This window comes from Helianthus annuus, chromosome 1, assembly GCF_002127325.2.
Source record: "Helianthus annuus cultivar XRQ/B chromosome 1, HanXRQr2.0-SUNRISE, whole genome shotgun sequence".
In the NCBI taxonomy this organism is placed as follows: Eukaryota; Viridiplantae; Streptophyta; class Magnoliopsida; order Asterales; family Asteraceae; genus Helianthus; species Helianthus annuus.
Window position 1 is genome coordinate 72,971,631 of NC_035433.2, and position 72,089 is coordinate 73,043,719.

The 72,089-nt window shown below is 39.0% G+C and overlaps 1 protein-coding gene, 2 long non-coding RNA genes and 4 other non-coding genes across 8 annotated transcripts; 6 read left to right on the top strand and 1 right to left on the bottom strand.

Moving 5' to 3' along the window:
• Positions 1-28,060: 28,060 nt before the first annotated feature.
• On the top strand, positions 28,061-28,144 carry LOC118483181. The gene has a single exon (XR_004869793.1). It is a non-coding gene; the product is annotated as a small nucleolar RNA SNORD25 (small nucleolar RNA).
• Positions 28,145-28,174: 30 nt separating this feature from the next.
• Positions 28,175-28,309, top strand: LOC118483142. The gene has a single exon (XR_004869667.1). It is a non-coding gene; the product is annotated as a small nucleolar RNA snoR136 (small nucleolar RNA).
• A 498-nt stretch (positions 28,310-28,807) lies between these two features.
• Positions 28,808-28,891, top strand: LOC118483183. The gene has a single exon (XR_004869801.1). It is a non-coding gene; the product is annotated as a small nucleolar RNA SNORD25 (small nucleolar RNA).
• An 18-nt stretch (positions 28,892-28,909) lies between these two features.
• LOC118483147 lies at positions 28,910-29,045 on the top strand. The gene has a single exon (XR_004869682.1). It is a non-coding gene; the product is annotated as a small nucleolar RNA snoR136 (small nucleolar RNA).
• Positions 29,046-33,397: 4,352 nt separating this feature from the next.
• LOC110869129 (probable protein phosphatase 2C 25) lies at positions 33,398-35,371 on the top strand. Its single transcript, XM_022118423.2, has 3 exons — positions 33,398-33,924; positions 34,467-34,805; positions 34,899-35,371. Exons 1-3 carry the CDS (start codon positions 33,466-33,468, stop codon positions 35,238-35,240), a joined length of 1,140 nt encoding a protein of 379 aa, XP_021974115.1. The 5' UTR covers positions 33,398-33,465; the 3' UTR covers positions 35,241-35,371.
• Positions 35,372-36,491: 1,120 nt separating this feature from the next.
• LOC110869138 lies at positions 36,492-37,720 on the bottom strand. Of its 2 annotated transcripts, XR_002552963.2 has the most exons (4): positions 37,403-37,720; positions 37,129-37,184; positions 36,740-36,837; positions 36,492-36,653 (listed from the first exon to the last, which is right to left on the bottom strand). It is a non-coding gene; the product is annotated as an uncharacterized LOC110869138 (long non-coding RNA). The 2 variants fall into 2 exon arrangements; XR_002552958.2 differs by having other exon boundaries at positions 37,129-37,720.
• Positions 37,721-53,029: 15,309 nt separating this feature from the next.
• LOC110937078 lies at positions 53,030-54,646 on the top strand. The gene is made up of 3 exons (XR_002590529.1): positions 53,030-53,303; positions 53,964-54,051; positions 54,565-54,646. It is a non-coding gene; the product is annotated as an uncharacterized LOC110937078 (long non-coding RNA).
• Positions 54,647-72,089: the final 17,443 nt, after the last annotated feature.

A 72,089-nucleotide genomic window follows, 5' to 3' on the forward strand; every position in this document is an offset into this window, starting at 1 on the left:
AACGAGAATTTCGGACATGTGAAAGGATCATAACCTTGGTTACTGATTTCTAAACATGTCCCTAAAATTTCATGTCAATCCGAGGTCCAGAATAGGAGTTATGCTAAATAGCGCAAATTGCGAAACTTTAGTAATTAAATAGCGCAATTAGCATAACGCCTATCTAAACCCGGATTTCGACACCAAACCTTTTACTCACTGATGTAAAATAATATTTTGGGATTTTTAAATATTTTTAATTATTTTTAACCTGCTCATAACATGCGGTTATGGCAACGGTTCGGTAAATACCGAATATACCCTTTTCGACCATAACTCGAGTTCTACAAGGTCTTTTGACCCGATTCCAGTTGCTACTGATTTTAAATAATAAATAAAGTATTTTAGACTTTATAAACCGTTCGGGAAACTTAGATTTCCTGTAGAACTCAGAAACCTCTTTTATAATCTTTAAAAAGACCAAAATACCCCTACGGGGCATAATATTAACTTAAACTCGTTACGGGCATTATGGAAGGTATCCTACTAAAACCACAACCTCTTTAAAGCATATTAACTTAAGAAAACAGTGTAGGACTCCTACGGTTACCCGTTGCGCCTTTTGCGCGCACGGTTCGGCTTATGTAACTAGTTTACATAAATTAGCCGAAACGGGTCAAACCATATTGTTTGACCCCAAAATCCAGAGTATGATTATTATACCCATATAAAACAAGTCTTCAAACTTGTTGGGTCAAAATCACACTCCATTCACGGTTTTCGCCTTTCACGCGATTAAACCGTAACTATCCTTTGAAACTGACCGGTCTAAGCTACGGCTAAATTAAAGACCCGTTGGGATTCTAATAGGTTAATTTAAACCTTCGTTCCAGAGTAGGGGACCAGTAAAAGCTATCTGCAATTTATTTCAATTAAGGAATTATACTTGCAAAGGTAAATACTTTTAACTTATTTTCCGTTATACGGGCTTGGGTTACGGTATTTAAAATACCGCTTGGTCGGGCAATTGACCCCAACTCATTAGTAGTTGGGTATTATCAATGTGACCCGTTTAAAAACTTGTTTTGTTGGCTTGACGCCTTTGGGGGCTTAATGACCATGTCCCGGATATCCTTGGCAGCATTTTACGAAATGGCCACGACCTTGACATCCCGGTGTAGGCGTACACCCGGCATTATGTCCATGACTATAAAAGTGTAGCCGTTGGTTACCCGCCACGGTTTTATGCTATGTGGCGTGTCTATTAAACTTTAACCCGGCATGACCCGGGCGACCGAACGCATAGTAACATGTAATTCTTTACAAGATTTGATTATAAATTATCCCATGTTATAAAGAGTTTGTGCCTTGAGCATTTAAACCAATTTTATTAAACATTTTACAAAAGTGTCAGTTGAATGTATTTACCAGTGTAAACTGACGTATTTTCCCCAAAAAGACTAAAAGCAGGTACTATGCGTAATTGGCTGGGATTTCTCCTTAACATCACTAGAAGTCTCGCAAGCTTAAGATGCCTGAAGTCTGTTGAACAATACTTTTGTTATTATTATTAGATCCCCTGTGGATTTTATTTTCAACAATGGTGATACCTTGATATTACACTTAACATTGAAATATATTTATCTTTATGCTTCCGCTGTGCATTCATATAATTGTGTGGTTTGACTATATTGTTGCCAACTACGTCACGGTAATCCCCCACCGGGCCCACCGATGAGATACGTGGAAATCGGGGTGTGATAGATAGAAAAGACAATGGAAGTCTTCATGGACGACTTTTCTATCTTTGGAGATTCATATGACCAATGCCTCGATAACCTTGAACGAATGCTATCCCGATGTGAGGAAACTAACCTTGCCCTTAACTGGGAAAAATGCCATTTCATGGTAACAGAGGGAATAGTACTCAGTCACAAAATCTCAAGCGAAGGAATGGAAGTTGATCGAGCAAAAATAGAAATTATTTCTCGATTACCTCCACCATCCTCCGTTAGAGCAATCAGAAGTTTCCTAGGGCATGCCGGATTTTATAGAAGGTTTATCAAGGACTTTTCAAAAATTTCAAGACCTCTAACAAAATTACTTGAAAAAGATGCACCTTTCATCTTTGACAAGGAATGCAATCAAGCATTTCTAACCCTCAAGGAAATGCTAGTCAATGCACCTATCATGATAGCCCCTGATTGGAAATTTCCTTTCGAAATCATGTGTGATGCAAGTGACTTTGCTGTTGGAGCAGTCTTGGGACAAAGAAAAGAAAAGCATTTCCACCCAATTTATTATGCTAGTAAAACACTTAACGATGCACAAGAAAATTACACAACTACTGAAAAAAAGTTACTAGCTGTGGTATTTGCTTTTGATAAATTCCGTTCTTACCTTGTTCTTTCTAAAACTATAGTCTATACAGATCATGCAGCTATCCGATACCTCTTCAAGAAACAAGACGCAAAACCCCGTTTCATCAGATGGATTCTACTCCTCCAAGAATTCGACATTGAAATCAAAGACAAAAGAGGAGCAGAAAACACTGCTGCAGATCATCTTTCACGCCTAGAAGACCCAGCTTTGGAGGCAACCAGGGACGAGCAGATCAACGAAAAATTTCCCACAGAGTCCTTGGAAAAGGTGGAAAGCAGACAAGAACCATGGTATGCCGATTATGCTAATTACTTAGCTAGCGGTATAGTCACCAAAGGATGGCCACATCATCAAAGAAAGAAATTCTTTGCCGATGTAAAGCATTACTTTTGGGAAGACCCTTATCTTTTCAAAATGTGTGCCGACCAACTCATCCGAAGGTGTGTCCATGGTAGCGAAGCGCGAAGAATTATCCGCCACTGTCATGAAGGTCCATACGGAGGACATCATGGTGCCGCTAGTACCGCACGAAAGGTATTTGATTCAGGATTTTATTGGCCCACCATTTACAAAGATGCACAAGATCTTGTAAAGACATGTGATGCTTGCCAAAGATCAGGTAATATTTCTTCCAAGAACGAAATGCCTCAGAATGGCATTCTCGTTTGTGAAATTTTTGATGTGTGGGGACTCGATTTCATGGGACCCTTCCCACCGTCAAAAGGAAACAAATATATACTTGTGGCAGTTGATTACTTGTCTAAATGGGCCGAGGCCGAAGCTCTTCCAACAAACGATGGAAGAGTAGTGGTAAAATTTCTGAAAAAATTATTCTCTCGTTTTGGAACACCAAAAGCTTTGATAAGTGATAGGGGTACCCATTTTTGCAATCATCAACTCGAAAAAATCTTAACAAGGTATGGGGTCTATCACCGGGTCTCAGCAGCATATCACCCTCAAACGAATGGACAAGCCGAAGTGACTAACAAAGGTTTAAAACGAATACTTGAAAAAACCGTAGGATTAAATAAAAAGGAATGGGCTGATAAATTAGATGATGCTTTATGGGCTTTTCGAACTGCTTATAAAACCACTATAGGCACAACCCCATATAAGCTCGTCTATGGAAAAAGTTGTCATTTGCCAGTAGAAATAGCTCACAGGGCCTACTGGGCAAAAAAAAACGTAAACCTAGACTTAGACACTGCAGGTAAAAATCGATTTTGTCAAATGAATGAATTAGACGAATTAAGGAATTATGCATACTCTAACTCCGAAATTTATAAGGAAAAAATGAAAAATTTACACGACAAATATATTAAGCCTAATGAATTTCGAGTAGGAGACCAAGTTCGGTTGTTTAATTCACGACTTCGATTATTTCCGGGTAAACTAAAATCTAGGTGGTCAGGACCTTTTTCCATCACCCATGTTTTTCCTCACGGTGCAGTAGAAATTAAAGCTCGAAATGGGATTCCATTTAAAGTCAATGGCCAACGGCTGAAACTCTATCGAGGATCCATTGAGGATGAGGAGGAAGAGATCTCGCTTCAAACGGTTAACGAATGAAAAGCACCCACATCATGCCTGGTATGTTACGAACAAGTGAGTATACATTGAAACCGGTAAGTCTTCTAACCATGTTTTCGGAGAAATGGGCACTCACACGAGCACAAAAAAAACTTTGCTCGGCACGAGGCCGTGTCCGCTGGACACGGGGCCGTGTCGACGCAACTGTCGGGATAAAACCCTCTTTTCATAACAGTTACCTCATTCCACACGCCCCGTTTTGCCGAAAACGCTCTGGTTCAAGGCGATTTTCCGCAGATTTCCAACGTTACCTCCACGTTTAACAACATCAAGGTATGATTCTATCATCATTAGTAGTTAGATTAGTTACTTGCATGTAGTTAAACATCAAAAATTTGGGGAAAATCTAGGGTTCTTCAAGTTCATCCGGATCGAACCTCAAATTTTTGATATAATCTGTTAGTGTTAGTTTAGATTAGTGTAATGGGAAGTAAATACAGTTGTATTGTTGATAGATTTGCCCGATTTCTCACCAAAAACCTCAAAACCTTGTTTTTGAACCGAAAAAGATAAAATTGAAGGGGTAGACGGGTTGTTTTGGGAAAAAACGGCACTTGGGGTTTCATTTTCGGGGGAAACCGCTCCTACTTGGCTAAAAATTTTCAGATTTTCAGGACCGGGACGAAAAATGAAGTTTTTGAGTAACAGACGTCTGGACGGGGCCGTGTCCAGCCTACTGTTTGCAGTTTCTTTCGAAAATCTCACTGTTTCGTGCTAACTTTTGGTGTATTCTTTCAGATGTCGAAGTTCACAAGGTTTAACGCGAATGAGCTCGACGCTAGGGCAAGATACGAGTTACTTCAAACAAGGCTCGAGGAGTACCCCAGACAAGCGTGCACGGACCTTTTAACCTTGGTAAACCAGCTTGACCGATTCAACAACATTGTTACAGGACCACTAAGAGTTGCATTAACCACTCGGCTTCGGTCGGTGCATCAATGCACCATGGAGTTCTATAGTACCTTTACCTTCACTTCAAGGTGTGACCCGTTCGACAACGAAGGGGTTGCATTTCGATGTGGTGGGACGAGATACTCGATCTCTATGGCACAATTCGGGGCGATAGTGGGACTGTACGCGGAAGAAGAATCGGGGAATGAGGAAAATACCGGGGGGTTACGAGATTTGGATGAAAATGAACGTCAAGCCGCATAGGCCCAAATCGGTGAAGGAATCTACAACCCCAGTAACACCAAGAGTACTAAGCTGAGGGATCCGCTTTATCGCTACATTCATAGGCTCCTCACTTACTCTCTTAGCCAACGACACGACAGTAGTGGCGTTGTGGGGTTGAAAGATTTGGTAGTCCTTCACTACATCCACAACCGAAGGGCCCTCGATATTCCATATCTCCTGCTACGAAACATGCATCTGAACCGTCTTGCTCGTGCACCAACACCTATCTTCTTTGGAGGATGGGTGTACCGCCTCTTCAAGCACTTCACGCGCATCCCTAGGTCCTTTGAAAGGAGCCCATGGTCGGGACGAGTTGATTATCACGTTTGCCGCGCCATGAACCTACTTTACGAGGCGGAAGACGGATTAGTGAGCTTTCAGAGGATGCAAGGCCATGCATGGAACCCACAGGAGGCCCTAGTTCTTCACGCTCCACCTCCTCATTACCAGTATCAACCCCATGGTGATCCGGGTCAATCCTCCTCACAAGGAGGCGGTTTTCCTAACCTTTAAAGTTTACATGATCTTTTGCAGGAAAACCTCATGTGCACCAGGAACACCTACAACCTTGCCAACAATACATACCACCGGGTCGGAGCCATCGAACGAAACATCAACGATATACAAGACGACATCGGCAGCATCCGGGAGTATATGGCGGGTCATGGGGATGGAGGTGATGACAGCGATGAGGACATGGACTAGGGGGTTGAAGGAGCAGGAGCGGGTTGATGGCGAGCCCACAGGTTAAGGTCCCTTTATCTATCGAAACAATTTGTGGCCTGCGTGCCAAGTGTTGAACAATTTACTTTCCTTAACTTCTTTTATTTTCTGCTTTATTTTTCTTTTACTCTATGATTTGAACAATTAACTATGGTAATTTAGGATGTTGGTATTGCTTGGTGTTGTAGTTAGTGATGAAACAGGTACAAACCAAGGCTTAGAGTGCTAAGCATTAGCACTCACGAAGCCAGGATGGGGAAACCGGAGGAAGAAACCTATTTTTCAGGCTTACAGACAGTCCACACGGGGACGTGTCCAGCCGACACGCCCCCGTGCCCACCTCCCAGACCTGCTGTTTGTTTACTTTTCCGCAGATTTTTGCCAGACACGGGGCCGTGCCTAGCCAACACGCCCCCGTGTCCACCTTCTGTAAGTTTTCATTACTGGCAGTTGACCACTGGGTCGTGTCCAACGGACACGGGGCCGTGTCCAGACTGCCAGTAATATAAATTTTTGCTTTTAACACCATGTTACACATTCAGTCAACCTAAAAATTTACTTCTGGGACACATTGAGGACAATGTGTAATTTAAGTGTGGGGGGGGGATGCTAAAACCTTGAATTTTGCAAGTCCTAATAACAAGCCTTACACAAAACTCTATTGGAACCGCTAATCACCCCAAATTTTTTTCAAAAATTTTCATTTTTTTTACTTGTCTAAAGTTTAAGTTGGGAATTCTAAGACCAATAAGGTTATATTTTTACAAATTTACAACCGATAGCGTCGTGATAAAAAGAACCAACATAAGAAAATTATGAAACGACATGACAAGCTTAGTTAAAATTCGATTATATATACTTGATCACATAGAAAAACCCATTCCCACAAAAGTGAGTTTTGAGCCTTTATTGAGCATACAAATATACATCTTTACGCTAAATGCTCATTTTTCGTTTCTTGTGTGAATAGCCGCTTGGTTCTTACGACTCTAGAACTTGCCACGACAATTCATTCCCGGTCCTTACCAACTTAAACCCAAGTAAGTAAATGATGGAGGCATTAGGACTAACCCTTTTTCTTTCAAAACCATTATTTTTATTTTTCTTTTCACTTACCCAAAAACTCCCCCTAGTTAACCCCTTTGAGCCTAAACCTTTTCATTTCTTAACCCAAAACCCTTTTTACCCACCAAAAACCCTTTTTATTTTTACCCCTTTATTTTAGTAACAAGCTCGGTTTTTGTGTGACTAAAAAAAAAAAGAGAATTTTACAATGAAGTTAGAAATAAACAAACAAAGCTCCTAAAAAGCTTGTTTGAAGAAATACTTCATTAAGAATAAAAAGTCACTAAAACAAAATGTTTTACGAAAACCGACGCTTTTTACGATTTTCGCCCTTTTCTACTAACCACTAACCCAACTACCCACCTTTAGCTCAAGCCTTTACCCAAAAAAAAGTCCTCTTGATATTTACAAAGGTAAAAAGTTAAAAAGGAGGAGGATTGATTGCTTGGCAAGCCTATGGTAGGAATAAGTTCCATGCCGCTCTCGAGTGATTCACTAAAAAAAGACACCTTCGGCCGAGTGTGAGTGATTTCTCCCGTGAGGTATGTGAACTCGTATATAAATGGAAATTTAAAAAGGCATGTTATACCAAAATAAGTAATTTCTCTTATGAAACGTTCTAAATAAATCATAACGAATAGGATTGTAAATAAATAAAAATAAAACCCAATAAAGATCTTGGATTCCCGACACTCTATGACAAGCCAAAACCTTCTCTTCTACCCATTCCATTTGGGAGTGTAAGCCACATATTAAAGAGTTTTGCTTGAGGACAAGCAAAAATTCAAGTGTGGGGATATTTGATGTGTGTAAAATGCAACATATAAATTACATCAAATAAGGCATAAAACTAACCCTTTTTAAGTACTAATGTTGGAAAAAGAGTGTTTTTGTCTTCCTTTTGTATTTTCAGGATTAAATGAGCTCAAATTAACAAAAGAAGCAAAAAGGCAGCTAAATCTGACATAAATACAAGAAAAGGAACATAAGTGGATTGCCCGACCCCTCGACAGCATCCTCCCAAGCAAAACAGAGAAGTCAGAAGACTGAACACGCCCCGTGCTCAGCCAGCACGGGGCTGTGCCCAAGAAGCAGTAGATAAGACAAACCTATAGAAGCTTTTATTGCCCACCACGGGGCCGTGCCCAGTGAACACGGGGGCGTGGCGAAAGTACTGCAGGCGCATTAATTGTAATTGCGAATTACAATTAATGAGGAGAGAGATTGTCAGACGGGCATGGGGCCGTGTCCAGCGGACAAGGGGCCGTGCCCAGGCTTCTGTTCAGCCTATAAATAGGAGTGCTTGGTTTCATTGCAACTCATCCCTTGGCACACCACCTCTCTCACACTTCATCCACCACCCACCACCATCACAACACCATCATCCACCACCATCATCCATTGTCCATCATAGAGTGTGTGAGTCGTCTCGGGATCCAAGATTGATCGTAAGAGTTCTTGACAATCAAGGCCATGTTTGCCTAAGTCTCTTACATCACTTGGTGAAGACAAGTGTTTAGTATAATACTTTTTATTTTTAATCTTTTGCACTTTTTATTTGGTTTTGTATTAATGACTTTAATAACTAGTTGCTTATGTTGAAGGTGATTCTTCCTTATCGTTTGTCCGTGGTGTCTTGGCATTATTTTATTGTCTATATAAAATAAAAGATTTTCACCATTCATATCTCCACGGTCTATATGGAGGTATGTTGGCTACCTGGTCGGGGGTTAAGGGAACGGTTTGGTAAGGGTCTTGCCCTTATTCAGCGTTTAGAGGTCCTGCAAGGGACCTGGGTCAAATTTAGTAGGATCTCCTTTAATACCCAAAGGTATTGGATGGCGGGGATCCAAACTCTTTGACCCCCTCATAAGTTAACTAATATTAATACTATAACCCGGCTATTTAGGACTGTATCCCTGCTGACTCAGACTACTTAGTCGAGGGTAACGTCACCTCCAAAAGAGGGGCCTACCATAATTTGCATTAATAACTTAATTCATTATCTTTCAATAATCCGACCCTTTAGGATTGTATCCTTGCTGACTCAAACTACTGGGTTGAGGGTAACGTCGCCTTCAAAAGAGGGGCCTACTACAATAACTAAGATAATCTCTTAAACAAGTGCAAAAGTGCGAAAATAATCAAAGGTTATACTAATACACGAGTCGGATCCAAGTGATTCATCTTGTCTATCTGTTTTTATTTTTATTTTTCAGCATTTAGTTAGTTTTATTTTCTTAGTTTAAAAATCTTTTCTAACATTTTGATTTGGTTAGACGTTGAGGATAAACCGGTACTAAAAGCTCTTGTGTCCTTGGACGACCTCGGTATCTTACCAACACTATACTACATCCACGATGGGTGCACTTGCCCATATGTGTGTTTAGTGTTAGTAAATATCGTGTTTTATAAATTTAAAACTTGGCTAAAAGTGTAAAAAGGGCTTAAAATATACATCTAAAACATATACACACTTGCACGCATCAATTCTTGATTAACAACACTTACTCCACATAATACAAATCAAACATAATTAAACTAATTACAGTCAAAGAAGTCAACTTGACTTTGACTTTGACATTCGTAAACACGGGGTGTTACAGTTCGGTTGTTTGGTTAGATACCAGTTCGTTAAAGTGCTAAACTATATCGTATGGTGTGCTTTATGTATCCTTTTGCGACACTTTTAATTCCCGACACTTGGGAAAGTATTTTGGGCTAGTTAATCATTTTTCTGCATGATATAAGTGTGTTAAATAGCTGAATTTTGCTGAGTTATGCTAAATTCAGCACTTTAATTGAGTTTTTAGGCACTTTCCGGCACTTAAACTATCTCTAGGAAGGCAGTTTTACGACCCTTACTTTCTACACATTATACTAGTGTCATACTTGGTTTTGACTCATTCTGAGTCCCAATACAATGTCTGTATATCTACTGAACTTCGTCAGCATTTTCCCGGTTCGTCTGTTAACTGTGCTAACTGTGCTTTGTGCATCATTTATGTCAATATGTTTGCATGCAGTCAATTATTTGTCATTTGCAATATGTGATGCACATGTAAGTATAATGCAGTAATCAGAAAGCAATTCCAGTCATAATTTGTAAATCAGCACAATCATTAAGCACTAATCATCATTTAATAATTGTACGGATGCATGCAAATTTGACAGGTGTCACAATTAACCCATTTTATGCATACTTCATTTCTTCAAAATACACTCTTAAAACACCAAATTTTCAACCAAAAAACTATATGTGAGGCTCAAGTAAAAAAGCACCCGTTATGAAGAAAAAATATAGGTCATATGTTCGTGCTAATCTAGGTGAACCGGCTAAGTTTTGTTTACAAGATGAACTAGTACCCACCCAACCATATCCACTTTATCCATAACATTTCTCCTACCCAAACATGCCAACCTAAGTCACAACCGGTCATTTTACTTTATCACCTGATGAGCCACCCGTTTCCAACCCACCTATGGACGCCCAAATAGTCGATCGTTTCACGTATGACCAGCCTACCTGACACTACCAAAACAATTCGTATCGTAACCCGGTACGTGATCCCGATTCAGACGAAGACTACAAAGAAGAATAAGTACTAGTCGATGAAGATGAAGAACTAGAGGACAAAGAAAAACCACCAACTAGGGGTGTGCAAAAAACCGAATTAACCGAACCATAACCGAATTAACCCACAAAACCGAACCGAAAAACCGAACCAAATAAAAAACCGGTGGGTCAGTTAATGGTTTTTTTGAAAACCGAAAGTAGCGGGTCGGTTATGGTTATCATTTTTTCCATACCCACCATAACCGAACCGAACCGAACTGCCGTGTAATAAATCTTTGTAGGATTTAGGACTTTTCACCATATTTTTTAAATTTTATGTTTTTTCTGAAGATTTTTAGTACTTATGGGTTTTCATATCATTTTGTGGTTTTGGTTGAATGTTTATTTGAATTTATGGAATGTATCATATCACTTTATTTGAATATTCGATAATAATTGGTATTAATATTATAGATTATATGTATTTCTTAATACTATGTAATATACTAATATATACAAATATGCAATAACAATTTATTCCATGTTAAAAAAAATTAAGTTATTTTTAGCTAAGCTAAATACACTGTTAACCATCCATAACCGACCCGCTATAACCATCAAAACCGAATAACCAAAACCACCATAACCGATCGGTTATTGAAGGGGTATGGTCCCAAATCTGGCGTCAGCATCGACCGCGAGTGACCATTACCCTTATCAAAACCCCCACTAGCTAACAACCTACTTATGTCCGTGCGGGAACGCATAGACACAGTAGTTGAATCCAATCTGTCCGGTGATGGAGGAGGACTTACCTGGAATATGAGAACGGTATAGCGATGCGGCCGGCACCGCATCTGGTGTATGAAAACGGAAGTATTCACAGCGATGCGGCCTGGCACTGCATCCAGTGAACACTTCTATCAATACAGAGAAGCTGGATAACAGCAACAGTCACCACAGCCGACGATGCGGCCTGGCACCGCATCTCGCGTATTTCTTGATCAGAAGAGTAGGATGCGGGAACATCTACAGTTACCGCAGACAGCGATGCGGCTTGCACCGCACCCTGTCTACTCATCAAGTGGGACTGATACCACAGAGCAAGTAGCACCAATGGCAGCCGCCTGTCAGGACTACGTAAGCAACAGACTGACGTGGCGTCGCCTCCCCGGCCGACATGTCTGACACACCTGCAAAGGTGCAGCATGCCGTCAGTCTATCCATCCACCTCCTCCTTCACTCCTCGGCTATAAATACCAACCCCAAACCAGGTTTGAGGTATCTGCTTCACAATTCTCTCACTACTACTACTACTATCAAACTTTGCTTCCCAAGCAGACTACTGATTTTCACGCCGGAGAGTGGTAACAAGGAGCACCCCCCACCCAGTCCTCCTTGTTACGAGTCACGGTTTGTTTCCTTGTGCAGGAGGTCAACCCACCGGTGACCAGCCAGCGATCCTCGAGAGGAAGGGATTAACCCTTCTTGACGAGACCAGTGAGTTAACCCTGCCCGGTTAACCATTTTTTCATCATTGGCGCCCACCGCTACTCTTAGCACTTTTTCAACCATCCTTCTCCCTCTCAAAAAATCACAAATACAGGTCGGGCCTACCCCGGCACTAACCACACCTGCGGGTCGTATTTTACAATACGACGGCAGGGCACCCTCACGTCCAGCCTCCAGAAGCAGGCGTGAGGACCGCAGATCCTCTTACTGTGAGGTTTGCACATTAAATGAGGACGACTCCTCATATGGGTCCCGCACCAGAGGACCAATACAAAGCCGCCTAGGCCCCCAAGGTGGTAATAGGCGGCAATCCACAGTCCACCGCAGTTCCGGCATCCAAAGCCGGCTGGGACCGCTGCCCCAGTATGAAGGTTATGGCCGTACCGACCCGGACGACCATACATATTACAGGGATTCGCATGCCACCAGCAGCAGACCGGGAGGACACAACTATATTCCTCCCACTCATCCACGCAACACATACCTCAGGGCCGCAAAGCGCCCTGAAAACCAGCCCTACAGGCCGAAAGCTGCGGCCGAAAACTCAAAATTCGCCCCGCGAATTGCCCACGCCCATGTCACCACAACAAAATTCCCATTCAACATTGGGAAATACAGCGGTTCGTCCGACCCGGACGACCACATGAACGTTTTCATGGGCGCGGGATGCAACGGCCAGTGGGATGAACCCACTTGGTGCAATTTTTTCCCCCAGACCCTCACAGGTCTGGCCAGGGCTTGGTTCGATTCTTTGCCAGTGGCATCACTGGTCTCATTCGAGGACTTGCATGCAAAGTTCCTCGCCCATTTCAGCCAGCAACGACGTCACGAACGTGATTCGTTAGACGTCATGAATATCTGGCGAAGGGACGACGAATCTCTAGAAGCATTCGTCGTCCGGTACAATAAAGAGTGCCTAGAAATAGGTGACGTGGCAGACCAAATGGCACGGAACCATTTCATCAAGGCCGTCAGGGACAAGCAGATGGTTATGACCATCTCTGGCAAGGAGGGCTTGCCTAAAAAATGGGAAGATGTCATGGCCACAGTCAAGACATACGCCCAAACGCAGCGGTCCCTTGAACCGCATATGTCAAAGGCACAGCCTCAAGCCGAAACCTCCCACCAAGGGTCCAAGCGTAACAATAAACGCAACCGGGACGTTGGAAATCACGACAGCATTTCCAAACCATACTTCCCTCGGACCAACCCGTTTGACCCAAGGAACTATAATCCCCAACGGGACAACGGGCGCCAAAGAAAGATTCTCGGGACCGCAACTGGACCGAGATCACTGTGTCGCCAAGTGAAGTCCTTCTTACGGACGCACAACTCTTGCGACCGGCCCAACCAATGAAGTCCAAGAAAAATCAGGATCTCACTCTTTATTGTGAGTATCATAAGGACTCGGGCCACACCACAAACAACCGCATCAGTCTCCGGCTGGAGATTGAGCGGGTCTTAAAAGAGGGGAAACTACAACATCTTTTGCCAGGTGGGCAGAAACCCACCAAGCGCATCACCCCTCATGGCGAAGGCACCTCCTCAGGGAAGAGTACCATGTATGTGGCCTCAACACACATGATCAACGGAGGAAAAGGTAGGCCGCGCAAGGCAGCGAGAAGACCGGACAATGACTGGAAAGACGAGCAAGTCGTCTTTCCAAAAGTCCGAGGCGGCCCGCGCGACAGACGCGCCGTCGTTATTACAGGCCAACTGGCTCATTACTGCACCAAGCGTCTATTCATCGACCCGGGCAGTACTTCCGATATCATCTATGAGCAATGCTTCAACCAGTTCGATCAGGAGGACAAAGATCGGTTGCAAGCAGTGGACTACCCGTTGGCCAGGTTTGCAGGGGAAACTGTCTTTCCCCTCGGCCAAATTACGTTTCCTGTGCGCTTTACCAGCGGAAGGCACACACGAACAGAAGAGGTAAACTTCATGGTTTTACCTCATACCTCCAGATATGACGTGCTCCTTGGGAGAGAATCCCAAGGTGATTTCAATATGATTACGTCCGTACCCCACTCTGCGGTCGGTTTCCCAACCGAAACGGGGGTCGCGATAATCTACGCACGCAGAGACGTCATGATGTCGGACGAAATACGTCCGACCAAGATAGCAAGGCCTACCCCCAACAACCAACCAGAAAAATGGGTTCTCAACGCGAGATACCCAGAACAAAAGGTTACGTTGGGCCACGCCTTGTCCCCTAACACCAAAGCGCACCTGAAGCAGCTTCTCTTCAGGAACCAAGACATTTTCGCGTGGACACCCGCAGACATGACTGGGGTCCCGCGTGAAATTGCGCAACATTGCTTAAATACCATGCCAGGTATTAAGCCGGTGATCCAAGGCCAACGCCACCTTGGATCCGCTAAAAACCAGGCGATGCATGAGCAGGTGGAAGAACTGCTCTCCACAGGCATCCTGCGGGAAGTTAAATACCAGACTTGGTTATCCAACCCAGTCATGGTAGAAAAACCATCCGGGGGCTGGCGCATGTGCGTCGATTACAAAGATCTCAACAAAGCCTGTCCCAAGGATTGTTACGCACTTCCGGAAATCGACGAAAAAGTCGACAACCTCGCACCATTCAGATGGAAGTGTTTCCTCGATTGCTATAAAGGCTACCGCCAAGTACAGATGGCAATTGAGGATGAAGACAAAACGGCATCCCGCACTCCCACCGGGAATTACTGCTATACAAAAATGCCGTTTGGGTTGCGCAATGCGGGCGCAACCTATCAAAAACTGATGAACGACACTTTCCGCGGGCAAATAAGCAAAAGTGTCGAAATCTACATGGACGACCTAGTCGTCATGAGCATGGAGGAAGATACCATGCTCACTGATATTGAACGAACATTCCAAACTCTGCGAAGCGTTAACATAAAGCTCAATCCAGGGAAATGCTCGTTTGGAATGGAAGAAGGCAAATTCATTGGATTCATCGTAACCAAAGATGGATTCAAGGTAAACCCGGAAAAGGTGCAGGCGATTGAGCGCATGCCATCGCCTTCAACGATGAAAGAAATGCAACGGCTGGCCGGCAGGCTAGCCGCACTAAATAGATTCTTAGCCAACCATGCAGCTAAGTCCTATCCCTTCATCAAGACCCTGCGGAACTGTTTAAAGAAAGAACAATTCCAGTGGACCGCAGAGGCCGAAAATGCCTTCCGGGAAATGAAGGAGTGTTTGATACAACTCCCAACTCTAACCGCACCACGCAAGGATGAACCACTCATATTATACCTATCTGCCGCAGACAACGCGGTAGGTGCGGTATTGCTAGTGGAGCAGGAGGGGGTTCAAACGCCCATCTATTACATCAGCAAGATGCTCAACGACCTAGAAACAAGATATTCAATAATGGAGAAATTGGTATTAGCTCTGGTACATGCATCAAGACGGTTGCGACGATATTTCGCAAACCATGTCATCATGGTGCTAACCAATTACAGGATCAGCCCGATCCTATCCAAACCTGACATTTCTGGGAGGTTAGCAAAATGGGCAATCGAGCTGGGCGCGCACACGCTGCACTATAAATCGCGCCCCGCGATTAAAGGCCAAGTCTTAGCTGATTTCGCCGCTGAGGTACCGGCCAATCGCATTCAAGAATGCAAAGAAGCACAAAATCCCACACCAGCACCATCTTCCTCTGAAACTTGGGCACTTTTTACTGATGGTGCCTCTAACGAGGAAGGTGCAGGCGTAGGTCTGCGACTCGTCAGCCCTAATGGCCAAGAACTTACATATGCAATCCGCCTCGATTTCAAAAGCACAAATAACGAGGCAGAATATGAGGCCCTACTGGCAGGACTACGTTTAGCAGTCAAACTCGGCGTGCAACATTTGGAAGCACACGTCGACTCTTTGTTGGTTGCAGGGCAGATACGCGGCGACTATGCCGCAAAGGGGGATATCATGATCCTCTACCTCGAGTAAGCCCTGCAACTAACATCAAAGTTCACTTCATTCAATATCCGACATATTAACAGAAGTGAAAACAAATCCACGGATGCACTCTCAAAACTTGCATCCACCAGCTTCCAACACTTGGCAAAGGAGATACGCATCGAAATTCTACAAAACCCTTCAGTACCCCTGCGCCAGGTCAATGTCATCCAATACGGCACAACATCTTGGATGACACCAATTATTGCATATTTGCAATCAGGTGTGACTCCCGAAAGCAAGTCAGAGGCACGCAAGCTACAATACAAAGCGTGCCATTATCAAATGGGAGACGGTATCTTATACCGTAAATCATACCTAGGGCCACTCCTACGATGCGTCAACCCCCAGGATGCCACATACCTCATCAGAGAGATACACGAGGGTATGTGCGGCATACACGCAGGACCACGCATGGTAGTGGCCAAAATCATGAATGCTGGGTATTACTGGCCTGGCATGCACCTGGACGCCGTCAAAGAGTTGCGCAAATGTATTAACTGTCAACGACATGCTCCAAAAACTTTGCGCCCCAAGAATAACTTGGTCCCGGTCACCACCGCATGGCCCTTTCAGAAATGGGCAATCGACGTGGTCGGACGCTTCCCAGACGCACCAGGTGCGGTCAAATTTATCATAGCAGCGGTTGATTACTTCACAAAATGGGTAGAGGCGAAACCACTCGCCTCAACCACTGCTATGATAACAAGGAAATTCATTTGGGAACACATCATCTGCCGTTTCGGTTTACCAATGTGCATCGTTACCGATAACGGCACCAACTTTGCTGTCGATGAATTTCAAAAATGGCTAGAAGAACTACACATTGAACACATATTCTCATCTGTGGCACATCCGCAAGGGAATGGCCAGGTTGAGTGTATCAACAAAAGTCTAGTCGAAGGCATCAAAGCAAGGTTGGGAACAGCCAGACGTGGCTGGGTCGATGAACTCCCAAGTATCTTATGGGCTCACCGCACAAGCCCAAAAACAAGCAACGGGGAGACACCCTTCAGCCTGGTCTATGGCTTAGAAGCAGTGATCCCCGCGGAAGTAGGCATCCCTTCTCCCAGAATGTTGGCTATTGAAAAAATAGACAACAGTATGGAACGCAGGATTGACTTGGACCTCTTGGAAGAAAGGCGTGAAAACGCGGCCATCAACGAGGCCAAATACAAATCCAAACTTGAAAAGTACTACAACTCACGCGTCCGCGTTTGTACTTTCAACCCATGAAACTACGTATTCCGCGACAACGAGGCATCTAATGCTGAACGCCCAGGGAAACTTGCCCCAAAGTGGGAAGGACCCTACCTCATCAATGAGGTCTTGGGAAAAGGGGCGTATAAATTACAAACGTTAGAAGTCGAACCTATCGCACGTACATGGAATGCACAACAGCTTAGACGCTGTTACATGTAAGCCATGTTTTTACCTTTTCATGTAACCTATCGGGCCGCAGGCCATTTGCAAATAAATAAACGAGCAATTCAATGCAATATTGTTTGTTACTACTATTACAAATGCGTGTTCCACTTTGCGGTATCCGCAAAAACAGATTGGCAAAATCTTCATTCGCGATACCCACACAAAGTGCTAACCACACACAAATATTGTAATAGGCCTGCAAAAGGCAAAATATTAAGTGTCTATCTAGCTGGATAGACAAGTTTTTACAAAACTTACACAATTCCTAAACCCTAATAAGGTAAACAATGGAATTGACGCATACTCATACGACAACGGTATGAAGTATACTCAACCCCATTCACAATGGGTAGAGCTCCGGACAAGTTTTTACAAAACTTACACAATTCCTAACCCTAATAAGGAAAATAATGGAATTGACGCATACTCCTACGACAACGGTATGGGGTATACTCAACCCCATTCACAATGGGTAGAGTCCCGCATACACACGTTCAATCATGCAAGAAGTAAAAACACTTGTACAAATTGAACAACAAACTTTATATTCAAAAAATTCAGGCACCCACGCGGTACATAAATGGATTTACATAAAGTTTCCTACATATACAAGAGGAAAACAAAAAAGGGGCACACAGGCCAACCTAAATCCTATTTTGAACCACTGGTACCCGCGCCATCTTGGCCGCCACCAGCAGGATTCTCCTCTTCTGCGACGGCATATAGCATCCGCAACCGGTCTACATAATCCGCGGGCCTCTAAACATTCGTCCAACTTCTCCACGCAAGAGAGAGACGTATCGTAAAAGGAGGCAACGGCCGCGTTAAGGAGCGCTTCGGTGTCCACATCACGAAACTCGGACCGTTCTTCATTATAACCGCCTTTGGACATGACGTTTATGTGATCGATACAGCGGCTATAACCAGTTTTAAAACCGACATCGCGGGCACGTTGTTTGACCAAGTCTAAACCAGTTGCGGTTTGAGGTGCATCCATGATAGCCTGAACAATCTGCAATAAAAGAATGATAAGACTCACATGCTAATCCAAGTAAACACAAAGGCATGGAGCACTTACATGTGCAATACCGTGACTCCGCATCCACTCACGGTCAGCCTCAAGCTGGTTAAACGAAGAGGTCAAGGCATCTCTGGCCTCGACAGCCGCATTTGCCCGCTCTTCCGCTACAGTCACGCGGGCAGTGATATCTGCGAGCTTACCCTCGCGAGTCTGAATCTCGGCCTTTCAACAGCAAGAAGCAGTTTGCACCAAATTAGTATTCTCGAAAGGCAAAAGGAAGAATAAAACCGAAAAAGCAAACCATACCTGAAGGCTGCCAACAACCTGACTCAAACGAGTGCGCTCAGCGTTCGCTTCTTCAAGAGCCTTAGAAGCACGGCTCTCCCTCTCTTCGGCCTCCCCAAGGGCCTTTGCAGCACGAGCCCCCGCTTCTTTGGCCTCTTCAAGTGCCTTCACAGCCCGGGCTTCCACCTGTTGGGCTTTAACGGCAATCGCCTCAGCCGCAGCCTTCTCCTTGCCCAAAGCAGCGTTCGCTGCCTTGGCATTCGTCAACTCCTGACGAGCACGAAACAGATTGTCATTCTGCTTAGCCCAAGATTCTTTCCACTTCTTGCGCTCATTGGAAAACTTTTCGTTCCAACTCTTGCGTTCATCAGAAAGTAACTTTGCAATAGTACGAACCTGTTTTAGCTCAGCAGTTGCAGCCCACTCTGCGGTCTGTTTCTGCTTCTCAAAAGCAGCTCTATCCCTCTCAAGCTGCTCCGCACCCGCATGAGCAGCCTTCACCAACTCTTCCGCTTCGGCCCGCAAGCGAGCAGCTTCCTCCTCCCTGCGGCCTAGCACCTTGTAATCTACCAGAATGGCGTTCGCCACTATGGAACTTCCTACTAACATGGTAGAAAGTTGGTTGGTGCGCAGCTCACGGGGTGCGGAACGGGCACGTTCAACTTCAAATGGGGTGCCCAGACCACCCAGAATTTCCTTACATGCAGAAGGATCATTAGAAATATCATCCCCCTGCAAAACAGTCCAGGGGGTCGATGATAACACGTACTCCGATCCGGGGTGTACGTACGGTAGTAATGTTCCAACTCAGACTCTCTAGGCTGAATTGGAGGTCCTTCATAACCCGCACCTCCGGACGCGGAACCAGACACCTCCAACATCAGAAAACCTCAAGTCCAATCCTTCATCATTTGGACTGATTAGGTTGTTGGAGGAATCCACAGTATCAAAAATCTGGGACGCAGTCTTCTCCACCATTTTCTCCACCTGCACGGTGGGATCAGGAACCACCTTAACAGAAGGTGCCGCAGGCTCCTTTGGTATCCCCGCATCCGCAGCTGTGGTATGCGAGGGAGACAAAGGAGCATCAAAGAAAGAATATCCTGCATCTTGGGGTTCTGCAATACCAACAAGGCAATAACTATTAATAAAACAAGTTGTGCTCGCAAAACACTTGCAACAGTTAAACACTTACCAGCAGGGACCGAGGGTTTCTTTTGAGTCGGACCAGTCCTTTTAGACTGCAGCTTCCGACGCTTCAATTCACCACCACCAGCAGCTGTCTGCTCCGGTTCCCTCTTTTTACCGGCAACAGTAGAACCCGCAGTGGTTCCACCCACAGCCGCACCACTACCTGGAACACCCAAACCCTCAAGGGTGTCAGATACTACCACGTAATCGGTATATCTGCGGTAACAAGAATGATAGGTACCTGCGGCCTGTAGCACCAAGGGAGGGGCAGCAGAACCCTCAGTTTTCTCCTTACCGCGGCCCCGCGCGGTTTTCTTCACCTGCGTCTTCTCCACGTGTTTCTTGGGGATACGCTTTTCAAACTTCCCCAGATCCCTAAGAATACCTGCAGGGAAACAATCAAACAAATAGCTTAGAAAGGTGAACTTTGAAAACAAGAGCAACTTCGATAATACCTTCGCCTTCTGGCACAGGTGCATTCAGCACAGCACGTGTGGGTACGCGAAAGTTGCCAACAATCTCCAGATTAAAACCTTCCCGTACATCAACCGCAATCAGCTCCACTTTGCCCTCGAAATCGGGCTCAAACATCCTCCACAGACTAACCGCATCCACTGATACAACGCATGCACATTATTAAAAGGATAACGAAACAAGGAAAATAATCAAGAGTAACAAGCTTACCACCACTCTTTTCCCGCAGAACGGGCCTTGCCTTCCTATCCGGCCTGCTGAGTATCATCCGCAACACCCACAACTGGTTGTTGTCTAACTTCTTGAGTTCAATAGGCCGCAACCTAGAGAACCAATCCATAGTCTTTGCGGTGGCAACAGGAATAACCTCATCCGTAACACCCACATTTACGTCCCGAAAAGTCATATGGGCGTAGACCGCACAGGCTTTTACGTAAAAGAATTTCCTCTTCCAACCGGTCACACCCTTGGGGGTGTCATCAACTTCAAACTCCCATGTCGTTGAGTAAAAGAAAAAAATCCGGTGTTCACCGTCAACTGGTAAAACCGCCGGAAATTCTCAACGGTGACGCCCAACCTATGGGCACGAAAGGTGTACTCAAAGTTCCTAATCCGGAACATCCCAAATGGACTTAATTGGGAGATATGGAGATGATAGTACTCTAGCACCTCAGCAACAAACACTGTCACTGGCAATCGAAGGTTGCCATCGGTGAAAAAAATCAGCCCACAGGGTGATATAGCCGACCGGAGCATCGGCACCAGTATCACCCTCTTGTGGGTAAGTGGCTTTCCAGTCGTCGGCCATCTGAATAGTGGTCATCAGGTTTTTAAAACCACCTTTCGACCACTTCAAAACCGGTAAACCACCACCGACGGCACCACCATCATCATCTTCATCTTCATCAGCCGCCACAACCGGCTGTTCAGGGTTCTCACCCTCCACATTGTGTACATTCGACGGTTCAGCCATCACAAATATGAATGTAGAGAAGAACGTGAGTAGAAAAACTCAAACTACCTCACCGGAATTTCAGAAAATCTTATCAGAGAAGACAAGAGGAAACTGTTTCTCTCACCGAAAATTTTTGAAATTTTGAACAAGTGAGGGGAAACCACGAACGGTTTCCCCTTATATACTCATCGCAATAAATGCAGCATGGAAACTGAATCATCACGTCCAAAAAGAGCGAATTATGCGGCACCACGTGTCAAGCGCCGTTTCCGCTGACGGTTATCACGCGCACGTGGCCGCCCACGCGCCTGACAAAGGAGACGTTTACACTCCTGCTACAGTGCATTTAATGGCCTCGGGCAGTGCAACTGTCCTTTCATTTCAGCACATGCCAGAAAATCTCACCAACTTCCACCAACTCACACGTGCGCTCAGCCACGTGTACAACAAAAAGCGACAACATTATCCAAACACAAGCGGCATGCGGTTTCTCTGGTATACCGCACCATAACCTATACCGCATGTCGTTTTTTTTACATCCCCATAAAATAGCCAAAAAAATTATATCTTTCCATGGTTAAGGGGGTATAAACATGTCCGCACATACCCACGAGCACACGTGGAATATGCGGAGATGACACACACGAGCCCGTACAGGTGTGTCAGATACTCAGAACCAGCGTTGTTCTTTGGACTGAACCGCATCTCAGAAACAGGTAAACCGCATTGCCTTCATTCTCTTCAAGCTTCAAATCCCTCTTGTCCGGTTCACAACCACAGAGGGTGCATAAACAACTTCTTCAACGAAAAGAAGGAAGGGAATGTACGCGCACGCACATCAGCAACCCTGACTCCTGATCCTTCAAGAGCCACATCCGAGCAACACACCCGTTTCAAGCGAATATGGGGTGACAAAACCGCAGACACTCATGAGTCACTGCGGACACAACCATAGCTTCCGCAAACGGTTGCTACGGAAGAGCCACAACTAAGTTTACATCGATGAACGAAACTACTTCAAGGAAACCTCCTCGGTATTGGAGCGTGAAGGAAAGTGGCTAAGGAAAAGGTGCGGACGAGATCCCCAATGCTCATACGAGATCTCGTCGAACAACAAGCGATCGAACAGCGGTAACAAGTCTGCTTACGACTTTGTTACCCTACTTGTAAGACGGATAGAATAAACAATGGTGGGCATTACCATGCCTATGACCATGTTTATTTGACCATTATCCAGAATCACATTGTTCGACCAAACATGGCCAACAATGACGCAAGTACCCAACATTGTTCCCACAACCGTGGCCAACAATGTCAAGCAACGAGGTAACCGCAAAGGACGTGCGGTTACTAGAGAGCCAATTGGAAGAACATGAACACCCCACAAAAGGGATCATCATTTGATGTCCAATCATGACATCAGAAAACTCTCTTCTTCATTCACCACCTCAAAGGTTGGTTCGAAGTTTTTGCACACCTTCAACCACCATCTCAGAGATTGGTTCGAAGTTTGTGCATACGCCCAGCAAGGTCTCAAGGTTGGTTCGACACACCAACAGGTGGCACCCAACCCGAGGCTGAGAATTTCGCATCAGACGAAACATTCTCACCGGTACGGAAGAGGCATCAAATGACCCTTCTAGACCTCCAGCATGATTTACAAAGAGCAAAGACCATCTACATGGCCCAGGATCTTCTCCAGACTCCAAACTACCTTCTAAACACCATAGTCCAGTACTCCTCCCACATGCAACTTGCATATGGCAGCAACACTAGACTGGGGGGACTTGAAGGGGTATGGTCCCAGATCTCGCGTCAGCATCGACCGCGAGTGACCATTACCCTTATCAAAACCCCCACTAGCTAACAACCTACTTATGTCCGTGCGGGAACGCATCGACACAGTAGTTGAATCTAATCTGTCCAGTGATGGAGGAGGACTTACCTGGAATATGAGAACGGTATAGCGATGCGGCCGGCACCGCATCTGGTGTATGAAAATGGAAGTATCCACAGCGATGCGGCCTGGCACCGCATCCAGTGAACACTTCTATCAATACAGAGAAGCTGGATAACAGCAACAGTCACCACAGCCGACGATGCGGCCTGGCACCGCATCTCGCGTATTTTTTGATCAGAAGAGTAGGACGCGGGAACATCTACAGTTACCGCAGACAGCGATGCGGCTTGCACCGCACCCTGTCTACTCATCAAGTGGGACTGACACCACAGAGCAAGTAGCACCAATGGCAGCCGCCTGTCAGGACTACGTAAGCAACAGACTGACGTGGCGTCGCCTCCCCGGCTGACATGTCTAACACACCTGCAAAGGTGTAGCATGCCGTCAGTCTATCCATCCACCTCCTCCTTCACTCCTCGGCTATAAATACCAACCCCGAACCAGGTTTGAGGTATCTGCTTCACAACTCTCTCACTACTACTACTATCAAACTTTGCTTCCCAAGCAGACTACTGATTTTCATGCCGGAGAGTGGTAACAAGGAGCACCCCCCACCCAGTCCTCCTTGTTACGAGTCACGGTTTGTTTCCTTGTGCAGGAGGTCAACCAACCGGTGACCAGCCAGCGATCCTCGAGAGGAAGGGATTAACCCTTCTTGACGAGAACAGTGAGTTAACCCTGCCCGGTTAACCATTGTTTCATCAGTTATGGTTATCTAATAACCGACATCGCGGTTATGGTTATTGTCACACCCCATCCGATGACGGAAACATCGGGGCATGGCATTGAGCGAGACAGATTGTCAAGAGAAATTCCATAACAACTAAATTACCAGATAGTTAATATTATGTCCCATACCATAACCCATCAAGTAACCAATTATTACAAACATAGATATCTCAAAACAAAACATGCTCCGACAACTCAGATTTAAATAAATAAATTGTCTTTGTTTATAGACTCTCATCCCTACTTGATTCCACAAAAGCAGGTAAAGCACAGCATCCTAAGCACCTGTCACATACGTTAAAATAAAGGTCAATACACATAGTGTAAAGGTAAGCATACAAGTTTGATACTATAATAGAGTTCGAATAGTTTACGCGTAACCAGCATGTAACATGTACAAAGTGAAGGCAAGTAGGTTATCGACAGAGAAATATGCACAGACGTGACTGCGAGTTGTAGAATGCGCAACACATATCCCCACTGGGACACGTGAAGTAAAGCCCTTAACAACCCTTGTCCACGACAGGTGCTGAGTCCAAACTATACTACTATCTTTGCTAAGGTGTCAAGCAACAATCACTGTGTTAACATAACATACAAGCATTCAACGAATAACACGTAGCATGCAATAACGGTCAGCGTATAAATAGTGTTTGCATTGTGTGTCGATTGTGATTTAGGATAAGTAACGTATGTAACACCCAAAAGTGCGTAAAGTAAAAAGGGTTCGAGTATACTCACAAATAGCGTTTAACAAAACCAACTGGGGTGTCCCAGTTGGCCAGTCCCACCTCTACTCTTCACAGAGACTCGGGTTCGAGTCCAGGCAGGGGGTATTCTGCCACCTTCTTCCCAGAGGGAAACGGACTCAGCTCGGGATGGGGTATTCACCGCCAGGAAGCATTGGGACGTTGCTAGCTTGTGGAGTGGGATCACTCCAGCGGCCGGGAGGTCCGTGCAATAACCCCCCCCCCCCCAAATAGCGTTTAACAAGTAAACACTCTCTTGGATTAAAGGGAGCACTGAGAAATTAGCCTGAACAGTTAACGATAGCATAAGCGGTGATTGACGCGTAAAAGGTGAAAAGTGACTAAGTGTCGGATGGCAATCCGATCGAATGGCAATCCGATCGGATGTCTAGTCGATCGGATGTTAATCTGTTCGGATCGCAATCCGATCGGATGGCCATTCGATTGGATTGACATTCATTTGGTAAGGATGTGTTTGTGTATGATGGCTTTGAAGTTTTCGTTGTAGCATTTTGAAAACAGAGAAGTATCTCTACCCTTCAGGTCGAGGAAAAAGTTTAAGTGTGGAACCAAGTGCAATCCAACCGGATTGCGGGTCGATCGGATGGCAATCCGCCATCCGATCGGACGGCGATCCGTCCCGCGATCTGATCTTCTTGCAACTTGAAAAGTTGTTAAATTTTGAAGGTTTTGCGGTTTGATCGAGACAGTATGACAACGTGCTAGACAACAGAAACCCCATCAAGACCCAAGTTATCCGATCGAACAGGAATCAGCCAAATCCGACCAGTTTACTGGTTCGTGACGGTTGTTCATGTTTAACCCGAAGTTGGTTGTCTCTTTGATAGAAACCAGATCTTGAACAAACACATCACCAAGAAAGAAGAAAGAGTATAATGTCTGTACAAGCTTCGATTCTATCGATTTTGAGTGCATTGTGTGTAAAAGAGTTGAAAGAAAGTTAGAAAACTATCATTCAGTCCTTTTAACCATGAATATGTATAGATCTATGCGAAAACATTGTTTAATCATGTGGAAATCCCTCAGATCTGAGTTATTCTTGGTGGTCTGAGGCCAAATCTTGAGGCTCATAAGAACCCCATGATGACATCATCCTAGAACACCTCAAATCCACTGATTTCACGGTTAAAGTTAAGATTCAAAAGAGAAAATGATGAAAAAGTGTATGTAGATCATAGAAGTACAAGATTTAGGTTGAAAACTTATAAGAATTGCGAGAAATCGAGAGAAAGAAGGCCTTGAGCGAGCTGGTCGAGTGAGAGAGTTGTCACATCACAAATGATGTGACAGGAGGGTATTTAAAGGGTTTCCAAAAGAGGAAAGTGCACAAGGGTCGGATTGGCCACCGATCGGATGGCGCCTCGATCGGGTGGCAATCCGATCGGTTGGCCATTCGATCCAAGTGTCCGGCGTGTTGAGTTTTATTGTTTCGATTCGCGTGTTGAGCGTTGCGATGCGATAAAATTACCCATTAGTTACACAAATATCCTAACTACTATATCTAACATACAATCACTATAAATAACTTGCATTTAGCGTTTGCGATTTAGATTGCGTTGCGATAGAATTGCGTTTGCGTTTCGATTAATCACCACAAAACATAAAGTAAACATGCACAAGTAACACATAAGTACACACACACGTAAAACAATATTCAGAATCTATCAATCAAGGCGCGAATGCGATTGTGATGCGATAAGCGATAAAGTGATAAAGCGATGAAACATGCGATAAACATTGATTAAATCTCGATTATTAATAGATACTCCACATAATACAACTAAAGCAAGTAAAATAAAATAAAAGATTCGATTACAAGTCAAAGAAGTCATAACAGTAGTTGAGCAAGGAGTGACATATCGCAATTAGCAATTTTTTCTTCCTTTGACTTCAATCTTGACTGTGACTTTGACTTTCAAAACACGGGGTGTTGCAGTTATGGTTTTTGGTCAAAACCGACCCATGCATACCCTTACCACCAAGTAAAGGCAACCTTGGACGGAAGATGAAGAGTGTGACTTGGTGAAGGTGTTTTCCGAGGACAAACATGTCAGAAATCAACAAAAAAGAACCCTTTTTGGAGACGATTATCACACATGTTGGAAGACTACACGGTTCTACTACTCAGGACATCGATTAAATGACAGACAAATGGACGAATATAAATAGAAAAATGAGTCGATTCAATGCGTGCTACTTAGAACAGGTATATTAGTTTGTTACTTATTTATTTTATAGAATATAAAATATACATCTTTACTTATTATTAATTGTATATTTTTTTAATATATATTAATTGTATATTTTTTAATATATATTAGCATTATAATCAACCCCTAAATTTGTTATACAATAATTTTCTATACAATATATTATCTGTATATTAAAATAAAAAATATTAAAAGTAAAATAATTTAGAGTTAATTTTCTTAATAAATCTGATTTATATAAAGAAATTGAAAATTAATTTCAAATTGTATGTATATTTTTTTTATTATATATGTGACAAAATTAGTTAAATAAAAGAAATTAAAAATAGTTTGAGTAAATTGCCAAAATTGTCCATGTGGTTTATATTTGCCAGTTTCATACTTTCATCCAAATATCATTCAACTTAACAGAAAATATAAACTAAGTTAGTGGTTTGGATGAAAAATGACAAAAATTTATAAATGTGGGGGGCAAAATGGTATAAAAGTGTCATTTTAGACGAAAATAACAAATGTGCCCAAACCTCAGGGACAATTTTGGCAATTAACTCAATAATTTAATCTAAACTCACTTTCTAACTAAGCCAAGCCCGCTCAAGTTAGTTTCAAACCAAACCGTATCAAACTAGTTTTTCTCGAGCCTAATATGAGCAATTTTTAAAGGCCCATATAAAAGGCCCAAAGACCAACCGCTCCCTGACCTAATTATCCCATCTCAAATTGGTTTTAAATCTCAGCCATCTATTTATGAAATCGTATGTCAACCATTAGATGTAACTGTTTCACACCCTATATAACAACTCATGTCTTCCTCCAAATCCTCAAATTAGGGTTTACATTCCAGTTGAAGCCTGTTTGTATGTTATAAATTGATTTTTCCATTTCAGTGTTTATATGTGTTCAAGGCTTCGCTTATCTGGTCGGCATGAATTCAATTAGTTTCTGTCTGACTCGTTCCCTAGAAGCAAGATGAAGCGTGCTGTCTTAACCTTTTTATAATCTTCAATCGATTTAATTGAAGAATACATTTGAGGCAGCTACATACATATTTTATTATTACATACTGTTGTTTATAATATAGTTTAATGTTAATTGACTGTGATGAGCCCAATACAGACCTGTAATGATTTGCGAAAATGATCGCATATTATGAACATCTAAGGGACTGAGTTAATTTATGTTTTAATATTTTTTTAACGTTTTTCGTGGCTTCTTTAAATTTGAATGTCGATTTGGTAAAATTGTTCCAAGTTTGTATGAATTGAAGCCTAGAAAAAATGTTCCCCTCGCTATCCGGTGCAACTTTTGATGTTGTATTTGGACGTTGGGAAACTACACTTGCAAGTATATTGTTGAGTTTTATACATTTTGATTTTGTTGTGTACTAATTTTTGTTTGGTAATTTTTTTGATTTCAGCTTCACAAACTGTTTGTTTATTTGTTTGTATTAGAGTTGGTTGGGTTCGGTTTTATAATTAACCTTATCTGCCTATTTCCGTTGTTAATTTTGGTTTAGGAACCAAGCAAGGTTTGAAATAAATAGGGTTGTGCATGTTAAGCCAGTTTTCACTGCCTTCAGCTGCCGTTGAAGGTGAACATCCGCCTGCAGTGAATTTGTTCTGTTACAGTATTCATATGTTTTCATGGCTTCGCTTATCTGGTCGGCATGAATTCATTTAGTTTCTGTCTGACTCGTTCCCTAGAAGCAACAAGAAGCGTGCTGTTTTAACATTTTTATAATCTCCAGTCGATTTTCATTGAAGAACACATTGAGGCAGCTACATACATAGTTTATTATTATTACATTCAGTTGTTTATAATATTTGGGTAGAATGTTAATTGACTGTGATGAGCCCAATACAGACCTGTAATGATTTGCGAAAATGATCGCATTTTATGAACATCTAAGGGACTGAGTCATATTCTATATTTTATAATTTGTGGCTTCCTAAAAATTTGAATGACGATTTGGTAAAACTGTTCCAAGGTTGTATGGATTGAAGCCTAGAAAAAATGTTCCCCTCGCTATCCGGTGCTGCTTTTGATGTTGTGTTTGGACGTTGGGAAACTACATTTGCTAGTTGATTCTTGAGTTTTATGCATTTTGATTTTGTTGTGATTTAGTTTTTTGTTTTGTAAATTAATTTGTTTTTTGAAACTCTTAAACTAGAGGGTATGGAGAGTCCCATCCTCAAGAGAGGATGGGCCGCCATGTCAGCGCCACGTAGGCTCGGCTTGGAAGGGATGGACCTAGGGGGTGGGGGATGAATCCCTTTATTTATATATATGTATGTATGTATAGATGTGTGTGTGTTAGGAGAGAGGCACGGCTTCCCCGGCTGTGGGGTGCCGGTTGTGCCGGGCCGGACCTGAGGGGGGCGGTGTGGGGGACCGGTGCCGGTCCTAGCCGGGCCTCAGCCGGCCCCCATACCCACCAGTCTTAAATTCTTGATTAATATCATTGGCAAAAACAACAATTTATGTTTGTTTTGTTTGTACCATTCCATTAAACACAAGTTTCAGTATGCCAAAAAAATGAGATGGTAACGGCAAAGCTTGGATTTGTTAAAGTTTAGAATGGGTAACGCCAAAGCTTGCCATACACTACTACCTTTGTCCATATTTGATCATGTAACCTCTCATTTAAGAGATATTTGCCTGTACCAAGTCGACTATCCACAAAAGCTCTATAAACTTACCCACAAAAGTTAATTCCAGTTAACTCCTTATAAGCCTTTCCTCGCCGAACTTTGGTGATCGTCTAAAGGCAAATCACAATCTATGAATAACTGTTGTTTTGAACATCTGGTAATTTGGGGGTTGTAAAAATCTGTTGGATGACCCTGTCACAGCATTTTGTATGATACACATAAATATGTTACATTTATGGTTGTAAAGATGCTGCGACAGGGTTATCCAACGGTTTTTTTTATTATGTCAAAGGCCCTTGTGGGTAAATGAGATGTGTCTAAAGAGTGGATGATCGGGTCCATTTCTTTTGTTTGGGCCTGGGCTTTCTGCTGATTCATCTAATCAGTTATGGGCTAAAGAAAGATTAGCACAATTATAACTATTTACAAGGCCATCTGCTAGTGGTTTATTCAAAATAGAGTTCGATAATTGGGCTTTACAAGCTGGGTTGGGGGCCCTTTCGTATGTCAATGTCTGTCGCTTGGTATTCTAGAGGGCTGACGGGGATAATTGGGCACGCCTTCAACAATGGGATATCTTGGGCCATTTCAGAAATGTTGAAACCAGGCTATCATTATTTTAATGAAGCAAATTGGATGATGTATGGGCTAGTAATTTTGGGTTGGGGGGTATGAAGGATGTAACCATTCTTTGGTCATCAGGATTTCGGATTGCCAAAGACTCAGGTTCACAAAGTTTGTCCAGAAGAAAGTATTTTGGGTATGATATTGTGGGCTGGGTCACGTTAGCCATCTTTGCAAATGGGGCTATCAGGATTTGTTGAAGAGTGAACCGTCTTGCTTATATTGTTGTTTTTGGATGTTTTGTAAATGGTTAAGATAGTACGTTAGTTACTACGTTGTTAGTCTTAATTCGAGTAGAACTAGATACTTCTGTACCCTAGCAAAAGGTTGTATGGTTTATGTAAATGGTGTCGTTTCTTTGGTCCCCAAAGTATACTTGAGGATGATATGGGGGTATGTCCCCTTGATTGTGTAATTTTTTCGTTGTGTTTATATAGTTTGCTGAATGCGTTTTTTATCACAAGTACCAATCTGTTGACATATTGATTTAGTATCAAAAGGATGCGTTAAGCTCTAGTTTTTCAAATGAACTATGTATAGATGGTATCTTGAGGCCAATAGTTCTGTTATTTCCTCAAAATGATATTTCTAGTCAATTTTAGTCAAGATCTACATTGTTTGGCCTAACCGTGACACTGGGCGCTGTGGCCAAGGTCGACTACTCGACCGCCGCTAGCCCCTTAGCTCTCCCAGATGCGTGAAAACCCGACCTTCACCCGCCCAAAGGCACGACAGTGGAATAATTGGTAAAACTTCGCCTCCCATCCAAGACGAACCGGCGCCACTCATATTCCCCTTCACCTGGATGCTGCAGAAAATAATGAGTAAGATCTACACTTTTACAAAAGTCATAATTTTTACGATTTAACTTCGAATTACCATCCAAATAAACTTCAGACTATGTATTCAAGAGTCGCATCCTGTCTCGTTAATTCTAAGACTGTTTCACTATGGTTGGAACTCAAACAACCGATTAATAAAACAAACCAAAACGAATTGACTCAGTCACTTTGAGTTAAAAACCGATACCAACTATTTTGTTTAGGTTTTCATTTTAATAAACCAAACGTAACAAATGAATATCCAAGTATATTTATTTGAGTGGAATGTAATATTCGGGTTAACCAAATACAAATAGTATCTGCCTTTTCGTTCGGTTTAACAATTCAAATACACACATGTTGAGCAGTTGAGTGTGATGTAACATTCGACCTGTTCTTCCTTGAAGTTTAACCGACTTTGACTCTTGACACAGTTGTTTTTCCATTAACTATGATGTAGTCAACATAAATTTTTAAAGACTTTGGTTCATGTTCTTGTCGCATGTTCTCAACATGTTCTTCGCACCAGTGACCATAACATAAACAGTGTTATTATTATAAGACTTAGATTGACACCAATTTGACTCCCAAGTCCTAACCCTATAAACACGCAAAATTTAAACCATTTTGCCAAGTCATATGCTCAATTATATATAAATAATAATATTTTTTATTTTGAATAACACACTTTCGTTGTAGTTTCCTTCAAGATTCATACCCCTTTAAAATATGCCATCTGTCCCTAAGCTTTTTTCCAACTAAGAAACTATATAATATAAAAACAAAACATAAGTAAAAGACAAAACATGTACAACCAATGGTGCATCATGTACAAGTAGGTGAGAGAGATAATTGATTTTTATATATATTGGTTTAGTTGAGAAAGCAACGAGTCAAACACACCCAATATTAATGTTATTCATCCTTACACATATAACGTGTTTGACCTTTTATGTTTTGGCATTTTTGCCCTTCACCAAAACTAACTAGTAATTACGTCAATTTGCCTAATATTAAAGTAACAGGTAATTTCACATGTTAAACACACCCTCCCACGTAATTTATTATTATTGCTGCTACTGCTGCTGTGGTGTTTACATTAGCAATATTATATTTTTTTTCTTGACATAAATTGATTTTTGTCATTTAGAGGTACATATAAATTAGGATGTATTTAAAAAGTAAATCATAACTCTAGACCTAGTTTAACAGTTTGGTATTCTATGCAAATTCAATCCCATCTTTCCAGGTGCGTTATCAATACTATATTATTGTGCATGAGAGAGGGAGAGGTATTTCAAAAATACCTAAAAAATAAAAAAAATTTTCCTCTTTATTTATAGAAACACCCCTAAAATAAAATGAGAGCAACTTGAATGTTTCTAATCATAACTTTTGGATGATAAAGTGAAAATTATAAACTTGATCTAGCAAGGTTCAATCCAAAACACACATATTAGCCCATTATCAACTATGACAAATTGTCCTCAACAAAAATAGTGTTAGAATAATATATAAATAAATTTAACGTGTTATATACAAATAATGTCCCGCTTATGGTATGCGCATATAATTTATATATGGGCCATCGGGTGATAAAAGTGAAAGGGAACTAATTTTAACGTTATTTTACTAATTTCGTGAAAATAATGTTAAAAGCAACGGACAGTTAATCATGCTTCATATTCATATGTGGTGGCGTTGATTGCCGAAAAATAAGGGGGTACATGGACTATGTGGCCTTTGTCCCAATTGCCAAGTGTAAAGTGTCGTATGTCCAAGACTTGATACAAAACTACTATCGAGCTGGGGTGTCACTGGAAGCAGTCTTTCTATTCATACGGTGTATAGGTAGGGTTGTCTACATTTTACTTTTATCAGACCTACCTTAGTTTTGCTATTGGTGAGACTTACTGAGTATAATGATGATGACATCTACAAATAACTAGAGTAATTATTAGTACTCTACAGTTTTTAAACTAGAGTTGTTGTTGTTGTTGTTGTTATTATTATTATTATTATTATTATTATTATTATTATTATTATTATTATTATTATTATTATTATTATTCATTTTTACAGTATAATTACTCTTGCTTAAGACTATTACTTTAATCATCTATACATTTAGCATGTTAATTTCATTTATCTACCATCTCACCCCAAAAAATATATACATACGTTCATTACTTAAAGTATGTAAAAGGGGCAATTTAGTCCTAACGAAAATACAGCAATGAGAAACGAACACAAATCTAACACGGAGAAGAATAGCGGGACCCACTTTGACCATAATCTCCTCAAATCTCAATATAACTTCCACAAAACACCATCATAAACCCAACAAAAATTCGAACGTTACACACATCCAAACCCAAACCAAACCAAACCAAACCAAACATGTGTACCGTTGCAATCTCAAACTCACCGGTATTCTCCCCATCATCAAGAGTAACCTCTTCAATCTTCTGCAAATCATCACCAGATTCCTTGACTTTGACCCACTCCCCATCCTCTTGTTCCTCATCTCCCTCGTCTCCCTTCAAATTCCGTCTTCAAAAACCCCCGCCGCCGGTCAGTGGACTTATTAGAACTTGTAACGATGATGGAATCACAACCGCTTCTTCTTGTTCTTCTATTTCTCCTACGTTGTTGAAGAGAAAGAGACCCACTAGATTGGATATTCCGATTGGGTCGTTGACTTTTTCCGGTGACCGTTCAACGCCGGTGGCGGAGGACCGGTGGAAGGAGGTCGTGGTTGATGAAGATGGGTATTCGATTTATTGTAAGAGAGGGAAGAGAGAGAAGATGGAAGATCGGTTTACGGTCAACGTCGATTTTAACGGAGAGAAAAAACAGGTGCGTTTTTTTTTTTTAACTTTTGAGTGACGTTTATTTGTTATTTTTTTGGGTTTCTTGAATTAGTTAACTTTTACTGGAAATGTTTATTCGGTTTTTTTTATTAGTTAATTTTACAAGGACATTGTTTTCTGAGTAGGATATAACTGGATACGTTTGTTCTGTTGGTTTTTGGAATTACTGGAAATGTTATTCGTTTTTATTAGTAAATTTTACAAAGACGCTGTTTTCTGAGGATATTACCGGACACATTTGTTCTGTTGATTTTCGGAATTACTGGAAATGTTTATTTGGATTTTTTGTTGGATTAGTTAATTTTACAAGGACACTGTTTTCTAAGTAGGATGTTATTGGTTACGTTTGTTCTGTTGGTTTTTGGAATTACTGGAAATGTCTAGTCGTTTTTTTTTCCGGATTAGTTAATTTTACTAGGACACTCACTGTTTTCTGAGTAGGATATTACTGGATACGTTTGTTCTGTTGGTTTTTGGATTGGTTAATTAAGAACCGGTTTTGATTTTGTTTTCCTCGGACATTTTCAGGCGTTCTTTGGTGTTTTTGACGGCCACGGTGGATCACAAGCTGCGGATTTCGCATCAGAAAATCTCCAAAAGAACATTCAAAATGAAGTAGAAAAGAGGGGTGATACCGAAATAGTTGAAGCAGTCAAACAAGGTTACTTAACCACGGATTCAGAGTTTTTAAAACAAGAACAACGAGGTGGAGCGTGTTGTGTAACCGCTATCATCACGTCCGGTAATCTAGTCGTATCAAACGCGGGTGATTGTCGTGCGGTAGTTAGTAGAGGAGGAGCCGCAGAGGCCCTCACTTCAGATCATCGCCCATCGAGATCAGACGAAAAACAACGAATTGAATCACTGGTAAGAAATTAAAAAAAAAGTTTATAGGTTTAATTTAATTTACACACATTTTATAAAATTTGAGCATTGAATCTTAATTGGAAATTTTTGCAGGGTGGTTATGTCGATTGTAGTCGAGGCGTTTCTAGAGTTCTTGGATCACTGGCGGTTTCAAGAGGAATTGGCGATCGAAGCCTAAAACAATGGATTACAGCCGAACCCGAAACAAAAATGTTCAAAATTATGCCAGAGTTTGAGTTTTTGATCATGGCTTCTGATGGATTATGGGAGAAAGTTAGCAATCAAGAAGCGGTTGATTTAGCTCGACCTTTATGTGCGTCAACGGATAAATTAGATGCAATTTCGGCTTGCAAGAAGCTTGTTGAACTCTCGGTTTCACGAGGGTCGCTTGATGATACGAGTGTGATGATCGTTCAATTGGGTCGTTTCTGTTGACGAGATATTTAAAGATCATCAAGAAACATTTTTAGTAGGGTTTTTGATGATCCTAGTGTTTCTTTGTGATGTTTAGTGTTCCTAGTTTGACAATATTTAATTTACAATAGAACAGCTTACTAGTTACTTCATTGATTCATTCTTTTTTTTTTTTTTTTTTTTTTTTAACTCTGATCATGTCTGTTACAACATAACTTTTAATTTGAAAAAGAAATAAAAAGATTATTCCTATGAAAAAAATGGATTGTTATAATACAAGTGTACAATGTACAAGAAGCCAAGAAAGGAGCCGTTGAGGTCATTGATAAATCAGTCAAGATATGCTTGCTAGTTGCTACACTACAATACTACATGAATGTTTTGAGATGTTTTAGTGCGTAGAATGAATAATTATATGACCCATCACCCATGCTACACTAACATTTGGACCCATGCTGTTTACTAACATTTGAGCCCATGGGCCCATGGTGTTTACAAAGTCAATGTTCTATTGTTCTAACTTATAAAAAACTTATAATTAACTTGGTAAAACATTCCTCGTAATTCAACTTAAGCTGATTTGATTTGTATGAACTTTCTAGCATAGTTCGAGTTAAAGGTAGTTCCCGCGTTAACTCGTACGAAAACATTTTAATTTTTTTATTTTTCTTGTATATTCGTAATGTCACTATGCCCTTTGAAATTTATGTAAGTTTAGATTAAAGGTGCACAAAAAACTTGAACCCGGATCCGAACCTGGAAAAAAACCCTGAACCCGGGTATTAGAAAAATCGGGTTTTTTAAACCCGAACCCGATGCATATTTTGTTCAATACCCGAACCCGTGTTTTTTCATACCCGATTTGTACCCGGGTGTTCAACGTACCCGGTTTTCATAAAACCCGTACCCGGTTTTTAAAACCCGTACCCAGGTTTTCATAATACCCGTAACCTGATTTTCGTAATACAAGGACCCGTTGTGTACAACAGTTTTTTTTTTTGAACGTTTAGAGCTTGTGTGAGGCTTTTTTGGGCAGATTTCAAGGCATACAATATATATAAATAATGGTTCCCATCATATTTCTATGTTTACGCCAAAAAAAAAAAATGAATCAGAAAACCCAATCTGTACCCGAACACGAACTGTCACACCCTCAAATTCCACATGCGGAATTTTACTGCGAGGCGTGTTACTGACCGGGATTTAGCCACTAATCATGTTGAATCGAAGATTTAAAATCATAAAAATATCACTAGCAACATGATTAGCGATCAAGTTTTAATTGTCAAAACATAGTTTAAGTTGCAGCGGAAATAAAGTTAAAATCCTAACAAGAATTTAAAAAAAAAACCACAAGTTTAATAAATAATTCAAAACATAAAGTTTATCAAACCACACCATTCCAGCAATTGCAATAGTCCGTCCCAGTTGTACCTAATGACATGTGAATCATGCAATTACGTGTCAACAATAAAGTTGGTGAATTCACAATTTTAGTTAAACAAAAGTAAAGTTCACACCTGTTTTTGGTTTATGTATGACTTAGGTAGCTAACCCTCATCAAATGACTAAGCTGTGTACCGAATGCTGACGTTTTGTTTTGTGCCATCATTAACATCTATCAACATTAATGTAAAAGTGAAGGTTAAAAATTCACGCCCGGCTCCCAGCACGGTGTGAGGTTTGTCAAATCTAATATCGCTATGCCTCCCCGACAATCAAATCGGTAAAAATGTAGGGACTTTCATGATAGAATGTTTGTTTAGTCCAAGTGTACTACTACACCTCCAGTGGATAGTATATTAAGTGGTTCCAACAAGGAATGCACGTGTAGCCCCAACCAGGGCTACCGTAAAAAGTGTTGTTCCAAACTAGGAACGCATGCTTTTGAAAAAGGTTGTGAACTCACCTTAGTTTGCTCAGCAGAAATAAGTGTGAAGGTAATCCGGAGTGGTCAACCTCTTCCTGATATGTTTACCGTTTCAGTTAGTTTGATTTATGAAATCCTACACGTAGTCTAACACATAGCCATGGAATCACGTTTGACATTCAATTACTCGTTCGTGTAAGTTAGTACATGTGATCATCTAATTATGCACAATACAATCCAATCGTCTCTAAATTTGTACAACTCTCTGGTTGTAAACAAAAAGAAACTATGTGAATAGATTAAGCATATCAACCTGATAATCTTTGACAACGAACATGATAGATTAGGTTTTCATGATAACCAAGAAGATGAAAACCCTAGATTGTATTGATATGCTTCAGACGTAAAATATGAGAGAGATGACTAAAAATCTGAACCAACTCTTCATTCACTGGATGTTCACTTATATATGCCATGAGCCGCAAACCCTAGACACGTTCCTTTAACGACCTTAAAGTCCAACTCCATGGGCTGCTAATGTTTATTCCAATCAGCCCAACAGCAACAAAGAAGCCCACTAACTCACAATTTATCCCAACAAGCCCAACTCAGTGGCAGGTCTAATCTCAGGGTCAACATACAATACAAAACACAAAGTATTAGAAAATGATAATATTATATAACACATATTTGATATCGAATTGGAAATATTCATATATTTCAACAGAAAAGGAGATATTGAGATAATGATTTGGAGTTGGAGTTAGCAGACAACCAAATCCACAGGATGTGAGACCTTGTGTTAAAGGCAACAACTACAACCACATGAGAGTTGTATAAAATATTGTCATCGGATTCTATCAATCTCAACTCAATCTCTACAACTTATATTATATATCATTTCTTATTGAGAGTGATATTTAAATTTCTTACATTATATAAAGATTCTGAATTATATTTCTTTTTGTTAGGATCATGGATCGGCCTTTTAGTTTGAAGGGTATCTTTCATTTTTCTTTTCTCATTTTTCTTCATTTCTTGCACAACGTAACTTGTTGAGGGTGTTTGAAGAATTTTTTAAAAATGACAAATCAAGTTGACTCGCATAAATGGAAAATGAGAAACCTAAGGCCCCAAAAATAAAAAATAAAAAAATAACATTAGTATGCTTCAATCTTGTTATTTTTTAAAGGCAAATTTGGATCACTAATGGACCATTGAAGTATCATCGTGCCACGAGCGGAATCAACCGCTTATATCCATCTCCACTAGGCAATAATGCTTCTACACCAATTCAGGAGGAAACCCAATAAATATGGGGAAAACCCCTTGTGGGAATCGAACCCAGGACCTAATGGTCCCTAAGTCTTAACCGACCCTCAAGATGTCACTAGACTATAATGTCATATGCTTCAATCTTGTCATTCTGATCAATGTTTTGGTATACTTGAAATATTATAGTCTGTATAAAGGTTATGGATATTAAATGGACTTCTTTATTTGACTAGACTCGATTGCACCTTTACAGAAACGATACTAGTGATCCTAACCATGGGTTCGATTCACTGGATGTCGAATTGGACTACTCACCCCGTTGGACACTTTTGCCTAGTGGCATCTTGGGATGGATAAGGCTTTGAGGACAATAGGTCATGGGTTTGATTCCCATAAGGGAGGATTTTCCCATATTTATTGGGATTCCTCTTGAATTGGTGTATAGGCATTATGCCTAGTGGAGATGGATATGATTGTGTGGTTTCGCTGGTGGCACGATGATACTCTAGTGGTCCGCCAGTAATTCAAATTTGCTGTTAAAAAAAAAAACAAAGCAACCAAACTGATCTTGAATACTCCTATTAGTTGCAATTGACCCGTTTCAAAGAGAGGGTATGTTACAAGTCAACAACCATAAGATGAAAGGATTGTTGGTGATGGTTTCCGTTTGGTGGAATTATGATGGAAGATTCTCTATGATCTGACTTTGACATGAGAGTAATTAAATTGTTTTAATGAGAATGTGAACCTAAACTATAATTTTGTCTTTAAGTAAAATTTTACAATATAAACAGTATCCTTGAATTTTGTACTAGTTTTAACTTCGGGAAAATCACCATATTAGACATGTTGATTTTGAAAATTTAACAAAATAGACATGGAAATCAAGTCGGTAAACAAGCACTGTCGGCAAGAATTAACATGGAACGGAAACTCTTGTAAAGTACATCTCGTACCACAAGCAAACCAATCGAAGAGCAACACATGTAAAAGTGGGGACTAAGCCTTAGTCGGCGGATAAAATCGAGGGCTAAGCCTTAGCCGGCCTTTACGTGTGAATTAGTTTGATTGGTAGTTTTCGTAGGCTAAAACCTTAGCCTGTGATTTTTACCGACGGTACTTATTTGACGTAGTTTGATTAGTTGGTTATGAATGTCTACTTTTAAAATATTAAAAAGTCCATGTAAAATATGTAAAATAAATGAGCCAACCTCTATATTTTCTCGATTTTCCCTTTAAGTTAATGAACTTAAATTCAATTTCAAAAGTGAACATGAATGGTATATTATTTTTCAACTAAATTTGGTATGGGCATAAATTTGGTAGGTGGTAGGTATCTTTTGACTTTTAATACGTTTTACCCTAAACTTTTATAGTTGGAACAATTTTGCTAAAAAAAAAGCTGTATATCACTATATTGTAATTTGTAAAATGGTCAATGGAAATATCATGGCTTTGACTCAAATATTGGTCAAAAGTCAAAACCCAAAAAAAAGGTCAAAAGTTGGATGGCTTAAGGGGTGGTTTATGTAAATTAGGATAAGCCAGGCCCAGCAACGACCTTTGGCAAGTGACAATGATCACCTAAACAAACAGGGTGAATAGTGAAGGAGCACTCACACTCACAGATTCGACAAACCAACAAAACATCCCACGTCTTATGTTTGCTGTTTCTTTTCCTCAAATCTCGTCCCCAAATATTTTCTAGACAACTCCACTTTTCATGTCTTCTTTTAAACATTGAAACGAACAAGATCCATTTAATTAAAATGTTGTTTGTTATTGAAACATATGTAATAATTTATCAACCACTAATTAATATCGGATTGTTTTGTTTTAAAAATATTAGTTGTTAACAATGGCTCGACAAAACCCTTAGACATTTGATGCAAACTAAAAATCTTAAACTTTTTTCATTACCGGAAAACTCACATGACCCCACAAATAGTTAGTTTCGAACTTAGCTAAGAGCAGGGGCGAAGTATAGAGGGGGGGGGGGACCTCAGAACTTTTTGCTCAGTAGTGTTATATATGTAGTTTTCGTATATATGTTTTCGACCCCCGGTTCTATAGAAATTTTTGGGTATATACGTTTTCGACCCCCAATCATTCAGGTCAAGCTTCGCCACTGGCTAAGAGACTCGAACGTTTATCATTACGATAGATTTTGAAGGTTTAAAAATCAATTTGACATTTTCAAAAACCAATTATTTAAAAAACACGATTCAACTCAATTGTCAACACCTTTTTTATTTTTTTATTATGAAATAAAGTTGTAGACACAATAATTCAATAACAGGGCAATCAACTGCTTAATTGGATGATATTTGGTTAATTGGTTCATACATTTGGTGGCAATACCTTGTAGGCTATGATGGGTTAAATCCAAACCTAACTTTGTCCATTGCTTATTCTATAAACAATCAAATACTTTCATGAGCTTAAATAGTTATTCATAATAACGCTACAACATAGTGTCTTAAAAATGTAAATAAATTTGTATTACATATGTCGTTGAGAAAGTTGAGAGGTCTACTTCAAATCAATAGTAACATCACTTGTCAAATATGGTCTCTAAGTTGGTTAAAACATTGCTTTTATACAACATACCAAATTTAAAAATTGTATTGTGCATCGAATTAAGAACTTTTTCCTTTCTTCGAGCTTTGTTTGAAATGACTAGAGGTTGTCTAAGATGACTAATCTTGGGACACCCAATTTACGGTTGAGCAATGCATCGACATTTGGTGCTAAAATATCGGTGTAGGAAAAACACTTGGTCATAAATTAGAAATAGCTTGGCTTTATCACATTTCGACCTAAGGGCATTGCTATAAAGGTGCTAAAATATCGGTGTTAGGGATAACGCTTGGTCATAAACTCGTGACATGGATACCAGCAGATCTACAAGATATATATATATATATATATATATATATAGGGGAAGGTTCATTTGAGAAGAAATTTAATGTGAGAAGAAAAAGAAGAAATGACATAATGGTAAAACATTAAATAGTTTGTAACTCCTCCCATTAATTATGTTATCTCTAATTAATAAAACAAAAAAACATTTTATCCTACACATTTCAAAATGTATCCTACATGTATCTTACACTTATCGAAATTTACCCTACGCATATCTAAATTTATCATACACATTTAAGAATTTATCATACACATATACTAAAATTTATCCTACACATGTCGAAAATTGTTCTTCACCCTAAATTATTTTATCTTGAAAGAGTATATTTAAAAGTGAGTTTCAAGTTTAATTAGTTACTAATTAGTTATAATTAGAAGTTTACCTATATGCCCTTATTAATAACATTAAATGTACATGTTAAATGAAGTAAATGGAGCATTTCTATTGGTTTAAAACTTATTTTTTTTATTCTTACAAAAATTTTCTTCTTATTTGAACATTCCAATATATATATATATATAGGGGGCTGCTAGAATGAAAACCACCCCGAGTTGTAAGAACCGCGAGAACCACACCATCCGGGTCGCCGTTTACCATGATTTTTTTTACAACTAGATGTGTATATTATAAACACATCCGTAAAAAAAAAATTTAAACGCCCCCCCCCCCTCGGGGGTAGTTTTTTACACCACAAGTTTGGTGTTTTTTTTTTTTTTGTTTTCTTCTTTTTTTTTCACCAAACTTGTGGTGTAAAAAACTACCCCCGAGGGGGGGCGTTTAAATTTTTTTTTTACGGATGTGTTTATAATATACACATCTAGTTGTAAAAAAAAATCATGGTAAACGGCGACCCGGATGGTGTGGTTCTCGCGGTTCTTACAACTCGGGGTGGTTTTCATTCTAGCGGCTCCCTATATATATATATAAACGTCGGTCTTTATTTTATGAAGGACATTTAATTACCTTATCGCAATGCCTATTCTAACTCTTTATTCTTGTTGTAATTTCACGTAATACTTCAATTAGCTTAATTGCTAAGCGGTATGTGTACTTGATATATGTCCCCGAATGGCAAGTTAGCCGAACAAATGTAGGCACTTTTGATAGAGCACAAATCGAGACTAATAACTTAAACGTTCGTGTTCATATTTTTACGGAGACCATATGTTTATACTAAAATAATTAGTCGAGTAACAACAATTAAAAATTTGACAACTTGTAATCCTGTACATACACTCTGAAAACGATATATTCTTTGAATATCATGAAACATATCTGTTCTCGTGACACAACTACACAATTTGTCTTTTTTAATATTCAAAATCCATATGAATTGGGTTTACATAATAATCCAGCTTTCATGTAACAAAAATCGAGTGGAAACATGCTCACATGTAACTCTCTATGCCTTTAGAAAACAATGCAGGATTCAAGAATAAATATTGCATGTGGATATGTTGCCCAAGTTGTGTATGGACAAAGACAAAATGAACAAACTTTGGGATGAATTTATCAAGTGTACACTAAATGAAAAAATATTTAATGTTTATCTATATATTGAACTAGGTTATAACCCCGTGTATTACACGGATTGAGTAAACAAATTTATATACTAAATAATAAAACACTATATCTTTAAAAACTTCCTTTATTGCACGGGTTAAATAAATATAATTTTATATATTAAATAATAAAAAGTTATATATATAAGAACCATATTGTATGGGTTGATTTAATGTAATTTTATATACCAAATAAAAAAATTATATCTTTAAAACCACATGTATTACACGGGTTGAATAAATTTAATATCGTTTACCAAATAATAAATTAATACATCTTTAAAAAACCTCATTTATTATACGAGGTAAATAAACGTAATTTTATATACCAAATAATAAAAAAAGTTAGTAAATGTAATTTTGTATGTTGAAAATAAAAATATTTAATATATTAATACAAAGTTTGATTTTCGTGATAAATAATTTGTTTTATTTAAAATGTTTTAAATTAACAGTTTACAATTTCGGATAATATTTTATTAGAAAAATAGAAGAATGGTATTTTAAATTAGGATAAAATTAATATTAGCTCATCATTCATTTATTTATTTAATTAATATAAGATAAGTTTGGAAGTGAGACGAGAAAATCATAAAATAAATATCTACAATGAACAACATGTGTCACACATTAATGTTTTATTATATAGTATAGTATAGATAAAAATTTAGATTCATATAAATAGATTATTTTGTTGTAGCAAAATTTGTTAACGAAGTCTCAATAAATTTAACCCATTATTTAAAACTCCGTAAATGTATAAATGATAAATAATATTAGTTAGAGTAAATTACGATTTTGGCCCCTTTGGTTATATCACTTTTACCATTTTAGCCCAAAAAGGAATTTTTTAACATCTGAGCCCCTAACGTCTTTTTTTCTAACCCTTTTGGCCCTTAACACTAACCCCATCCATTAAATGTTAGGGGCCAAAAGGGTTAGAAAAAAGACATTAGGGGCCAAAAAGATTAGAAAAAAAACGTTGGGGGTTCAGATGTTAAAAATTCTTTTTGGGCTAAAAGAGTAAAAGTAATATAACCACAGGGGCCAAAATCGTAACTTACTCTATCAGTTAAATAAATAATATTATAAATGAGAAGGAGATTAAACTAAATAATAATTATCCATAAGAAATTAAACTAAATAATATTTAGTAGGAGGATTATATATAATTAATTAGAAAAGATTAAAAAAAAATAATACTTATATATAAAACATGGCTTAATATGATGACAAGTGTCCCAAAACAGATTTCTTTTATTATATAGTATAGATATAGATTTTAGATTATACAAAAACACATCAACCGATGATTTCGGCCCGTGGGAGCTTTGCGTGTGCGGTTGTTCCGAATTCGAATAGGATAATTGCGGTTGTTGGTGGATCAAGGCATACTATGTTTGCAGCTGCTGGAAGTAGGATGAGTTCTGTTGAGATGTATGATATTAGCGAATTGTTAATTAGGTTGACGATGAGCTAAATTAGGGTATTAAAAGGGGAAAGACAAGTGGGGAGGTGAAATTATCGTTCTACCCTCATGTGCAGTGCACATGACATAACTTAACTGAAAATTATAACTGGGTTTGCCCTAAAGGACATAACGTACAATATTTTTAAATATCAAGTACAAAAATCATCAATTTTAAAGGTACATAACAACACCTGAAATTTAGGACAAATATAAAGGACAAAACTTGTAATTTACTCTAAATTTAATGTACCGAACATTGATTCATGAATTGAAATTATATGTATTTAACTTTTCATAACTTGTAAAATGGTCACACTACTTCAGAGTATGATAAAGTGGTGAATGGTATAGCTACTTATGGTTGTCACATACATAACACACACCACAAAAAAAAAAAAAAAAAAAAAAAAAAAAAAAAAAAAAACCCTTTTGCTTACACAACTTGAAACATTATGCCAGTAAGTTAACTACATAATCATGGCATGCCAAACAATAAATGCTTAATAATATCTGTTTATTTTATAAAGCAATGGATACAATGATTATATTATTTTTTTAGAGAAAGATTAAAGACGTGCTCTAAAATAGTAACTATGTATTTTAATTTTTCCCAATACAATCATTGGTTGTGGCTAATATTAGACGAAGGGGGTGTTTGTTTTTTCAGAAAACTCTCTTCTGATCTTTTATGTTTGCGCCACGCAGATCACTCACAGACGTTTAGCTCTGCAGTTCATTTGTTTTTTAGAAGAAATTTTATTAAAAAATGTCTTCAAACCTCTGCTCGTCCTCTTCCCCACGCAGACATGGTCCAATGTCTTCCCACCTCTTCCAACCCTTCCAACCCTTCTAACCTCTACTTCTTTCCTAATCTCAAAACACAGACATCTCTTATCAAAACCCTAGCACCTCTCCTCTCAGCCGTCACCTCCACCTCCTCTGCCACCACCTCCACCTCCTCCGACAACCACCTGCTGCCTCGCCGCCTAACCGACACATCCACCTCCACCTCCTCCGCCACCACCACCACATCTCCGTCACCTCCACCTCCTCCGTCGCTCCCACACAACAACCACCTCCCTTCTCCACCCCAGCTGCAGCTGCCGGCCTCCCTCCCTCCACCCCAGCTTTAGCCGTCGGTGTCGGTTGTTGGGTTCCGGTGTCGGTGATGGGTATTGCAGATCCAAGGGCGGGTAATTTCTTCTAATATGCAAATTCTCATTTTTTTTGTTTAAACAATCGTTTTGCATACTGAACCGATGTCAATTTACATAATTTGTAATGTTGTTTTAATTTTTTTATAGTTTCTTCATGATGAATTGAAGTCAATTTTTTGTTGTTGTTCATAATCCCCAATTTAATTATGCTTTATTTGATAAAAGTTTTGGCTAATTTTATGTGGGTTTTTGTTGATTGTTGGAAAGTTTCCGTCGACATTGGCGGTGTGTGGTTGCAGATGAGGTGGTTGTGGTGGCTACGAGAAGGTGGTGGTGGTGTATGATGGTTATGGTGATGGTTGTTTTTTGAGAGAGAGAGAGAGAGGGGGAGAGACAGGTGCTGCTTGCTTGCAGAAGTTAAAAAATAAACAATTTTTTTCTTGTAGACTGCAGAAGTTTGTTCCACCTCTTCTGCTACAGATGTTTGCAGATGTGGTCCGCAGACTGTAGACGTTTTACCTCTGAAAAAACAAATAACACCTAATTATTTAAAATTTCTTTTTAAACTATAAAAGTATCTTAAGTAAATATGCTTATGTGAAAACTAATGTTGATTGAGGATTGAGTAACATAGAACTGATACAAGTGATCATTATAGCTCACTTGGAATACCAAAACTATACAAAGGGTCGGTTTAAGTATGAGAAACTTATATAGCAGGTCAGATGAAATACTATTATAAAAGTTGTTAATTTAGAGATGATCTAAATAGATGTGCACCACCTACATCGGTATGTATCGTCACTGAAAAAACACCAAGTTGAGGGTTAATTTGTGATATCTGTCTTGTCAAAATAAAGTTAATCTTCTTTCTTACTCGAATAATAGTTGTAATGATCTTGTAAAACAACCACAACACTGTGAAGCTCGTTACGAGGAGGAGAATAGAGGGTTCTCCTTTCAACCACCCTCTGGCGTGAGAATAAGAACTTGTTTTGAGAAGAGCGATCCTTAAACTTGTAGACGAGTTCTCTATTTATAGCCGAAGAGAGTTGTGAAGAAGATGGGCTGATGGGCCTTGTGTAACATCCCGAAAACGGGTTTGGTAATCAAACCATGTTAATAATAATGAACGGGTAAAATACCGTTAGTGGTAAAATTAACCGGATGAATATAAGGATTTAAATAAATAATCTAATATTAATTAAAAAGGAGGATAAATACTTTGAGAAAACAAAGTATATAAAAGGCCCGACTTAACGGGACCTAAAATAAAACGGGATACGTAACACCCCAAAAATATATAGGTTTTATATACATATTAAATATCGGTTATGAACAAGATAAAAAATTAACTAGGAAATAAATAACCTAGTTAATTACAAGTCTTGTAGTTATGAGAAACCTTGGTTAAAACATGTTATATGCAACAAGGGTGAACTAGAGGGGCCAAAAGGGGAAAGTTAGAAACTAAATGTTATTAAAATTAAAACACTACACACACACATATGCGTGTAATCGACGAGAGGAAAGGAAAAAAAGGGAGCTAAACCCTAAATTGTCAAGAATCATCAAATTGAAGCTTGATTCAAGGCCAAATCGATGCATGAACATGAATTAATGATCACCCAACCTAGGGGATCATAAGGTATGTAAAAATTTGATGATTCGTGAAGTTGCAAAATTTGAGTTAGCATCATAATTCACGAATTATGTAAGGATTAGAGGAGCTATGGCTAAATTAGTGATGTATACATGCTTAGGAACTAAACCCTAAGTGAAAATCATACATATGATGCTATGACATGAATGATTTGGTGATCACCTATATGTGTGCTAAGTGGGTTTTATGACAATAGGATGAACACTTGAATTAGAGTGTTAAATTGATGAATAATGATGTTATGATACTAGTACTAGGTGTAGTTCATGAACACTAGACATGGAGGTTTGAATTTTGATGTTAACCTTGGTAAAAATAACTAGTTATGAACTAGTTTGTAAATGTGTAAAAGTATGCCCATTAGGTGTTTGATAAAATGCCTAAATGAATGCTAAAATGTGGAAATTTCGGGTGAAACACATATTTGAATTATATGACAAATTATGCGAAGTATGAACCGATAAGGATTCAAAGCGTAAAGTTAATCTAGACTTAATTGTGTAAATGATCAAAGTAGTTAACTTTTGATAAGTTAAGTTAACTAATGAAAAATTCGAATAGAAGTTTCGACATAGAAAATAAGTAAGGTGGAATAGTCGTGATTTTTAATGACTAATTTAACCACCTCGTAAATGTTGGCAATAGTTTGACGCCTAACGAGCTAGGTGGAGGCTTGGGAAAGAAGCGGTCAAACGAATCAAGCATGAGAAAAAAGGCGTATTCGGGATGCGAGGTAAGTTAAAGCTTACACCTTTTTATTTAATATCTATTGGTTTTATAGATTATGAATAATCAAAAGTCACATTTGACTTATGATGTTTCGACCCGACATGCGCGGTTCGGAACAAAAGACAATAATGATAAACCATGTTGAATGGTTAAAAAGAGCTAATAAGGTCATTTAGTCATGCAATGACTAATAAATAACGAGTTTTGAATGATTTACCTTATAAGGTAAATCAATACAATTATTAAAGGTAAAACGGCAATGTGGCCACTCGTTGACAATAACCGTTAATTTTGAAGGACACCTTACGGCGTAAGATATAAAGGGGTCAAAATAATCAAGAAATAGATTTATAAGTAAAATTGACCGTGTGGTGTAAACCGGTATAAGTCATGTAGACGAAATAATAATAAATCCATCTCGCAAAAGTAAACGGTCATATAGACCAAACGGGTCAAAAGGTGAAAATATCACCCTTGACAATATCGGCTAATGTTTTGTAGAGTTGCATGATTACAGGAATAAATATTGATTGAATGTTGACATCGCTATTACTTAGCGGCTACTAAGGCAAGGTATCAAAACGGGTCAATATATTGATTCTAGTCAGGTATGTATAATTGGTCAAATCATCATTAGAACTTGAAGTTCAATGAGGGCTAAACAAGTTAAAAGGGACATTGGGTTATCTTTTAAGTAAACCGAATGATTTAAGTTATAGTTATTGTATTTTGAAAACATAATGGCTATTAAAACAAGAGCCTAGTTTAAAAGTGGAATTTTGGTCAATTATGACATGAAAAGTCTTTTGTTGTAAAGAAAGGATTTAAGATGACCAAAACGCCCTCGTAAGCAAAATCGAGCAAATGAACCTTAAGAGTTGTTTAAAAACAAGTTACATGATCAAGCAAATACTTTGAATAAGTATAAAGAGTGAAAAGGGTAAATCTAGGGTCAAATGACTCAATATGGGTCTTTGCCGTAAAATGATAGTCCGAGGGATAAAACTCGGAATATATGGATCTCCACATTAAATCCACCACAAATATAGTTGTGGTGGAAGATTACTTGGTAAGAAATGTGGAAATATAAAGCTAGATACAAATGAAAGCGAATCGTGTTTAAAATATACTTAAATACCCTTAACGGGTCAAAATAAACATGTGAGCGAAAACAGGTTAAGAATGCGTAAGAAACACGTGATTCGAACCTAATATGATGGTCAATATTGAAATGATGTATCTCATGAGTTTATAGATCTAATAAACATGTTTGTTTGATATAAACACGAACGGGTCAAAATTTGGTAAAAAGGGTAATAAGTCGAAGACTTAAAAGTCTAAAATTTTATTAACCTGGATGTTGGGTTTTAACTCCATGAGATAGAGAATTAAATTACGGACGCATAGGAAAAAGAATCGTGTAAAACGGATCAATAACGAATGAGTTATGTCCGTTTTCGTAAAACTTGGTTTGGCTGGAAATATGCAGCAACATAAAATGCACTTGCTGTCAAAAAGGGGGCTAGGTGGGGCGTCTAGCCCCCCCTGAATCCGAAAATTGTTAAATTTTGTTTATTTGACCCATGTAACTTGTTTAAACTTATTATTTAACTATCAAAACTAACTTTTAAGTTGGTTTTGATCATAGGTGAATGTCAAGAGTGCCCGGATGAAGATCAAGCTCGATGAGGAACCGAACACGATAAAGTTAAAAGCTTCCGCACGATATTTCGTCGTAACTTTTAAACGACAAACTCAAATTCATTACGATGTATATAAACCTTCATTTGTAAAAGTTTTAAATTAACCGTATTATTCAAAGTACATGTAATTATAATTACATGTTCATTTCCGTAAACTATACGAAAACCTTAAAATAATTACAAGATGGTAATCAGAGCTCAAGGTTAAAAGAATAAAGTGTTCGGTTCGAGGCTTGATCGCAAATCCGGTAAGTACATGTATATCAATGGTTTAGTATGATTAAAGTGTTGAGAACAACACATACCATTATCGTGTAATACACGTTACACCAATAAAAACGATATAGAATAGATATAGTCAACGAAATTACACACGTTCATGCGTACAGTAGAAAAGCCTTGTATTATAATACGGGCATCCTTTAATGTTGAAATTACTAACTATTGTATATGTTTTAGTTGAAGGACACTCGCATATGAGGATAGCGAGAGTTTAACAAATCGCAGATTTGACAGAGGAACGGTCCAAAGAGTATGCTCATCAAGGACCTAAATCGCGTAACGGTCGCGAACAAGGCTAATGGCAAGAGAAGCCCGTTAGGGCAAGCATTACCAGGTGCACATTTTAAATTTAATTGCACAAATAGTAATATGCAACAAATATGTAGAAATTGAAAGTTGCATATGTAGATAAAAAAAAAACTTGGAAAAACCCGAATAGAAAATGTATTCGGGATATTGTTTCCAAGAGAAACAAATAGAGGCATTACTTACATAGGGCATGATGTGAAAACTATAAAAAGGTCATGCGTGTCATGTGTTAATCGCTTACTCTGGCCAAGTAAGTAGTGGCATATGATACCATGAACTTCTTATAGCGGACACATTTACATCCGATGTAGTAAGGACGGGGTGAATGAGACAAATTAAAAAGTACCCAAATGAAACAAATGAACAAAATAGTTGATAATAATGTAAACGCACAGCCGGGTGACGGAAGCGTATTACATTAGGATAATGAGCCCGAGAGAAGGGACAAGGATTAATGTAAATGATGATATAAATGAATAATCAAAAGAAAATTCACGAAAATGGTGAACAAAATGGGCAAGTAAAACCAAAGTATAGATGATCCGCCGGGTCATAAAAACAAAGGTGTTGCCCACACGAAAAAAAAGAGATAATCAAGGTTGTTAACTTTAGTCATAGTAAAGAAAGGATAACGATGATAATCGTCACTCAAAATAAATAAGGCCGCCAATGGTGGTCACGTAAAGAATAAAAGACATGGTCAAATAAAAACGACGGATTTCGCTAAGATGACCAAGTAAATCGAAATGAATTCTTAATGCATACCGGAAGGGGTGCAATGATAACGATTTCGGTAAAACACCCGGTTGATGGGTAAGGAATTAAACGCATGCGTAGACTGAGAAACAAGAACGCGTATGGAAAGTCAAAAAGACTCGGGTTTTGGGTCATGACTAAAGGACGATAAGATACTGCAAATAGAAATTTTGATAAATTACGTTAAACTATTTCAAAGCTGAACGGGTCGAACAAAGACTGAAGTTTGACATTCATAAGTGATGAATTTTCGCACGAACAAGTCAAACAAATTTAATAAAGGATGACACTTGCTAAAGTAAATAAGCGCGAATCGAATAAATAAAAGTGCGAAATATCAATGAACCTATGTGATAGGTCGTAAAAAAAGTATAGAAAGGAAAATGCAAACCAGTGAAACTGGAGTGTTAAAACATTAAGATAAAGAACACGGGTAACGGTTTGAAAGGAAATAGAGGCGTAAACTGAATAGCGATAAGAATGAGACGAACCGACGTGTAAATGACGGAAGAAGTCATAGAGTCGGAAGAATAATTTAAAAGAAAACAAATGTAGCCTTAGACTACGGTCAAGGTAAAACGAAATGCAAAAGCGAAAATAAAAGATTTGAAAGATAAAAATGGTACCTGGACACCGTAAATATATATATATATATATATATATATATATATATATATATATATATATATATATATATATATATGTAGGGGTTGCTAGAATGAGAACCACCTCGAGTTGTAAGAACCGCGAGAACTACACCCCACGGGTGGGCGTTCACCATGATTTTTTTTTTACAACTAGATGTGTGTATTATAAACACAGCCGTAAAAAAAAAATTTTAAACGCCGCGGCCGAGGGGGTAGTTTTTTACACCACAAGTTTGGTGTTTTTAATTTTTTTTCTTTTTTCTTTTTTTTTTCACCAAACTTGTGGTGTAAAAAACTACCCCCTCGGCCGCGGCGTTTAATTTTTTTTTTTTTTACGGCTGTGTTTATAATACACACATCTAGTTGTAAAAAAAATCATGGTGAACGCCCACCCGTGGGGTGTAGTTCTCGCGGTTCTTACAACTCAGGGTGGTTTTCATTCTAGCGGCTCCCTATATATATATATATACACAGTTGAATAATGACTTGGATAAAAGATGATCTACGGGATCATCATAACCTACGGGATTAAAAGTAGTGTTGAGGTCTACGGGACCAAAAAGACCTTTAGGTCGCAAATAAAAGGAAACGAATTGTCGGGGTCTCACCTTAAAAGGTAAAAAGTAAAAACCTAAATAAATAGCCTACGAGGCTAAGTAAAAGAACCTATGGGTCATATGAGTTAAGCGTGGGAATTTGTTATAGTACCCCCACATTAAATAATAATAGAAAGGATTAGATCCTCAGAAGTAACATTCCTAGAAACGAGAGGAAGATGTAAGGCAAAGAGGAAACGTAAACTAAAAATTTAGTTTTTTTTTAGTTAAGACGACGTTTTAATAAAACATAAGTGGTATGAGGTGAATTAGGAAATCGTAAACATACATAAGGCCGGAGATGGTAAAATAAAATACCCGGGTGACGGGGTATGAAGTGACGGCGACTGACAAGTCTAACCGCCAAAATAGATAATTAGTAAGGATAACGGATACGAGCTGAAAGTAACGGCCCACGAGGCTTTACACAGGAAAGACATACGCGTCAGTATAAATGAAATTTTTTTACCAAAAGAAACGGGAGCCTTGAAAACGAAACTACGTTCATTTGATTAAACCAATGAACTACGTAAATAAGGTTTCGGGGACGAAACCTCTTTAAGGGGGGGTAGACTTGTAACATCCCGAAAACGGGTTTGGTAATCAAACCATGTTAATAATAATGAACGGGTAAAATACCGTTAGTGGTAAAATTAACCGGATGAATATAAGGATTTAAATAAATAATCTAATATTAATTAAAAAGGAGGATAAATACTATGAGAAAACAAAGTATATAAAAGGCCCGAGTTAACGGGACCTAAAATAAAACGGGATAAGTAACACCCCAAAAATATATAGGTTTTATATACATATTAAATAACGGTTATGAACAAGATAAAAATTAACTAGGAAATAAATAACCTAGTTAATTACAAGTCTTGTAGTTATGAGAAACCTTGGTTAAAACATGTTATATGCAACAAGGGTGAACTAGAGGGGCCAAAAGGGGAAAGTTAGAAACTAAATGTTATTAAAATTAAAACACTACACACACATATGCTTGTAATCGACCAGAGGAAAGGAAAAAAGGGAGCTAAACCCTAAATTGTCAAGAATCATCAAATTGAAGCTTGATTCAAGGCCAAATCGATGCATGAACATGAATTAATGATCACCCAACCTAGGGGATCATAAGGTATGTAAAAATTTGATGATTCGTGAAGTTGCAAAATTTGAGTTAGCATCATAATTCGCGAATTATGTAAGGATTAGAGGAGCTATGGCTAAATTAGTGATGTATACATGCTTAGGAACTAAACCCTAAGTGAAAATCATACATATGATGCTATGACATGAATGATTTGGTGATCACCTATATGTGTGCTAAGTGGATTTTATGACAATAGGATGAACACTTGAATTAGAGTGTTAAATTGATGAATAATGATGTTATGATACTAGTACTAGGTGTAGTTCATGAACACTAGACATGGAGGTTTGAATTTTGATGTTAACCTTGGTAAAAATAACTAGTTATGAACTAGTTTGTAAATGTGTAAAAGTATGCCCGTTAGGTGTTTGATAAAATGCCTAAATGAATGCTAAAATGTGGAAATTTCGGGTGAAACACATATTTGAATTATATGACAAATTATGCGAAGTACGAACCGATAAGGATTCAAAGCGTAAAGTTAATCTAGACTTAATTGTGTAAATGATCAAAGTAGTTAACTTTTGATAAGTTAAGTTAACTAATGAAAAATTCGAATAGAAGTTTCGACATAGAAAATAAGTGAGGTGGAATAGTCGTGATTTTTAATGACTAATTTAACCACCTCGTAAATGTTGACAATAGTTTGACGCCTAACGAGCTAGGTGGAGGCTTGGGAAAGAAGCGGTCAAACGAATCAAGCATGAGAAGAAAGGCGTATTCGGGATGCGAGGTAAGTTAAAGCTTACACCTTTTTATTTAATATCTATTGGTTTTATAGATTATGAATAATCAAAAGTCACATTTGACTTATGATGTTTCGACCCGATATGCGCGGTTCGGAACAAAAGACAATAATGATAAACCATGTTGAATGGTTAAAAAGAGCTAATAAGGTCATTTAGTCATGCAATGACTAATAAATAACGAGTTTTGAATGATTTACCTTATAAGGAAAATCAATACAATTATTAAAGGTAAAACGGTAATGTGGTCACTCGTTGACGATAACCGTTAATTTTGAAGGACACCTTATGGCGAAAGATATAAAGGGGTCAAAATAATCAAGAAATAGATTTATAAGTAAAATTGACCGTACGGTGTAAACCGGTATAAGTCATGTAGACGAAATAATAATAAATCCATCTCGCAAAAGTAAACGGTCATATAGACTAAACGGGTCAAAAGGTGAAAATATCACCCTTGACAATATCGGCTAATGTTTTGTAGAGTTGCATGATTACAGGAATAAATATTGATTGAATGCTGACATCGCTATTACTTAGCGGCTACTAAGGCAAGGAATCAAAACGGGTCAATATATTGATTCGAGCCAGGTATGTATAATAGGTCAAATCATCATTAGAACTTGAAGTTCAATGAGGGCTAAACAAGATAAAAAGGACATTAGGTTATCTTTTAAGTAAACCGAATGATTTAAGTTATAGTCATTGTGTTTTGAAAACATAATGGCTATTAAAACAAGAGCCTAGTTTAAAAGTGGAATTTTGGTCAATTATGACATGAAAAGTCTTTTGTTGTAAAGAAAGGATTTAAGATGACCAAAACGCCCTCGTAAGCAAAATCGAGCAAATGAACCTTAAGAGTTGTTTAAAAACCAGTTATATGATCAAGCAAATACTTTGAATAAGTATAAAGAGTGAAAAGGGTAAATCTTGGGTCAAATGACTCAATATGGGTCTTTGCCGTAAAATGATAGTCCGAGGGATAAAACTCGGAATATATGGATCTCCACATTAAATCCACCACAAATATAGTTGCGGTGGAAGATTACTTGGTAAGAAATGTCGAAATATAAAGCTAGATACAAATGAAAGCGAATCGTGTTTAAAATATACTTAAATACCCTTAACGGGTCAAAATAAGCATATGAGCGAAAACAGGTTAAGAATGCGTAAGAAACACGTGATTCGAACCTAATATGATGGTCAATATTGAAATGATGTATCTCATGAGTTTATAGATCTAATAAACATGTTTGTTTGATATAAACACGAACGGGTCAAAATTTGGTAAAAAGGGTAATAAGTCGAAGACTTAAAAGTCTGAAATTTTATTAATCCGGATGTTTGGTTTGAATTCCATGAGATGGAGAATTAAATTACGGACGCGTAGGAAAAAGAATCGTGTAAAACGGATCAATAACGAATGAGTTATGTCCGTTTTCGTAAAACTTGGTTTGGCTGGAAATATGCAGCAACATAAAATGCACTTGCTGTCAAAAAGGGGGCTAGGTGGGGGCGTCTAGCCCCTAGATGGGGCGTCTAGCCCCCCTGAATCCGAAAATTGTTAAATTTTGTTTATTTGACCCATGTAACTTGTTTAAACTTATTATTTAACTATCAAAACTAACTTTTAAGTTGGTTTTGATCATAGGTGAATGTCAAGAGTGCCCGGATGAAGATCAAGCTCGATGAGGAACCGAATACGTTAAAGTTAAAAGCTTCCACACGATATTTCGTCGTAACTTTTAAACGACAAACTCAAATTCATTACGATGTATATAAACCTTCATTTGTAAAAGTTTTAAATTAACCGTATTATTCAAAGTACATGTAATTATAATTACATGTTCATTTCCGTAAACTATACGAAAACCTTAAAATAATAACAAGGGTGTTACACCTTGGGCCTGATGTCGACAACAAGAAATATCCTCTTTGTCTCCTCTGTCACAACCGTTAGTTTTTACAGGCGAACGGGTAGTTGGCGCACATTGAATGGATCCACGTGGCATGGTAATTGTCCTTGTTGTCTGGTCTGGCATCAACGGTTAAATGGAGATCGTGGAGCAGTAGTCGGTGCATGATGATTGGTGCCACGTACGTTGTCACACCCCGATATTTCCACGTATTACCGGTGGGCCCGGTGGGGAGTATCGTGACGTAGTTGATATCATCATAGTCAAACAACACAATTTAAAAGCACAGCGGAAGCAAAAGATGAGAATCACATTACAACCGAATAAATAGTAATATCAAAGTATCACAACGGACTGTAATGGATCCACAGGCGGATCAAAATAAAAAGGAAAATTGTTCAACAGACTTTAACATCTAAAGCTTGCAAGACTTGATTAATGATGCCAGGAGTAGCCAGCCTATTACGAGTAGTACCTGCACTTAGCCTTTTTGGAAAATACGTCAATTTACACTGGTAAATACAATTAACCGACTCATTTTGAAAAGAGTTTACGAAAATTGATTTGAATGCACGTGGCACAAAAGTTCATCTATAACTTGGGATAATTATTTATATATAAACTTGTAAAAGAATTACATGTTTATTATACGTTCAGTAGCCCAGGCTGAATACCGCGTTAAAGATTAATAGACACACCACATGATATAATCCCGCGGTGAGTTATTCTCAACCCGACGGTTATACCTTATTATATTTATATGCACTGGCGGGTGTATGCCTACACCCCGTGCTTAGGTCGTGGCCATTTCAATGAATGATGCCAAGGATATCCAGGATATGGTCATTAACCCCCCAAAGGCTTTAAGCAAACAAAACAATTTAAACCGGTCATCTCAATGAATTAACCTTTTCATGATTAACAATTCAATGCCCGACCAAGCGGTGTTTTATATACCGTACCCCAAGCCCGTATAAGGGAAAATAAGTTAAGAGTATTTACCTGAGCAAGTATAAATCACAAACAGGAAGTGCAGGTAGCTTTTACCGGGCTCTTAATCTGGAACGAAGGTTTTTAATAACCTATTAGATTCCTAACGGGTCTTTAATTAAGCCTAAACTTAGACCGGTTAGTTTTAAAAGAAGATACGGTTCAAAACGCATGATTAAGCGAAGACCGGATTCGTTTAGACCCGACAAGCTTGTATACTTGTTTGATATGGGTAAACTAAACACATTCTGGATTTTGAGATAAAAATGATAAGGACCCGTTTCGGCTAATTTATGCAAACTAGTTACATAAACCGGTCCGAACGCGAAAAGTGCGTAATGGGTAACCAAATGAGTCATGAATAGGTTTCCTAAGTTAATATGCCTTAAATATGTTGTGATATCAGTAGGATACCTTCCATTATGCCCAAAATGAATTTAAACTCAAACTACGCCCCGTAGGGGTATTTTGGACATTTTAAAGCTCATAAAAGAGATTAATTATAAATCTGAGTTTCAGATCTGATATAATCAGTAAAAATATTCATTTTTATAAATCATAACAGTAGGGTATTACATATATGTGAAATTTATCATTTATAACTAAACTATGCACCTTAGGGGCATTATGGTAATTTCACATAAGCTTAAAAGGTAAAAATCAACATTCTGAGTTCAAAACTTTTGTTTACTATTAAAGTATAAAAAATTACTAAACATATCAGTAGGCATCAAACCTTATATGTTAAAAATGGTTTTAACTTATACTATGCGTTAAAAACGCGTAAAAAGACGATTTTAAGCGATTTTCGGGTTTTATAAGAAAAGCTGATATTTTTGTTATTCCAGAAATCTTAAAATACCTTATTTATCATATAAAATCAGTAGAAAAAGGTTTGGTTTCAAAATGTTTTGTAAAACTTATTTTATAGGCCAAAAGGGCAAAATCGACAATTACCGAATTAAAGCTAGAACCCTATGTTATGCTCAGCCTAAAAATAAATAAAAATCTTCAAAAATCCCAAAATATTATTTTATATCAGTAGATAAAAAGTTTGGTATAAAATTTTGGGTTTAAATAGGCTATATGCTAATTACGCCGTTTAATTAATAAAAAGCTTTCTAATTACGCTATTGAGCATAACTCATAATCTAGACCTCAAACTGATGTGAAAATTTAGGAACATGTTTATATTTCAGTAATAAAGGTTTCTATTCTTTCAAATTTTTAAAAATATCATTTTAAGATCAAAAGGGCATAACGGTCAACATTTAGGCATATAACGGAAACATGCAAATGAATCGGATAACTAATGAACCAAGTTGTATAATCACAGAGGGTTATACTAACATATAACCTGGTCCTAATAAATCTCTAAGGCATTTCTAAACTATGCTCTAATGGGTCAGAACTGAAAGTCCAAGTAAAAGTCCACTTATGCGACTTTCGGTTCCGAACCGAGCTTAAACAGAAAATTGTCGGGTTGAACATGCTTAGACATGTTCTTACATTAATTACCAAGTAATAAGAGTGATAAAACAGGTTGTATGGCTTCTACATTGCTAATTATGTGTTTATTTGAAAATAAGCTTTCTGTTGACTTTTTAAAATCAAGTTTGACCCGACAATTGACCTACTTAGAGTGTGAATCAGAGAATACCCTTTTAAGGGTTTATTACCCACATAATTACCAACTCAAAGCTATTCTTAATTCTAGAATTGACTAGACCATTAGTGATTAATCACTAAGTCAAACCTTAATTACGACAGTTTGACTTTAGGCCATTAAGCTAAGTAAAACTGAATTAAAGAAGGTTAAGGACACTTACTGAAGTCCTAAGCACGACTAGAGTTCCTTAGAGAATAACCTTGAGCTCCAGGAGTCTTCAGAAACCAAGTTAGAATGATTTTTTGAGTGTGTAAACCATGAACTAGTAACAAGAACACCTTATATGGGAACTTTGATTGCACAAGATCATTCCAAATGTCCCTATTGTTGCTACCAGATGATCACAGGTGTCCCTATGCATGTAAAACCATCAAAACATGCCCCTAGAATCAAGAAATGGTAAATTGAGGCGGTGTAACAGGCTGAAACAGCCACCTGTGATGTTTTTCTGTCGCTGGCAGTCCCAAGCGGCCCGCGTAAGACCTATGGGAGTCTTACGCGGCCGGTATGGCTCCCAGCTTCAGGTTATAAACTTTTCAGCTTTTGCACTTTAGGTCCCTGGTCCTTCCAAACTTGATTTTAACATGATTTATTGCACTTTTAACCCTCTAATTTGACTTTTAAGGACCCCAAGTCATAAACCAACTTTGTTAAGTCCCCGGTTATTCATATGATCACCGAAAAGTCTTAAATTTCAACGTTGACGCTTTTAATCCCTCATGTACGAATGTTATCATAACTTTCTCATACTTTATCGAAACCTTGTGAAATTTTTATCACTTATTCTAGTAAGCATAATTAATTGTTACAAAGCTTCGAGTTTGCTAAAAGGTCACTCAGAGGTATAAATTAAACATGTTGACACATTTAACCCCTGTAGTTTGTAATCTCTCACTTTCTTCCACAATTGGCTTCGTATGATCCATAATTCATTCGTTTAAGGGTATAAATGTCGTGTAGGGTTATTGAAAGGTACATTTATCCATTGTTGACACTTTGAATCCTCTTACGCACGTAGATCGTGGTTGGTGTTATATATAGAAGTTCTTGGTTGAGAGTATCGGGTCTTCAATTAGGGCTGATCTCCTCAACGCATCCGCTGTTCAATCATCTGCAGCTGATGGTCTTGTTGTCGCAGATGGTCTTCTGTCTTTAGTCCTTCATAAGTAATCTTTTACACGTTTAAAGTCAAGGACACGTGTCGATACAATATTGGACATGAATTTTCGAGGTGTTACATATGTCCCTTGTGTACTTTCTGTCTCCTGCACGATTGCTCATCGTGCAACATTACTGTACAAAGCCTATCGTGTGCTCACTGGCCGTTTGATCTAACAACTGTACTATTTGTACCAACCAACATTGTCTTTGTTGGCGCAGATGTTGTCTTCGCTTTTTGGCCTTACGCCAATTCCGTTAACAAATTGAACTAAGTGTTGGATTTTGTTTATTTTGGGTATGGCCTCACACGCAACTTGAGGTTGTTTTGTGTAGTCGGCGCAGGACTAGGGACCATACCCCTTCAAGCCCCACCAGTCCAGTGCTTCTTCCATGCACGAACGCAAGTGATTGGAGCTCTGGACTAGAAAAATAAGAGTACCTGCGCTTTGACTCAGAAGTCTACCAATTTTTCATGTAGCTTAGGAGAGCTGGCGCGCGCATGAGTTGCTTCTCTGCTATGTGGCGCATCTATCAAGCTTCTTTGATACGATTGAATTCGTTCCGTGCGACCCATTTTCAAAATTTTAGACGAGCATCTTCTGACGGGTTCGTGGCGAAAGCGACGGCTGATGTGACTGCTGACACTGTGACAAGCATGTCGTCACAGTGTCAGGCGCGTCATTTCGTCTAATGTCAGGTGAGTGAGGCCCACACGCGCATGATAACCGCTACCCCGTTTTCCCACCTGCCATGTCATCCTGCAGTTGGATACGCGCCGCAAGTTGGCGGCACAATTACCCATCGCATTAAATGCGATGGGTATAGATATTCGATGATGTGTAATGAGAAGTCACTTTACCGCGAAATCTCTTTCCATCCTTCGAATCTACAAGTCTTATTCCTAAAGCTTGAAGATCTTCAAGTGTGTTCTTCAGTGTTTTGCAGAATCTTCTAGCAACCCAGATTATACTCATGGCAGACCATGAAGACGACGTCATAGGGGTGGAGGAGGTCGGTGGAGGGATGCCGCCATTGAAGTAGGAAGAGGCTCCATTTGAGTAGATTGTCAGGGGGCACTAGTTTTCCGGCGACAAGGATGCCTGTTATCCGCTAAAGGTCAGACGGCCGCCGACACACCACCAGGTTATATAACCCTTTTCTTCGACTTCTTTCAAGAGGGCAATTTCCAGCTGCCGGCGACTAATTTCATTGGGGAAATCCTCTCATATTACCGATTCCATGTCTCCCAACTGAGTCCACTGGGAATGGTGAGAGTTAGGCACTTTGAATTTGCCTGCCGATCACAAGGGTTAGACCCAACCGTCGACTGGTTCAGGGTGTTTTACCATTTGCAGTGCAACTTAGGATTTTTCTCTTTTGAAATGCACGGCGTGGCAAAGAAAGTGTTGATTAACCCTCCAAAGAGTTATCACGACTAAAAAGGTAAGTTTTTCTTTATCCGCGAGGAGGTCATCCCAATCATGATGGATTTCCGCGCCCTCGGGCCTATTTCAAAAGAGACACCCGTAGTGCTTAAGAGCACGGGGTGGTACAAAAATCTGAAAGCTCTGCCGAATCAGGCCTTTGGCGAAAACACTCTTGTTATTGTTGCGATAAGTGATAAACGGCCCTGTGACAAATTGGAAGTCCCGGTCTTTCTTCAAGAGGGCGTTGGTAAGTTCTTCGCCGTTACTTCCTTAACTCGTTTATGTGGTTTATTAAGTGTTAAACACTTATGATTACTCGTTTTGCAGAGATTGACTTATACCACCGGGCCTTTCCTACATGCTCTGGGGTAATGGGCATGAGGCCCCTGCGCGAGGGCGAACAACTCTGGTATGACAAGATTCGGGTAAATTTCATGTACCCGACCGCTGATGCATTTGCTACGCCGCCAACTGCAACAGAAGGTGCGCGTTTTTTGAACCCTCGGCCGTGTAAAGCCATAACCTCTGCTGGGGAAGAAGTTATAATGCTTTCCAGCGAGGAATCTATAGCGTCAACAGAACAAGGTTAACTTTCCCTCCTTATGCCTATGCAGGTGTCTTATTCGATTTGGGAATTGACTCGGAGGGGCAGAAACCCAAGAAAGCATCGAAGAAAAATGTTATCTCAATCGCTGAGGGGGCATGAGTGAAGAAGCCAGAGGCGAGTGCCGCGGTGTCTGATGCGGCCTCGCGCAAAGGTATTGTTCACCCTCAACAAAGTAGATTAGACGATTATATAGTTGTTGCTGATTCCATGGAAGAACTGAAAATGCTAGGTGGGAAGTTTAAGACCGATGGTAGTAGTTTTGATACCATGGCGCGAGAAATATTTTTATACCATTTTAAAGACGAAGCCGTTTTAATGAGAATCCATGTTGACTTCAATCAAGTTGATTTTTTTAAATAATTCATTTTGACTACCACATATTTTTAATCGAGACAACCAAACCCTTTGCATTCTTTTAAGGTTTAAGTCTACTAAATAAAATTTTTATCTTTGTTTGGTTTTACACACTATATTAATAAACAAAAAGACATATAGGCGTCACTTGTATGTCTTGTATACATTTCAACATCAAGGTTAGTCTTGAGTTTTACTTTTACACAAGACCGTAACACGAAATATCCAAGGTTTAACGTCCAATTCTATTAGTTTTTAGGTCCCCTTTTCTCCTTTTTCTTCCCCGACATCACAAAACTTCAATTCCTACCAAGCCATATCTAAACATTTTAGTTACTATATTTATATATTTATATAAGCACGACAAAACAACCGAACCCCTTTCTAATATGATATATAAAAATTTGAAGTAGATATTTTTTGTTATAACTGAGTTAAAACCGAATATTATGTGAATCAAACATATACCCGTAACAATACATACTATTTAACATAAACTAGGTCTATACTTCCGTGCGCGTTGCGCACGGGACCGCTAAAAAGAACAAAAAAGAAAATGTAGAAAAAAACACTAAAAGATAACCGAAAGAAAAATCAACCAAAAATTTTTTATGGTAATGATATTGTTCGTATAAACCTGTGGTCAGAGATGAGTAATTGGTACCGGGTGCCGGTACCGAATTTCCCGAACCAAAAGATCATAAGTACCAATTTGGTACCGACTTTTGGCGTTCTTGGTACCGGTTCGCTACCGGTTTTTACCTTCATATACCAGTACTTTAACCGGTATTTCGGTACCAGTCCCGATTCGGTATTGGTTGGCACCGAGCTCATCCCTACCCCCTACTCCTGAAACTAAAAAAAAGAAATCATTAAAAGTTGAAGAATATCAACAAAAAAAATGTTGTACGATACCATTGTTCGTACGGTACCCGTGATCAAGGATGAGCAAATGATACCGGGTAGCAGCACCGAACTTCCCGAACTAAAAGATTTTCAATATCAACTCGGTATCGACTTTTGGCGTTTTCTGTACAGGCTGGTGCCGGTTTTACCTTCATGTACCGATACCGAACAGGATCGTACCAGTATGTTCGATACCTGTAAACACCAAACTTATCTCAACCTGTGATACTAAAAAAATCATTAAATTAAAGTTAAAAAGTAAAGAAAAGAATTATTATTATAATATTAAAATAATAAAAATATAAAAAAAAACTATATATATTATTCTAATATTTAAATTACTAATTGTACCGATACCAAACAGTACTGTACCGGTATTTTCGATACCAGTACCGGTTGACACCAAACATATCCCAACCCGTGATACTAAAAAAATCATTAAATTAAAGTTAAAAAGTAAAAAAAATTATTATTATAATATTAAAATAATAAAAGTTTTAAAATAACTATATATATTATTATAATATATTATTAACAAGATTTTAACTAAATTAATTAGATTATTATAAATAATAATAATTTACAAATAAAACAATACAACTTGCAACAAAGCAATGCATGAAACACAATACTAACATATTGTACAATACTTTAATGCTAAAACCTAATGCAAATTAATATATAAACTAGGAATAAAACACGCGCGCATTGCGGCGTGGGTACATTGCAAACATCGAATGGATTAGTCTAAACATTATTTAATGCGTTAACCATATGAAAACGTGCATTTCGACATATCTGATCGAACTCAATGTAACCTATATAAGCACTGCGATTAGATCAAAACATAAAGCAAATCAAATTTATATGTACAATCATAACGTATTATATTGTAACACCCCAAATTTTGTATGTTATAAAATAATATTATATTCGTGATGCTAAGTAACAAAAAACGGTAACTATGATGCATGTTAGGTGATTTTGAGTTAGGATCTTACCATAGAACGTGATTTATGCTTGAAATTTGGATGAATTGATGATTAAAAGTGGAAACCCACTTAAGCTAGAGCCACTGTGTAGTGTAGAGATGAATTATGTGCAAATTGGTGTCATAATCATGTATGAAGTTACTTACTATGAGTATTTGTTGGATGAAAATTGATTATGAATGAATGTTGTATGAAAATTTGATGAATTAGATGATCTTGATATGAACTAGTGAAGATGTGCATATGATACTTGTACATTATGCTTTATTAATGTTATGCACGCCATGTGTTTGATGAAATGCTTGAGTATTGTCTATTATGTAATTTCATATGCATATGATGAAAAATGAATGGGATTGTTGAAATGATGAGTTAGTAACTCACTAGGTAAATGTAAATATGAAACAAAAAGCGTGAGATTAAAAGAATGTTGAATATGTAACTTGTAGGAGTGAAGGAAGAAGGTACGAGCCAATCCGGATCGCAAGTGTCGCAAACTAAAGGTAAGTTCATATAAACTTATTTACTTTACATGTAGATGTATGAATGGTAAATTTTGGTATTTAAGTTTTAGTGTAAATTCGCATTATTGATCACGAATGAATTCGACATGTAAAATCGTGAGAAATGTTTAAGTAATGATGTAGTGACGGATGTGTAATGATCCGTTTTAAACGGGTCGGAAATGTTGAATTGTATGATATCATATTAGTTAAAGTAAGGACTCGTCGATAACCGGTCAAAATGAGAAATGTAAGTTAGTAATGTATGGTAAGAATCAACCCATTTCGGATGGGTTGAATGGTCTATGCATTGAATGATTTCGATACGTAAGGATGAATGGATGTAAAGAAAATATGTGCTTGCAAGGAAAGGATGAATACAACGTTAATGTTAACAAGTGATGGAATTGATTAACGGGTAAAACCATGATAAGAAAATAAAAGCCTAAATTTGTTTTTAGCGAATCGAACAAATGAATGTTTGGTGTTATGCATGTTAGGTAAATCCCATATTTGACGACGGCGAGCTCGGATCGAACACACACTAAATCGCCCTTTGCGCTTCCGGTTCAAGTTATCTTTTGTAATGGGTCAAAATAATTTTTGTAATGTAAATGTAAAACTTATGTTTTAGGATGTTCGTTAGTAGTTTGGATTTTTAAAACCTTTTGGGCAGTTCGGACATAACCCTTGTGTTAAGTCTTGTATGGTCACAACTTTTATTTCTTTTGAAAAAGTGTTGTAGAAGTTCATTTGATTAATGTTTGTTAAAAGCAGGGAAATTGTTTATAGTACGAACGGATCATGCCCAATTTTTGTTAAAATTTGTATGTCATTTTTGTTATTTTCGGATGTGAAAAATTGGGTGTGACAAGTTAGTATCAGAGCCGAGGTTTGAGGGATTCAAGTATTAGAGCTAAAAATGCTTGAACTCAAACCGAAAGCTCGTATGAAGGTGTGTTCGTTCCGAAGCGCTATGCGAGTAAGTAAATCGTAAATTTGATTATGCTTATAATTAGAAAAGAAAAGGGATTTATAGGTTAATTGTTTATAAACCGAGTTTTAAGGCGAACGACGATGTTAAACGGGTCCGCATTTAAATTACGGACACGTAGGAAAAAAATTGAGTAAAACGGACTAGTAGGACTAAAGATATGAGGTTTCAAAGTTAGGATTTTGGAAAATTTGGAGCTGGGTAAGTGCAGCAATGATACGTGGTCGAAAACCGGTGATCGTTTATGCTTAAGTTGATGTTTTTACGTCCCTTTTAATCTTGAATAACCTACTTTTAATGGGATTTGTGTTTTACAGGTCTAAAAGAGTTGAAGGAGCTAATCAGGAGCTAAACAGAGCACCGGGACGCGAATCGGGTCAACCGGGATCAAGAAATGGAAAACAGAAAACAAGTTGGTGTTAACCATGAAGATTGGATGTGTTTTAGGGAATGTTAATGGATTTAAAATGAATATATTGTAAGATGGCATGATAGAGGGCTGAATTACGAGTACGTGGGCGAAAACGGTGAGTAAAACGGAGTTATAACGAAGAAGTTATGAAGAAAACAGTTTCGGACGAAACTGGCAAAACTAGGCAGCGTCGGAAACGCCCTCTGGATTGTTCCGTTGGCCAGAAACCTCCGTAAACAGCTAATTAAGCCGTCGGGCGAAACTGAGACTTCCAAGGGCCGTCGGGGACGCCCTAAATGGCCGTCGGGACGCCCCTTACTTTCTTGCATCGCGAAAATTATGTTTCTTTTGAATGGGGACGAGTTATAACACCATTATTGACCAAGAAATGGGAGTTACACTTCTCAAAAGTTTGAAAGTGGTCTTGGAGCCTATTCTCGTTATCATCATCACTACCAATCCACCTACTATCACCAACCTTGATCCGAATCAACCGAATTAGAACCCTAATTCATCACTCTTTCATTCATCTTTCACTTCACCATCACGAACCATCCACAACCCTCACCATTCACCCATTCATCCATATTCAAGCTTCAAGATGACCCAATTCAAGTCTCAATCATCCGTTGATCGTGCCTCTTCGACCATGAGCGGCTAATTCTTGGAGGTTTCACCCTGGTGTAGATTTTTGTAAGATCTTAGGGTTTGAACATTGTGTTTGGAATTCGATTTGTGACAAGTTGTGATTTGATTTTGAAGCTTATGATAATTGTCTTGCATTTGTATTGTATTCGTGAATTGTCGAATGAAGATTAAATTTGACTTTGCGAAATGTTTATGTGCAATTATGCCTTGTCTAGGTTAGAGGTTACATGTTCTTGGTAACAAAGTGCATTATGGTCCGTTATTTACAATGTTGATAGCTTTTGGCACCTAAGCCTCGTGACACTAAATTCGTTAATCATCTTTTCAATTGAATCGAATCTAAAACGTGTAGAAACTCTAGGACTTCAATCACCGAACCGGGTGTGAACCTTGTTTACATATCTTGTTCAAAGTATAAATTAAGTTTTCTTGAATCATTAATCTTAATTGTTAATCAATTTCCGTAGTTGTTTACAAACTTTTCAATCAAACAAAAAAATACAAAAAAAAAAATACTTTAGCAAGCTTCATAATTGTGACATCTTTTAAGAATTCATCCAAATCCAATCGCAAACCACATACTCTTCGTGGTTCGACGCCTTGCTACCACTAACTATTTGTTAAGGGTAATTTGGGCATATAAATATTATTTTTGACCGGAGCGCGACACTCCGATCAAATTTTGGCGCCGTTGCCGGGGAGTGCGTGCGCTTTGAGTTTGGATATTGTTTGAATTTACGTGATTAACTGTTTAAATTGCACAGTTTCTCTTCTTGTACTTTGTCATTTTCCTTGTTACGCGGGGTGTGTTACTTGTGTAGGTTACAGGTAGTGTATGCATACGCGGAACTCCGGGAGGACTTCACCATTGGTTTACGAACCGGAAATCGAAAGAGTAGCAAGAAGAAACTTAGTAAGCCGGTTAGAAGCAACTCTTGCTTCTAATCAAACCACTCAAACACCACAATTCACATCAACCATTGAAACCGATTCAATGGTAAACCAAAATTCAAATCAAAACCTCATCCAAAACCAAAATCCGAACCAATTCCAATACCGAATCAACTTCAATCCCATCCAAAATGTCCAACCTATACCTCAAGAGCAACCGGGTGGTAATAACAACTCTAGACCACCCACACCACCTTTCCGAAACCAAAATCCCAACAACACCCAAAGAACACCCCAACAACAAAACCTTCACCGACAAAATTCCTTACCCATTCACCTCGATGACCGGAATGTCAATTCCGACCGTAGAGGCAATCGAGATCGTGGCAATCCCGCAAATGAAGACCCGTTCTTTAATATAGATGATTTGAGAAACGCCATCTCCGATGATGAGCCGTTTAGTGTTCCCGGTTACCAATCGCCGGAACATGTGAGTGTTCATACGGAATATTTGGATGATGGGGGATATTATGATGATCGGGTTGATGTTGAAGATTGGGGGTATGTGAATAGGGGTAACGTCTACAATGATAGAGGTTTTGAAGATGATGAGTTTTGCTACCAAAACGCCAATTTTGTGTGGAACGATAACTACGGGTATGGGAATGTGAGAAATGACGGTTATGAAAACAACCATCAACCATGAAACAACAATCAAAGGAACCGGAATGATGGGTTTTATAACAACAATAACAACAACAATATTAACCCTAACCGGATTCCTCGTTTCGTGGGAGGAGGTAATCAAAGAGGAAACCGAAGAGGTGATAGGGGAGGTGATAGAAGAGATAATCGAAGGTCGGTGGATCAAGAAGTTAATGGTGCATACCGTCGTCAACAACCCCCACGGGGAGTAAATGACCGTTTTAGGCCGGTGGTCACTGACAATGACTTTCCAATAGTTTGTGAAAGAAGGTTGTTCGATTTCAAGCCCCACTACATCAACATACTTCCCCACTTTAATAGCAGATCTAATGATGAACCATACACTCATTTGGCGGAGTGTTCGTCCATATGTAGTACTATTGGAGGGCATGATTTTGCATTGGAAGAGGTCAAGCTTCGGTTATTTCAATTTTCGCTAAAGGATAAGGCGAAACTATGGTTCCTCACACTTCCGGCGAATAGTATTCGTACATGGGGAGAAATGCAACAAGTTTTTCTTGATGAGTATTATTCGATGGCGAATACCGATGATGCCAGAGATGAAATTAGGTCTTTTCGCCAACTTTCGAGCGAACCATTGCACGACGCATTCACCCGATACAAGGAACTAATTCGGAAGTGCCCACATCATCAAATTGAAAAGTGGGAGTTAGTCAAATGTTTTGTGCGAGGGTTGGATGATGAGACATGGAACCACCTTGAGTCGACGAGTAATGGAACTTTGTTGAGTAATCACGAGGACCATGATTGGGAGTTCCTTGAGAGGATGAGCTAGAGGTCAAAGGCGAAAGAATCGGCCGACCGAGCCAAAAAGCACTCTACCTCAAGGTCTTGGCCCGATCGCGATGCGAGTTCTAAGGATCGGATTGAAACGTTGGAGCGGGAGTTGGCTCGCATGAAGAAAAAGGAAGTGGGTGCGGTGCAATACACCGTATGTGAAGAATGCGGCGACATCGGTCATCGGACCGAGAATTGTCAAGCCACGGTGGATGTGAATCAGGTGTATGGAGACCAGAGGCAATACGATATGAACTCCAACACATACCACCGCGGATTGAGGAACCACCCTAGTTTCCGGTATGGTAATGTCTCGAATCAAATGAACCCGAATTTTCAATCGGGCAATCAAGGTGGGCAAGGTGGTTCTTTCTATAATAATCGACAAGGGGGTAACTGATGTGTGCAAAATGCAACATATAAATTACATCAAATGTGGCATAAAACTAACCCTTTTTTAGTACTAATGTTGGAAAAGTGTGTTTTTGTCTTCCTTTTGTATTTTCAGGATTAATGAGCTCAAATGAACAAAAGAAGCAAAAAGGTAGCTAAATCTAACATAAATACAAGAAAAGGAACAAACGTGGCATGCCCGACCCCCCGACAGCATCTTACCAAGCAAAAACAAGAGAACAGAAGGCTGAACACGCCCCGTGCTCAATGAGCACGGGGGCGTATCCAAGTGTCTGCAGAAAAGACAAAGTTGTAGAAGCTTCTATCACCCACCACGGGGGCGTGCCCAGCTGACACGGGGTCGTGGTCAACTCTAAGATTCGCAGAATCTGGGGAAATCTTGATAGTACAGATACGCTTCTGCACACGGGGTCGTGCCCAGCGGACACGGGGGCGTGGTCAACTAATGCAGACAAACTGCAATTAATGAAGAAAGAGAAGACGGGTGGACACGGGGCCGTGTCCAGGCTTCTGTGCAGGCTATAAATAGAGGTGCTTGGCTCATTTGCAAACCATCCCTTGGTAAACCACCTCTCTCACACTTCACCCACCCCCACCACTATCACAACCCACATCCACCACCATCATCCATCATCCATCATAGAGTGTGTGAGTAGTCTCGGGATCCAAGATTGATCGTAAGAGTTCTTGACAATCAAAGGCCATGTTTGCCTAAGTCTGTTACATCACTTGGTGAAGACAAGTGTCTAGTGTAATACTTTTTATTTTTAATCTTTTCGTACTTTTTATTTGGTTATGTATTAATGACTTTAATAACTAGTTTCTTATGTTGAAGGTGAGTCTTCCTTATCGTTTATCCATGGTGTCTTGGCATTATTTTACTGTCTATATAAAATAAAAGATTTTCACCATTCATATCTCCACGGTCTATATGGAGATATGTTGGCTACCTGGTCGGGGGTTAAGGGAACGGTTTGGTAAGAGTCTTGCCTTGTTCAGTGTATAGATCCTGCAAGGACCTGGGTCAAATTTAGTAGGAACTCCTTCAATACCCACTGGTATTGGATGGCGGGGTTTCAAACTCTTTGATCCCCTCATATGTAAGCTACTATTAAAACTTTAACCCGGCTACTTAGGACTGTATCCCTGCTGACTCAGACTACTTAGCCGAGTTTAACGTCACCTTCAAAACCCACATTATGCATTAATAATTAATTAATTATCTTTCAATAATCCGGCCCTTTAGGATTGCATCCTTGCTGACTCAAACTACTGGGTTGAGGGTAACGTCACCTTCAAAAGAGGGGCCTACTACAATAACTAAGATAATCTCTTAGAAAGTGCAAAAGTGCGGAGATGATCAAAGGTTACACTAAACACGAGTCGGATTCAAGTGATTCATCTTGTCTATCTGTTTTTATTTTATTTTATTTTTCAGCATTTTAGTTAGTTTTATTTTTCTAGTTTAAAAATATTTTTCTAAACTTTTGATTTGATTAGACGTTGAGGATAAACCGGTATTAAAAGCTCTTGTGTCCTTGGACGACCTCGGTATCTTACCAACACTATACTACGCTCACGATGGGTGCACTTGCCCATATGTGTGTTTAGTGTTAGTAAATATCGTGTTTTATAAATTTAGAACTTGGCTAAAAAGTGTTAAAGGGCTTAAAATATACATTAAAAACTGTACGACACTTCACACGCATCAGTAACCAAGGGTATCAAAACCGTGAAAGCAATTATCAACGTGGTTACAACCAAAGTGGAAACGGAGGTAGTGCTTCAAACTCTTAAGGTGATGATTCATTAAACTCTAAACTTAATGCTATTATGAATGCTATCAACCATTCAAATCAAGAGATGAAGAAAGAGTTTGAGGTACGAGATAAATCCCATAAGGCGTTGGAGAAGCAAGTGGGCCAACTTGCAGAGGAAATGGCTCAAATGAAGGGAAGCATGGGAAAGCTTCCAAGTGACACTACAGTGAACCCGAAGCATCAAGGTTCTAGCACAAGCAACGTGATGAATGCACGCATTAGCGCGGTAAGTATTCTTTCAAATGATGAAGTTTGTAGTGTTGAAAGCATTCCACCACCACAATTCGTTGATGGTGTAGTGGAAGATATAAGTGATGAGCCAGAAAATGAAAATAAACAAGAAACGATTTCAAAAAGTACAATTGAAAATGTAACTAAAATTGCTTTTTTTGAAAATTGTTTAAATCAACTTAACACCCTTAATACATCGAAAAGTGAAGAACGGTGCCCACCAAAGGACGAGGGGTGGGAAAATTTTAAACAAGCTAAAATTAATTTGCCGTTACTTGATGACACTAAAAAGGTTCCGGCTCATGTGGAATGCTTGAAAGAGTTGAGCATTGAAAAACGACACAATAAATTACCCGAACCGATTGATTTGGTATCACATGTTAGCGCCATTTTATCAAGTGCGTTTCCCCAAAAAGCTCAAGATCCAGGAGATCCTCTTATTCCAATTCAAATTGAAACATTCAAAATTGAGAGGGCGCTCCTCGATCTTGGAGCTTGTGTGAGCATTTTACCCGGGAGTTTGTATGACCAATATGATTTTGGTCTATTAAAAAAATTTGATACTCCCGTGGTATTGGCCGATCAGA

Bases quoted from the DNA above. Each gene is read 5' to 3' on its own strand.
- LOC110869129 (XM_022118423.2), top strand. From the start codon at position 33,466: ATGTGTACCGTTGCAATCTCAAACTCACCGGTATTCTCCCCATCATCA. The intron at 33,925-34,466 runs GTGCGTTTTTTT...GGACATTTTCAG, and splicing joins TTAACGGAGAGAAAAAACAG to GCGTTCTTTGGTGTTTTTGA. The intron at 34,806-34,898 runs GTAAGAAATTAA...AAATTTTTGCAG, and splicing joins AACAACGAATTGAATCACTG to GGTGGTTATGTCGATTGTAG.